Source organism: Vanessa cardui, chromosome W (genome assembly GCF_905220365.1).
Source record: "Vanessa cardui chromosome W, ilVanCard2.1, whole genome shotgun sequence".
Lineage (NCBI taxonomy): Eukaryota > Metazoa > Arthropoda > Insecta > Lepidoptera > Nymphalidae > Vanessa > Vanessa cardui.
In genome coordinates, this window is record NC_061153.1 from 4,776,824 (window position 1) to 4,848,912 (window position 72,089).

The window sequence follows — 72,089 nt, forward strand, 5'->3', positions numbered from 1 at the left end:
GATATAAGATTCCTCCATACTTGTACAGCAAATTGGGCTAGTTCTCTGACAATTACAAATATCACTAAGAGCACCGGATCGGTTAGTAACACAACCTCACAGATCAGCCGCTTTTGAGGGTAGCTTTCGTCACAATTCCACGAAAATTTGGAATAATGTACCACCTCCTATTCGACTTTCGCAAACAACTAACACATTTAGAATAAAGTGTTAAATGCATTTGCTTAAATTACAATTAAAGCTACCTACTAATAATAATTGATAATATTTTAATTACGTGCACACGTCCGTGGAATCTAAGAATGACGCCGCCAGCAACCAAATGCAGGAATAATCTGCCAACCTCCTCTCTTCATAATTATAACTATAAATGAACATAATAAGAAAATATGTATATATATGTATGTGTGTGTCTGTATGTATGTATGTATGGGTATGTATATATATATATATATATATATATACAGGGTTATTGGTAACTCGACGTATATCCGTTAGGAGGTGATAGGGGGTGACTATTTGCAATAATTTCAACCCCCATATGCATGATCATGATTTTTTTTTTTTTGAAACACCATCGGCATATTCACAATAACACATATATAATAAAAGTACACGGACCAGTGCAATGTGCTACACCACTACAGGCATTTACAGCACTGTTAAATTAAATACAAAGTATTACACTCTTAAGTAATATTAAAAACTTAAATAATATTAAAAATTTCAATTCAAAACGATTAAACACTGGATATTTGTCAATATTTAAATAATAATTATCGTCCAAATTTAAAAATACGAGTCGGAAAACGAATTTATTTCAATATTTTTTTGATTTTTTTTTCCTCACAAATGCCTCAAAAACTAAAAAAATCTTTATAGAATTTGGCCTGCAGATTATTTTAAAAACATAACCGTTTTCTTAGCTTTCCAAAAATGTATAAAAAGAAGGAAATTATTTCAAATCAATCGAAATATAAATAAAAATTTTAACAAAAAGAAAAACCGACTTCAAACAAAACACTATTTTAAAACGAATGAATACTAAAACTAAACACTAACACTAAAAATTAATAAAAATAATTGCGTATTCGACATATTTTTAGAGTCCTCCTAAGTAAAATGAAATGAATAATTTTAGACTACTTAAAAGTCGATTTACGATTATATAATGTAGTTATAATTATTGCTATATTTGGAGCCGGTGCCCTTGCCCCAACAATCGAAAGAAATAAGCGATACGAGCCGCTTGATTGATCCAGTATATTATTGTATAAAAGGTAATTTGTAAAAAAACATATTTGTTAAAGTATTCTCCTATTGTTTTTTGATAGATATACTGTAGGGTTTTCTTGGCTTGTTCCGTTCCCTTCCGTTCCGTTACTTTGTCATAGATCCTATGCTCAGAACCTTACCAAACTTGCACCAAACTACCCTTGAAGTATATATTTTATAATAAAAAAAGAATCATCAAAATTGGTTAACGTGATTTTCAGTTATTCACCTATTTGTCGCGCATATACATAACGCAAATTTAAGACTTATGTCGTTTTCATACGGATACCATCATCGGAAAAAAATAAAATTAAAATGGGACCCCACGGGAAGCATTACCTTTCAAACAAAAAAAAATGAGCAAAATCGGTCCACCCAGTGAAAAGTTATGAGGTAACAAACATAAAAAAAAAACAGACGAATTGATAACCTCCTCCTTTTTGAAGTCGGTTGAAAATCACCAGAAAGGACACTGGTGGACATGAGCGAATTCGTACTAAAGGTCGCTCTTTAAAATTCTCATAAATTAAACTAAAAATATAAAAAAAAGAAAAAAAAAACTTACTTACTAAACTGACATACTTAATACAAACTTAAAATAAAATTTAGAAACAGAAACAGTTCAATAGCTAAGTTATAAAAAATATATTTTGTAATATAGCCTAAATAAAGTAAGTAACTAAATAAGCGAATCCGAGAAACACTCTATAACAGAGCACAGCACACACAGCTGTTCTACAATGAATAATGCAGGATTCTATCCTTACTATTATCCTCAGGAAGAAGTTGTTTGTTCTATATTGATATTATTTACTAGACATATTATGCAACTAAGTGTATTAATAATAAAAACTAAAACACGAAACAAAAAAATTGAATTTAATAACATAATAGTAAGGTCTAACATTAACAACAAGGGATTTCGGTTCCGGTTGTCAAAGCAGTAACTGTGTTGTAAAAGTGCTCCACAATTTTAATTGGAAAAGAAGTATAAAACCTTACAAACCATACCTTAATACATCAGATCCCGTGCACAAAAGAAAAAGGAAGTTGGACTGAACATAAACATCGAAGAAACATCGAAGATCAATCATAATTTGGAAATTACGCATAAGAAATTGACGGTTAGAAAAACTTCATTTTTTCATACTATCAAATAAACGTAAACAAGAGCGAAGTTAGTCGCTGACTTCCGCAGTGCTACCAACTGAAGAATACTACGTTTCGTTCCACGCAGAAAAAACGTTTGGTTTTTGCTTCAAATAAAATTAGTAAAAAAATATATATATCACACTATCATATTATTATTATCAGTCTACCCGTGACCACGAACACTGCAAAGTGCTCGAAACGTCGGGATGTTTAAAAATAATCAATATACGCGATTCATCCGTTATAATTAGTTTTATTTAAATATATATATATATATATATATATATATATATATATATATATATATATATATATATATATATATATATATTTAACAAAGAAAAAAAGTTGGAAATCGAAGATTTTAGTGAAGTTCGCAAGTAAAGTGTCACCAACATCGACATCATAACAAATCAACCGTCAAGTGCAGTAGTCAAGTGACTTGGACGGCTGGATTGACATCTATCAACTTCAGTGCCATCTCTGCCACTCCCAGTGTTGCCATAAATACAAAATCCTACCAAAATGGAGAAAAAAGATATGGAATGGTTTATAAACATGATAGATGAGAAACTAAATAGACAAACTCTTCACATTACAAATTCAGTCACCCAAAACCTAACGGAAATGTTAGATGAAAAATTGAGATGCATCAAAGAAGAAAATAATAATCTTAAATTACAAATATCTCAGCTGCAACAGGAGTAAAATTCTTAAAAGAGGAAAAAAGAAAGAATAACCTTGTCTTTTTCGGAGTTGAAGAGGTTGGAAAAACTGAGAGCGAACTCATTGACTACATAAAAGATGCAGTAATTAAGACAGGAACACACTTGGAAAGTAGTGAAGTAAACAATATATACAGAATTGGGAAAAGAAATAACAACAAAAACCGTCCAGTCGTTGTTTCGTTTACGACTGTATGGAAAAAACATATCATTCTAAGAAACAAGTCAAAACTTCCCCAAGGAATATATATCAAAGAAGACTATTCCAAGGAAATGTTAGAAAAAAGAAAGCAGCTTCAAATACAAGTTGAAGAGGAAAAAAAGAAAGGAAATGTAGCTTTTATCAAACACAATAAATTAATAGTGAAGAAAAAAGACAACATCCCAGAAAAAAGAAAAAGAGAAGAGTCTGCTTCTCCGAACTCATCAAATCAAAACCAGAAAAAGAACACAACAATCATTTCGCACAGACAGAACACTTCCTCAAGCAAACCCCCAGGAAAAGATAGTACAAGACCCAACATACTCTCCTATATTGAAAAGGGAAGATCTGCGTCACTATCAGAAATCCCAAAAAACTCGTAAGCTACATCGACACCGGTAACCAATACATAACAACACAATCGAAACCAACTTTATACAAAGACACCCCAATCCGGTTGGTCACCGTGGGGGAAGAAGACCGCTACCCTCCAACTACCTCAATCCAAAGTCAAAAATGTACCCTTTCCACAAAAGCCAATCAAAAAGAAGATATAATGCACATTGCAACATATAATACTCTCTCGCTGAGAACAAATGAAAGCCTAGCAGAATTAATCCTGGCTCTCAAAGATATACGTTGGTCTATAATAGGACTATGCGAAGTAAGACGTCTAGGAGAAAGCATAGATGATCATGGAGACTTTTTATTATACTACAAAGGAGAAACACCAGGCCTGCATGGAACGGGATTTTTAATTAAGAAAAAATTGAAACCATACATTCATGAATTTATCGGTATATCAGAACGTATTGCAATTCTTAATATAAAACTTCCACCCCTAAACGAAATGTGGTCAATTGTCCAAGTTTACTCTCCAACAGAGACTTCCAATCTATCAGAAATCAAGCACTTCTATAATACATTATCAGAGGCTATCAAAACCCACACACACAATAATTTAATAGTAATGGGCGATTTTAATGCTAGAACGGGCGATAGAAGAGATGGTGAGGAAATTGTCCTAGGTCCATATACTTCCTCAGGGAAAAGAACAAGGAATGGTAACATGATGATAGAACTAGCTTATGAATACAACTTAACAATACTAAACAGTCTGTACAAGAACCGTAAAAATAATAGATGGACATGGATACATCCAGACAGCTTCCACAAAAACGAAATAGATTACATCCTAACAAATAAATATAAAAAATTTCATGACTGTAGAGTTATAAACAAAATTAATTTCAACAGCAACCACAGAATGGTGAGAGCAAAGTTGAATATCGATAGAACCAAGAAGAGTCGACCCTTTATGGTAAAGAAAATAAACGACGTAGCATTGGAAAGTAGTGAAACATTACAACAAAAATTACAACACTTCATACAAAATACCAAAGGCTTTGACATACAACATAAGTACAATACATTTCAAGAACTCTTGTACAGAAACAGTAAGATTGAACAGAAAGGTGAAAATAAAACAATAAAATGGGTTGGAAATAAAAGTAAAGAGCTTTTACGATCCAGAGCAGAACTTATATCATATCCGCAAAAGTCAAAAAGTATAAGAAAAGAAATAGCTGGATTGAGTAAGAAAATAAAATCACAAATGAGAAAGGATCGACAAAAATACAGGGTGGAACTGCTTGAAGAATGCATTAAAAAAACTGGTGGTACTAAAAAAGCTATAAAACAACTTTCAGAGAAACAAAACTGGATACCAAATTTAATAAATAAGAACCACAAACAAGAGAAACGGAGACCTGAAATCTTGTCTATAGCTAGTAGCTTTTTCAAGGAACTATATGAGAAGAAAAATCATTTCATACGAAAGACAGATTTAAATGAAGAAAGCATTATACCAGAAATAATCCCTGCAGAAATAAATAAAGCTATAACATCCCAAAAGAAAGATAAAGCTCCAGGGTCTGATGGTATAACCAACGAGTTCATCATACTTAATAAAGACCACCTAATACCAATTCTACAACACATTTTCAATGAAGTGCTTCAAACCGAAAATATACCTAACCAATGGACAACGTCGACTATAATACTTTTACATAAAAAAGGGGACAAAGATAACATAAATAACTATAGGCCTATTAGTTTGTCATCGAACATCTACAAAGTCTTTGCAAAAATAATACTGGATAGAATAAATAATAGGTTAGATGAAAGCCAGCCAAAAGAACAGGCAGGATTCAGAAGCGGATACTCGACTTTAGACCACATGTATGTAATAAAACAATTATTTGAAAAAAGTAAAGAGTTTAACTTTACTTTCTATTGCTGCTTCGTGGACTACAGCAAAGCTTTCGACACCATAGAGCATGAAGAGGTTTGGCAAGCACTGAAGAGCCAAGGAGTCGAATGCAAATATATAAGGATACTAAGAAACATCTATGAGAACAGCACAGCTAAAATTAAACTAGAAAAGGAAGGGAAGGAGATTAAAATAGACAGAGGTGTACGCCAAGGCGACCCTCTCTCTCCTAAACTTTTTACGGCTGTTTTGGAGAAAGTTTTCAGACACCTGAACTGGGAAAATTGTGGGTTGTCCATTAATGGTCAAAAGTTATCACATCTGAGATTCGCGGATGACCTAATAATAATTTCGGCGACGAGTGAAGGCCTGCAAATAATGCTGAACGATCTAGATAGAGAAAGTCAAAAAGTAGGATTAGTCATGAACACACAAAAAACGAAAGTCATGACAAATGGGAAACAAACACCAATTAGTATCAATAACAATACAATAGAATATGTTGAAGTGTATATATATCTAGGACAAATAATCTCCCCCTCAGATTTGACCAAAAAAGAAATCGACAGACGTATTGGAAATGCATGGAAGAGATATTGGAGTTTAAAAGAAATAATGAAAAACAGTGAAATTAAGCTAAACATTAAACGAAAACTCTTTGACATATGTATACTTCCTATACTTACTTATAGTTGCCAAACATGGGCACTCAGAAAAAAGGATGAAAAGAAGCTACAAACATGCCAGAATTCCATTGAAAGAAGCATAATGGGAAAGAGACTCTCTGACAAAATCCAAATTGCAACCATAAAGAAAGAAACGAGAACAACAGATGTGGTAAAAACAATAAGGAAATTAAAATGGAAGTGGTCAGGTCACACAATTAGAGGGAGGGAAAAATGGTCAAAATTAGTTATGGATTGGTATACCGGACACAAGAAAAGAAAACGGGGTAGACCGTTCAGACGATGGGTCGATGAAATCAAGACCATAGCTGGTGGAACATGGCCAAGATTGGCAAAGGACAGGGAGAAATGGCGACAGTTGAAGGAGGCCTTTGTCAATAAGTGACATACAGACATTATAGACTATATGTAGACAGTTGATGCAGTGTGAACTAATTGTAAACTAAAAAAAAAAAAAAAAAATTCCTTTTTTGTCTGAATAAAGGCTATTATTATTATTATTATTATTATTATTAAGGTCTAACAAGTATCCAAGACTGTTTAACTGGTACGCATAAATATTTTTTTAATTTTAAATTATATTAGTGCCAACCTGACTTGCACCAAAAATTTTATTAATGTCCGTATCAGGGGATTGCATTAGAAATTCGCATCCCGAATTTAAGATTGGGGAAGGGGTGGGGGGTAAGGGGGGGTAGTGTAGTACCTACACCACCACTCCCCCCGCGCGGAAATCATTAGTTTTTTTTTTCAATTTTTAAATTTCAATACTAAAATCATCGAAATTCGTACTGTTAGTTAAATTTTGGGATGGGAGAGATATAAAATTCCAATTATTGGTATACAATGTGATTTCTGGCGCTGCGCCGGCCGCTACCGCGGCACGCTCGCTTCGCTCGCTCGGCTTGCGCAGCGTTTGGTCATAAAATCTAACCTAACCTATCCCTAGCTACTATAACTATCTACTATTTTTGTTGCCGGAGTGGCTTCGCCACTCCTGTGCCCTCACAGCTGTTAATTTTGGGTGAAAAATAGAAACAACAATAGGTATATTTTAGAAATTTATAAGAACCATTTATCTGTATATATACTTGACTAAATTTAATAATGCGATAAATGGATCTTTTTTATATTTTATGTTTTATTATTTTTTTATATTATTCTATTATCATGTTCGTAAAATCTTCTGGGTGATTATTATTTTCCTTACAAAAGAATCGCTTCACTACAAAATTAAATTAAACGTTTACACGTTTTTTTTTACTATAAATGAATATAGTATTTGTTAAAATATAATACAGAAAAAAGCTAATAAACATAAAAATAATGATTTAAGTTAATTATAATGTAAAATATCGATCCGTTACACGTAACTTTAAACGCACATTAAAAAAAAACTATGGGTTTCCGTGGGTTGGCTTAAGTGGTAAATTTCGAGAGAGGGAAACAACCCCTTTAAGAAACAACCCCTACTATCATCAAATTCGGGATGCGAATTTCTAATGCCGACCCCGTATCAGTCCAAATTCGGTGGGCTGATGTACCTGGTTCGCGTCGCACAAATATTTTTCTATCTCTGGACCATATGTAACGCCAACCACATCTCTTTCCTTCTTCTTTAGCCCTGTGAAATAGCTGTCGATTGGTAGCCGTTAACCGCTCTTTAATGTAGATAGTAGACGCTTCGGCGCTCCCTCCATGATGCCCGACGTATCTATAATGCGCCGCACTCGTGCCGCTTTTATAATGTCGTTTCTCAGTGTACGCTGCGCCAGTCTGACCATTACGGGCCTCGAACGCGCCTGCTCGCCATTGAGTGCTACGCTTCGCCTTGGTCCGGCTCGCTCGGCGCTAACTACATCACGGACGTCAATTTCGGTGCCAATTTTTTTAGTGATAACCTGACACAGGTGCATGAGGTTTTCACCCTGTTGTTCGGGTAGCCCACTGATTTGTATGTCGTTTAACATACTCTTCTGTTCTCTTCGGCTTAGGTCTGCTTTCAATTGCTGTTGTTGTTGTTCGAAATTGTGATACGACACTTGTTGCTCCAGGGCGGTCATACGTTCCTCGACTTTATTAATTCTATTATTGAACTCACTCATAGTCGAGTTCAATTTCGCCATTTCTTGGCGAGATGTCGCCATTTCGAGCCGAAGAAGTCTTATTTCCTGCACCAGGGTTTTATCGGCGCTGGTTTCTCCCATGTCTGCATCTAAGTATTCCTCCGCTGGATTTACATTTAAGCTTAGAACTCGGTAGACTCTCAGTGGAAGTAGTTGACTTAGTTTTACTGCTGTCAGTGTTACGATTCACTGTATTACCTTTTTCTGCACAACTTCGACAGAACCATTTGGCTGATATGCGAGAGTTAGGGCTTATGTTAGTACATCCTCGATGTACGATACTGAAGTACACTTGCAAATTTTCACGCCATCTGTTGGTGACAGGAATTTTCCACATTGATAACACTTGTTAGCCATAGTATGTGATATACTAATATTGTAAGCTGTATCTAACAGATGTCGCTGTAAATTAGTTTTAACTATAATATTTATAATTTAATCCAAATAATATCCTTTCACGCACTATATTTACTTGCTACAAAGAGATTCCTTTTTTTTTGTGGTATAGGTTGGCGGTCGAGCATATGGGCCACCTGATGGTAAGTAGTCACCATCACCCATAGACAATGACGCTGTAAGAAATATTAACTATTCCTTACATCGTCAATGTGCCACCAACCTTGGGAACTAAGATGTTATGTCCCTTGTGCCTGTAGTTACACTGGCTCACTCACCCTTCAAACCGGAACACAACAATACTGAGTACTGTTATTTGGCAGTAGAATAACTGATGAGTGGGTGGTACCTACTCAGACTTTGAGACTCAGACTCAGGCTTGCATAAAGCCCTACCACTAAGTAAAATTGTTAGTTGTTCCTTCTTGTTAATTATTAAAATTAAGTTAATGACTACTGTATATAACTAATGTCTTTTGCATAACAAATGTTTATACTTTTGTGGGTACATACGATCAGCTGATTGTCCAGTTCTTTTTTTATCGCACTGTTCTTTGTAAATATATATTTGTCATTTAATGAAAAAATGCGAAGTGCAATAACTTAAAATAAAAGTGTAAATACTTATATGCGTATGCGTTAATGGTCGGCCCCATTCCGAGACTTTGTTAAGTGTAGTCTCGATGTCAGACACAAGTTTTTTCCGGTTCTCTTCGATGTTTTCCTGAGAAATATTAGCTCAGCCGGTGTATGAAGTGTCAACGGTACTGTCGTCTGCATATCAGTGAATGTTACTGATTTGCAACAAATCATTGATATGCAGAAGAAACAGAATGGGTGATAGAACGCAGCCTTGTGGAATACCAGCATTGACGAATTTTAAGTCAGAGCATGCACCGTCGACAACGACCTTGATGCTCCGATCTGCCAAAAAGCTGGTTATTCAATTGCATAATTTCCCGGGAACCCCATAGGAAGGGAGCTTCGAAAGAAGCGCTTTGTGCCATACGCGATCGAAAGCCTTCGCTATGTCCAATCTAGCTGCTAATGCCTTCCCCTTGCTCTCAACTGCTTCCGCCCACCTGTAACTAAGGTAAACAAGAAGATCACCAGCTGTGCGACCCCGACGGAAACCGTACTGGCGGTCACTAATTAGCGGGTTCTCCTCTAGATACCGCAGGAGCTGGCAGTTGATGAGGGACTCTATTATCTTGGAGAGCAAGGAGGTGATGGCTATAGGTCTATAATTGAACGGGTCTGAGCGGTTGCCTTTTTAGGGATCGGATGCACGAAAGCTGTCTTCCAGGAGTTCGGGACGATGCCTAATGTGTAGGATTGCTGGAAAAGACGCGTTAAGACAGGTGCCAACTCGGGAGCACATGTCCGTAGCACGATTGGAGGGATGCCATCGGGTCCACTCGACTTGTGAATGTCCAAGGAAAGAAGTGTTTTACGAACTACACTTTCCCGGAATTTAACTTCTGGTATCGTGGTATCACACCGCGGAATTGTTGGTAGAGACTTTGATTGGTCATCCAGAGTCGAGTTCGACGCGAAGAGAGAGCCTAAAAGATCAGCTTTCTCTTTCGCGGTATGGGCCAATGACTCACCGTCCCTGTGCAGAGATGGAAAGGAAGGCTGACAGAAATTCCCTAAGACAGCCTTAGCGAAAGACCAAAACACACGTGTTCCTGAAGGGAGGCGCACCAGTCTGTCGCCAATTTTGCCATTGTATTTGTATATACATATATCACGAGACGCAGATGCATTAGCCCAGGTTTGATAGCGTTCCCACTTTCGGCGTGATGCCGTTTTGCAGAAGCGACCAAACCAGGGCTGGGACATGCCACCAATGGGTACTGCAGAGTAAGGAATGAATAGTTCCATACCCTGAAGCACCACATCGGCAACAGAGTCAGCAGCAGCGTTCGGATCATCCGGTGAGAAACAAATCTGCCCCCATGGGTAAGATGCAAAAAAAGACCGCATCCCATCCCAATCAGTTGACTTGAAGTGCCACACTAGGCGGCACCCAACGAAGCGAGGCCGTAACTACCGCACAACCGGCACTTTTTTATGGTAAAGGTTGGCGGACGAGCATATGGGCCACCTGATGGTAAGTGGTCACTATCACCCATTTACAATGACGCTGTAAGAAATATTACCTATTCCTTACATCTTCAATGTGCCACCAACCTTGGGAACTAAGATGTTATGCCCCTTGTGCCTGTAGTTACACTGGCTCACTCACCCTTCAAACCGGAACACAACAATATTGAGTGGTAGAATAACTGGTGACTGGATAGTAACTACCCAGACGGGCTTGCACAAAGCCCTACCACGTCCACGTACCACGTCCAAAAGATGTATCTGAGCTAAGGTCATTTTTGGGCTTAGTTAATTTTTACCACCAAGAAGTACTGTACTCTGGACGAGGCAGTGGTCCGACGAGCCCAGAGGGGTATGATCCTCCACATCCGGTATTCGCATTGGCGAGTTGACCAGTTGTGTCAGATCATATACTAGAGCGAAGTCCTGAACAGATCTGGAAATAGATACAGGGTCTGCAGTGACATGCATTAGCAAGAAAACGTATGATAAATATTTTAAGCATATAGTAATAAAAAAAAAACTTAACCTTTAAGTTTTATGATGGTAGCTCGATACAGCCGTTAGGGGTAATTAGACCTAATGTTTGTTACAATAATGTATGTAAAAAAATTAGATTTATTTGTTATTGAAGGGGGAACTACGTCGTTATTGGGGAGACAATGGCTGTCCGAGGTAGGAATACAAATTCCCTCTTTTCATAAAAATATTAATTGTGTGCAAAATTTGTAGTAATTTGTCGAATTACGATTAAAAAAATTTAATTAACAGATACTACTAGAAGACTACTCACCGGTCAAGGTGGAAATCATTGGGAGAGGTATTAATAATTATGAAAAATAATTGAGTAACACTTTCTTTCCTTCTTATAAGTATGACTTTATATTATTATAATATTTGTATTTAGAAAGAATAATGTATCTATAGATAAGTGTAAGTACCTTGACTTTGCTGCTTCGTCGCGTGGCGTGGTAAAACCATACTGGTGGTGATGATGTCCAGTCAAACCATAATGTGCTGAAGGTACTGTAGTTGCGTTTGTTTTTGTTTTTTATTATTTTTGTTACGAGAGTAACCTTAGCCTTCAATACGGTTTTATGACATTTGATTCTATATCATAATTTATATCACATTATTATTGCATATTATTAATATAGCAGGAGCTATTGAATTTACTTTATTATATACAATTATTATTGTAATTAATTGATCAATAATTTGTAAAACTGTAATTAATATTATTTTATATGGCATAGCATTTAATACTGGCATGTAAAAATATTTATTATTTTAAATATTATTGAGCTGTCATTATAAAACAATTGGACTATAGCGTGGGGCATTCTAGAAAAAGATAGAGACATTGAAGCATCTATCAGTCATCGACGAACCGTTGAACGCATAGCACGATATATCTACGCAACATTTTACGTTACTATTTTTTTTTCCTAATTACCCGCGATGTCGAAGTGTGATGCTTGTAAAAAGAATATCACAAAGACCTCTCCCGGACTGGAGTGCAGTAAATGTGAGCGGATTGTGCACCTTAACAATAAATGTACAGGTCTAACAAACAAACAGATAACTGCTCTAAAGGCAGCTCCTAGCCTTGAGTGGACATGTCAGCAGTGTCAGCAAGAGTCGCCAAGACGATATGCGTCAATCATTATTCCAGAAGAGGAAGAAGAAGATGACGAATCTCCTGTGCAAATCAACGCAAATAAATTTCTTAAGAATATTACTAAAGAAGTTGAGAAAACTATAAAAAGCGAACTACGAGAATTAAATGATTCACTACAATTTCATAGCGCGAAACTAGATGAGGTAGTAGAATGCATCGATGCATTTAAGAAAACTATAAAAAATCTAGAACGCAAGAATATAGAACTTACAAATAAAAATAACAATTTAGAAATTCGTCTGGGAGCTCTCGAACAACGACTACAGGAATTAGAGCAAGAAAAGCTCGCGAAATTTATCGAAATTGCTAATGTGCCATACCAGAAGAATGAAGAAATTAAAGAAATCGTAGAGAAGGTAGCTATTAAACTCAAAGTGCCTAAAGAGGGAATCAAGAGTGTAAGAAGACTTCAAGGTAGAAATGACCAGATCATAAAGGTTGAACTGGAAGACGAATCAACTCAAGAAAAATGGATAATTGCAGCTAAAGGTACTAAAACTACGGTATCGGATATCAACCCCACTGATAAAGGTAACAATAATATCGTTTATATTAGAGAAGCTATGACGAAACTAAATAAAAAAATTTTTTGGAATGCTAAGCAAGAGTTAAAAATAAATCAGAATTTCAAATTCGTGTGGTTTAAAAAAGGATATGTTAGAGCTCGTAAAGATGAAAATGAAAAAACTTACACATTGAAAACAATGGATGATTTATACACAATAATAAAAAAAAAGGCTTAAGTAAAAATGTAAAAATATGTCTATCAATATTATCTGTCTATAAAAAAAATATGGATAATTTGTCAGAAGAAATTTATGAAATTAGAGATTGTAGCAGTGTTAATGATTTTTTAAGTTGTTTACCTAATAACCAAATTAATCTGTTATGTATTCATATTAATATCCGATCAATTAACAAAAACTTTGTAACTCTCGAACAATGTATAATGGCCTCTAACCAACCATTTGATGTAATTGTACTTACGGAAGCAAATATCTCAGAAACAATTAGCTGTTTATATAATATTAAGGGATATCAAATGTTTACTTCATTACGAAAGTCACGAAAAGGGGGTGGTATAATAGTATATATAAGCGATAAACACAAATGTAGCATAAAAAATACAAGATCGAAATATTTTGAAAGCATAATTTGCACAATTACCACAAATTCAAACTATACAGCTATACTTTTTGCTATATACCGCCCTCCCAGTCTAAGTAAGAATCTATTTGTTGATGAACTCCGAGAAAAAATTGCAATGTTTAATAAGTATACCGATTTATATTTAATGGGTGATATTAATATAAACCTTAAAGCTGACAATCCTGTAAAACATATTTATAATAACACTTTGTATAGCATGGGCCTTGTATGTGGTGTGTCCTTCCCTGAAATGTGCCGAATATCTGTCGTGAATTGCGAGATGAAGTCCAGGTGTCTATACTGACGTGGAGAACAGTTACTTTTCCTTTCATGGAATGCATAACTGAGCGGTTTGTGGTCAGTATAGACTGTGAAGTGGTTAGCCTCTAGCATGTGGCGAAAGTACCTGATGCTCTGGTAAATTGCAAGGAGTTCGCGGTCATATGGTGAATATTTTACCTGCGAAGGACTCAACTTGCGCGAGAAGAATGCTAGAGGCTGCCAGGCACCGTCCAGGTATTGTTGGAGGACTCCACCTATAGCCGTGTCTGAGGCGTCCGTAACAAGTGCCAACTTAGCGTCAGGACGGGGATGAGCTAGCATTGCTGCCTCACAAAGGCTAGATTTACAGGCTTCGAAAGCTTTTAAAGAATCTCCCTTTATGTCGACCGGATGGGAAGCCTTCACAGAACCTGTCAGTAAGGCGTTCAGAGGAGCCTGGATACGAGCAGCGTTAGGCAGAAATCTGCGATAGTAATTTATCATACCTAAAAATCTACGGAGTTCCCTAACGGTTTTAGGTATGGGAAAGTCCAAAATGGCCTTGACTTTGCCATCCAAGGGCTTAGTACCGCTTTCCGATATACGGTAGCCCAGGAATGTTACCTCAGGCGCTCCGAAGACACACTTAGCCGTGTTGACAAGAACGCCGTAATTTTGCATACGGGTAAAAAGTTGACGGAGGTGGTCTTCGTGTTCTTCCTGGGTCCTGGAGTAAACCAAAAAGTCGTCAAGGTACGGATAGCAAAAGTCAAGTCCACGTGTTAGCTCGTCCACGAACCTCTGAAATGTCTGACCAGCATTCCTTAATCCGAACGTCATAAAAGGAAACTCGTATAAGCCGAATGGCGTTGTAATCGCCGTTTTCGGTATGTCCTCCTCAGCGACTGGAATCTGATTGTAAGCCTTAACCAGATCAATAACAGAAAAGTACTTACAAGCAGCCAAACTGTGCGAAAAGTCATGAATGTGACGTATGGGATACTTATCTGGTATGGTTCTCGCATTAAGCAACCTATAGTCGCCGCAGGGACGCCAACCGTTATCCTTTTTCGACACAAGGTGTAAAGGCGACGACCAAGGGCTGTCAGAAGGACGTGCCGTACCGTTCGCTAGCATTGTGTCGAATTCCTGTCTGGCGATTTTGAGCTTGTCAGGAGCGAGTCTCCTAGGTGAACATGACACTGGTGGGCCTGGTGTAGTACGAATGTGGTGTACAGTGTGATGTTTGACGACACCCGGAGTACCGGCGGGGCGAGTTATTTCAGGGAACTCCGCCAAAATATTGTGGTACCTGCTATTTCCGCCAGTGGAAACCTTCACACTCGTTACTAGGCAATTAGATTTAACTATTGAGGCTACAGTGCTGATATTAGTTAGGCTATCTGTTAATCTACGGTTACTGATGTCTACGATAAGACGATAGTGTGATAGAAAATCTACGCCAATTATAGCTTTCGTTACGTCAGCTACGACGAAGCGCCATGGAAAGGGGCGACGTAATCCTATATTTAACGTAAGATTGATATAACCGTATGTGGCGATAGCCGAACCATTAGCAGCACTGAGCTGAAAGGATGTCTTATGTCTATTTTCACTTAAGTCGCTAATTGGAAAGACACAAATATCACTACCGGTGTCGACTAAAAATTGTCTTTGGGTACTGCAGTCGGTAATGAAGAGGCGACCCGGAGAGCTCCTGCAATCATTGGTCGCCATCACTGATTGCTGGGGGCATTTCCCGACGTGTAGTCACAGGGCTTGATGCAGCTCCTAGCCTTGGAGCCGAACTTGCTGTGGTACCAGCAAACTGGATACCGTCGATGACTTGAACTGGATCTTCGAGATTGGAATCGGTTGCGGTGTCTACTCGACTGTCTTCGTTCCCTTGGTCGAGATCGTTGGTTGACTTGGGCCGTGAGGGCACTGACTTGTTTGGTCAACTCCGCTACTTGCTGTGTCAACAACTCGATGGGCGATGATGAGGACGTTGCTGCGACTTGGTTCGTCGGAGCAGCAATGTCGTGTACCCTGTCGGCCAGTTCAGCGAGAGCATCGAGAGGTAAGGTGGGTTGAGATGCCACTATTGGTTGTATTCCTATTGGCAACCGACTTGTCCAAATGGTCTGGAGAAACTCTTCCGGAATATCTGGTCCAGCAAGGTGTTGAAGGTGTCGCAGGAATTGTGAAGGCTTGCGACTGCCAAGTTGTTCATGCATCAACAATTGTTTCACCTTATTCTCCCTCGAAACAGACAGACGTTTTATGAGTTCTGCCTTGAGTCGATTGTAGTCAGGTGGGCCAGTGATAACGTCTTCTACTTCTGCGGCGTATTGTCTGTCTAACGTTGATAGGATTTGGTAAAATTTTGTAGCTTCGTCCGTTATTCCAAATAATTTAAACTGACCTTCCACTTGTGCAAACCAAATGGCCGGCTTTTCTGGCCAAAATGGCGGCGTCTTAATCTGGGATTATGGCGGCGCGACCATAGTTACGTCAGCACTGTGAACTCGTTCCAGTTTCTTCATACGGCGCGGTCGCGTATTTACTTGCGACTCAGCTGTATCACTTCCACTACTCATCTTCTAAATGACGTGTACAATACGGGGTCACCAGTTATAGGTATCGTCGTCGTGGTGTGTACGTGGTAGAAATAACTAAGTCCACAATTTGAGATATCACTCGTATAATACGCACACAATAAACACAAAAACAAGAAAAGTCAAAAGGTAATAGAGTACGGAAGAAATTTACAGTTCTAATAGACGGAGTATTAACATTAATTACGAAAACTAAACACGAAAACAATTAGACAGTACGGCTAGCAAAAAGTAAACAAATCGCATCGAGTGTGAGGTATCGACTAACTTCGTACGTATTTTGTACGCGGCTTACAAAATTATATCGCAGTGGCGGGTAGACGCGGAATAAATGCGTCGCTTGGCCGATCCGCCGCATACTACGGGTTTCGCCCGAGTATGCCTGTGAATTAATATTTATTGTGATATAAAAGTAAATATATGAAATATAATGTTGGTGTGTATTGTGTATGTGTATTGTATTATTACATAAATAAATATAGAATAGAATATTATTATATATTTTATTTGTGTAATTGTGAAGTGTAATAAATAAATATTATAAATTAATAAACTAATTATAAATATAATAATGATTCGCCTACAAGCTATTGACATTAAGAAAATATGTGAAAAAATTAAAGAAGTCCTGGCGAAATTAATTAATGCAAGTATCATAACTGGTAAATATCCACCTATATTAAAAACCGGAATTGTAAGACCGATTCATAAAAAAGGTAGCATAGCAGACTACACTAACTACAGACCTATAACTATATTACCTACTATTGATAAAATAGCCGAAAAATACATTAGTCAACAAATACATAAATTTTACGAAAGTAACCATATTCTATCTAGCAAACAGTATGGCTTCCAACCTCGTAAGAGTACCACGCAGCTTTTATCAGCCTTCACTGACAGTATATATAAACATCTAGACAACAAAGAACATGTACTGGTAGTATACATTGATTACAGCAAGGCTTTTGATACGCTTAGACATGACATACTGTTAAAAGCTTTGAATGAAAGTGGAATCAGAGGCAAATTGCTTGTATGGTGTGAAAATTACCTGCACGATAGAAAGTATCTTGTAAGAGTAGGTAATGTAGATAGTGATACTGTACAAGTGACAGAAGGCACAGCTCAAGGCTCTGTACTAGGTCCACTTCATTATCTGACATATGTAAATAGTCTCGCAAATGCAATAAAAAGAAGTGAAATTTATCAATTTGCCGACGACACCTGCCTAGTAGCAGCCGGACGAAATATAACGGAAGCGCTACACCGTATCCAAACGGATTTTAATGTACTCGTCAGATGGTCACACGATTTCGGCTTAGTGCTTAACGCTAACAAAACCAAATTAATGTATATAAGCTCCAGTCAAAATAGAATTCCTTTTAAACCGAAGCTTATTATTCACACCCATGATTGCTTACATCAAAATATTAATAGCGTGAACACGACGCTCTGTGATTGTAGTCCAATAGATATTGTAGATACACATACCTATCTGGGACTAGTAATAGACAACAGACTAAACTGGAACTCGCACATCGATCACGTGTGTGCCAAATTAAGAGCAATACTTGCAAAATTTCACTTAATAAAATCTAAAATACCGTATAAAACTCGCTTGTTACTTTATACATCTTTGGCTGAATCGATAATATCTTACGGTCTGTCAAGCTATGGAAGAACATATAAGACATACCTTGATCGAATATATTTCCTGCAGTTACGAATTTTAAAAGAACTATCTCCAACTAGCGTAAAAAGTAAATTTCATAACAATTATCAAAAATTATTTGCATTTTGTAAGATATTACCAATTCATGAAAAAACTGAATTAACTCTATTAATAGAAAATTATTTTAATGATAATTTAAAACAGGTTAGAAAAGTGAATCCAGAAGATATGAAAACACGTAGTATTGCGAATTCAAAACTTGTATTACCTAATTATTCAAATTTATATGGGAAAAGATCATTGGGATATATTGTACCTAAGCTTATCAATCAATTACCGATAACTCTAAAAAATAAAATAACATTAAAAAATATAAAAACTATATTAAAACAACATTATCAAAAAGTCATAGCTACCAAATTGATCTAATTAATGCATTGTAAACTTATCTAATTATCTACATAAACTTCTGTAATAATTATAAATGTTATTATTTGTATATTTAGTAAATAAATATTTTTATATTTAGTTATAACAAATCTCTAAAAAAAAAAAACATTAAAAGATAAGACTCAAAAATATTAAACTAAAACAATTTTATATTAAAAATACAAATAATATAAAAATAATAACATTATTATACGAACACCCTATACGCACTCAACAAGAAAAAAATATATACACCTACCGACATGGAGTTATTTCAATAAAAATGTTTTGTAATATTACCTGCATGTCACTAATGTTATCATTATATTTTTTCTGTATAATTTAGTTTAGTTTTTGTACTTTTTTTTAATCAATTTTTACTTTTGTAATGATTAGAGTCGATGACGCAGGGTGCACGGGAAAACTTCTCGAGTTTATGTTTGCACCCTTTAAACGAAAATATTATTGTATATATGTTAACAAATAAATAAATAAAAAAAAATAAATAATTTTGTAAAACGATAATATTATTTTGGCCATCCCGAACTACTGAGATTACATTTTAGTTAACGTTTTAGTCTTTATTCGTTTTTTTTTTTCTTAATGGGGTTTGATAATTAAACTAAAACAATAATGTGATTTTAAATACACAAATTAACGGTCGTGCGTTACGTAATACGAGCAACACCGACGGAAACCGTACTGGCGGTCGCTAATCAGCTGATTGTCCTCTAATTACCGCAGAAGCTGGCAGTTAATAATGGACTCCATTACCTTGGAGAGCAAAGAGGTGATGGACATAGACCTATAATTGAGTCTGAGCCGTTGCCTTTTTTCGGGATCGGATTAACCAAAGCAGTCATCTAGGAGTGCCAACTCGGAAGCACATGTCCGTAGCACGATTGGTGGGATACCATGGGGTCCACTCGACTTATGAATATCGTAGGAAAGAAGTGCTTTACGAACTGTACTTTGCCGAAATTTAACATTCGTCATCGTTCCCATGTAATCCCATCCCATTTTCGGCGTGAAGCCGTTTTACAGAAACGACTTAACCAGGGTTGGGACAGCCACCAATGGGCACCGTAGAATATGGAATAAAAAGTTCCATACCCTGAAGCACCACATCGGAAATAGAGTCAGCAACGCTTGGATCATCGTTTGAAAAACAAACCCCCCATGCCCCAGTAGTGTGTTATAAGAGGTAGTGTATAAATAAATACGGACAAGCGTACGAGTAAGGCGAGCAATAGTGGGGGTACGGCCATTGGCCATATCATAATCAGTTAGTTCGCCGTACGAGCAAGACGTGTCCGTTATAAATCGAACTGTGTTGTTTCATTATTAACCACGTGCCTGCCAGGATCTATTTTATAAGGATGAAAAAGGTACGTACCAATTGGTTCCAAAAACTAAATGTAAACTAAGAGGTAAATCGGTATCTAATCAGTTTTGTTGTTATTCTTACCCTACATAATAATGTTGCATTTAAGCATCTTTGAAATCTTTAATTCTTATTTAATCTCAAGATTATTTAATTGTGTTAATATAATAATGATGATTAAGAGGGTTATCAGTTAAAAAATAAAACTGATTTAGTTATTTCCATTGGTACCTACATATATGTTCGGTAATGACGTCACTTCGTATACGAAGGTACGATTTTATTGTTGACAGAGATAAAATAGTGTGTAGTTTTTACTAAATATATAACAGCATTTTAGTTATAAATTATAAACGACTATTTTTGATAATCGTAGAAAATCTTTGCCAATTATTATTACGATACGTTAGGAAGTGTATTACAAAACATTTTGTTAAAATATTACAATTATTTTATTATCTGTCTATAATATAACGCTGCAACAGCGTTATCAAACTAAATGACAATTCTAAGGAAATTTATGATATACATATATATATACATATATATATTCTTCATACTTTACTTTTAACTATCTATGTTATCTTCGATTAAATTTTATGTTTTTTTTAGGAATTATATTATACTTGAAATTGTTGTAGGGTTAGTGTAAATATCGGTGTTAGACATATTCGGTGTTCAAACACTTTTTACTCTGTCAATAATAACCAAAGTTTACATTGTTTTCGAGGTAGTTCGATTTATTCGGAACGGTACTAGAAATTATTCCTTCCTTCCAGGTAGAACATAAATATGTCACAAATAACACCTTTAGAGTCTTTGGACTGTGACGGCGACCCAGCCTCAGTTGGACTATGCTGGGAAATGTGGAAACGCGCCTTAGGATTGTATTTAACGGCAACTAATGTTACCACACCTGAAGCCAAAAGAGCATTGCTTCTACATATGGGCGGGCTATCCCTACAGGAAATATATTATAATATACCTGATGCACATGTAGAAACCAATACTGATAATGACAATGTTTTTACTGTTGCTATAAACAAGCTTGATAAATAATTTGCCCCCAAACAAAGCCGGGTCTATGAGCGTCACTTATTTAGACTGATCAAAGACAAGATCAAATTCGACAAGTTTCTAGTAATACTCAGACATCAGGGTTCTAAATTTAAATTCACTGCCCCAGACGAACATATGATTGATCAAATCACTGAGAAGTGCGAGTCAGCCAAATTAAGAAAAACAATTCTAATACTTGGTGATGACGTGACCCTTGACAATTGTTTCTGAGGCCAACGCACTAGAGACCTTCAATCGACAACTTAACAATTTTGATTTACCGGGATTAAGTAAAGATCTGACGGTGAATAGAGTGGAGGTTTCTAAAATACCTTTAAATAGAGATTAATGTATACGTTGTGGTAATCATTCAAGCTATTCAAAATTTTGTCCAGCTCGTAATAAGAAATGTCTTAAGTGCGGATATGTTGGACATTTCCGCAAACTGTGTAGAACTAGGGCGAGCAAACGCAAAATTAATGATGGCATTCCTAAAACTACTAACACCAGTAAAAGGTCTAAAGGCAAGCCGGAAGAAGTAGATTACATTTTTCATATTGATAATGATGATACCACTAGATGTACACTAGGGGGGGTAGAAGTTGAAATGTTAATAGATGCCGGTAGTAAGTGCAATATCATTAATGATGTTACATGGCAAATTCTTAAGAATAAGGGAGTTCTTGTTGAAAATCAAGTTAAATCTCCAAACAAGAAATTTATGGCCTACGGCAGTTCTAATGCTTTAACTGTGCTAGGATCTTTTGACGCCACCATAACAATTAGTAACAGGTACCCTCGAACCAAGGCCACTTTTTATGTAGTAAAAGATGGTACTAGGAATTTACTTGGAAAAGATACCGCCTCGTTCCTGGGCGTTCTTAAGGTTGGACTAGGAATAAATTCAGTTAATGGTATGTTACCTAAATTTAAAGACGTTCAAATTCATATCCCTACAGATAAATCAGTTAAGCCTTGTCATAGAGTTCCTGTCCCTCTAGAATCTAAAATTAGTAAAAAAATCCAAGAACTTGTTGAGTTAGATATTATAAAACCAGTTAATGGCCCGTTTGATTGGGTCTCTCCCTTGGTACCAGTCTTAAAAGCGTATGGCGGTGTACGCATCTGTGTGGACATGAGAAAAGCACCCTTTGCCGACTATGGAACAACTAATTCCAAAATTCAGAAACGCAAAAATTTTCTCGAAACTTGATTTAAAAAATTCTTTTCACCAATTAGAAATAATCAAATCAAATCAAAAAATCTTTATTTGGACACACACACCTTATGCAAACAATATAAAAATATGTATAAAAGGAACGTATAAGAATAAAGATACAAACTAAAAATAAAAATTAAACAAAACAATGTGTGATGCCCAAATAGGTAAGCCACTCAGCACATATGTTGAAAATCATTGTTGTGATGAGTTTCAACGCTGGTATTCTGTGGCCGCCAATAACTACGTATGACACGTCTTAGGAAGTGAACTACGAGTATGTGATATATAAGTTCATAATAAATACATAAATATAAGAATATATAACAATATAATTTAAAAAAGAAGAGAAAAAAAACAACTGTAAATACCTTCGTCATAGATTGGACGCTCGCTTGATCGAACGTTACCATAATAAATTCGTCACAGGCCTTACCGCGATAAAGTGGGTACTTTTAAGTGACAAACTTTACTAAGTAGATTATTACGACTTATCGCATATAAGAGGGTTTAAATTTTATATACAACATTTTAAGCCAACGATAAATTGCATAATACATAAAATATATTACATATGAAGCAAGTAGGTACTGCAGAGGGTAAGTTCAATATGACATTGCTAAATTATAATTATGTAATTATTAATATAATAGATATAGTACGATATGATATAATATAATACAATATTTTTCAAACTGTGTGTTTTTTTTTTTATAGACTGGAGGTTTTAATTAAAAGTTAAACGAAAACTTCAATGTAATCAAAGACCACATCACGATGCACAACCAACGCGTTTAAGCAATTATACTATAGTTGCTGAGAGAGAGTAATATTTATTAATATTATAAATAATTATTAATTTTTAATAAGTGAAAAAAAGTCAATTGATATCTTGAGTAACGTTCCGGTTGCACGCAGAAGGCACTAACTGTATCTTTAGGTCTTGCAGTCTGTTGGATTTGGGATTTTAAATTTTTAATAAGTGGATCCCAGGTGTTAGAAAGTCTCCAACCATCTTCTCTATTGAGTTAGTTAATAGAGATATCAATTGATAAATCATTGGCGGTAGTTGTTAATAATATTTCCTTTGTTCTTCAAATAGACAAATGTCATCTTAGTCTACCCGTGACCACGAACACTGCAAAGTGCTCGAAACGTCGGGATGTTTTAAAAATAATTAATATACGCAATTCATCCGTTATAATTAGTTTTATTTAAAAGACAAGAAATTTCAAAAAAAGTGAAGTCCAGCAAGAATTCTGACGTAAAAAGATCAAAAACTAAGAAAAAAACGAGTGTCTGTACAGTTTTGGTCTGTACTCAGAATCTAGCGAAGGTTGGATGCAATGTCCAAGTTGTCGTTTATGGGCATGCTGCGCATTCGCAGGAGTCGAGGATGAGGATGCAAAGACAGTATTTCTGTGCGAAAATTGTGAGGACTGATTAAGTCCGTTTTGCCTTCATGCGTGGTCCGTTTTACCTACCATATGAAGATAAAACGGACTAATTGAAGGTATTAGAAATCATCTAATATCTTCGTATTCTGTGATTTTATCAAAGTCTGGTTCTAACGTAACGTAGAATAAATAATGTTGATTAATTTTAATAAGAAGAAGTTTAATAAAAGTAAGTAATTTCTTTTCTATACTTTTTTTTCCTTAAGTGTACCGTTTTGCCTTCCTTTCCCCTACTACTACTTGATACACGTTTAGTCCCATCCTCCAAAGTCACTTCTACAACCTGTGATCTATTGTTGAGGTAGCTGTCAAACCATCTAATACTGTCTGTAGTAAATCCATAAAAATGATCCAATTACAATGTCAAATTTACAGTATCAAAAGCACGTGAAAAATCAAGAAATACTAGTATGGTACCTTCACCGGCATCTTGTGCTCTCAATATATCATCAAGTACGTTAGCTAGAGCAGTGGAAGTACTTCTACCTTTTCTAAATCTTGACTGGACACAAGGAAGATTGTCATATGTTTCTAAATAGTGTGTGAGTTGACAACACACTACTTTTTCTAACACTTTTGATAGTGTAGGTAATACACTTTAGGAAAGGCAGTAAGTAGTCCGTATTAACTATATTTACGATTGAATCATAAATAAACGGCAAACCACTTAAAATAATTTCTATGGAAATACGGTCGGATCCTAAAGCCTTAGATTTAATATTCCGTATGGTTTTTATAATTGTTATCTCGTCCACCTGGTTAAGTGAGAAGACATTAGAATAATGTCTATTATTAGTATAGAAATGTATTTGGGTTAATGTCACTTCACCATTTCCAGCCAAGTCGAGAAAAAAATGTGTTAAGCTGATTTGGGTCCGACAAGTGATCTGGTAGACAGAAATCCCGTTTTTTTTTCTATATACTAAAATATTTTTTAAATGTTTTCACAGGTCTTTTAGCATTGTTGTTTATGTATTGGGTAAAGTAAGCACTTTTCTCTCTATCGATTGCCATCATAACCTCAGATTTCAAATCCTTATAGTATGCTATGTGAGTATCTTTGCGAGTTTATCGAGATCTTGTATGAGCTTCATTTCGAGTGCGAATCATTTTATTAATATTGTAAGTGATCCACGGATATTGGGATTCCTTAAAAAGCCCACAGATCAGGGGTGCTAATGTATTGAATACAGACAGGAAGATACTATTGAATTGGTGAACAAAATTATGAACATCATGTGGGTTGTGACATTGTTGATTAAAATTTGTTAAGTATTTTTTGAGATCATTATCATTAATGTTACTAATTTTTCGGTAAAATTTAAAAAGAGGCTTAGGTTTATCTTTTCGTATGTTTATTTCAAAAGATAAGAACGCATGACTGCTAAGCTCGTGTACGTGATCCACCCATACTTTGCTAGTGCTGCAATCCACACAGACTAAATCTATGAGTGTCTCACTGTGAGTAGTAAAGTGAGTGGGTTCATTAAAAATTTGCTTAAGATTTGTGTACGTTAAGAAGTCACATAGCATACGTGTACAATAGTTATTGGTATCATAAAGATTAATATTAAAATCGCCCAATAGTACTAAATGGTAATATCTACTGAATGTAGTAAAAGTTTCCGTAAGGCCATCAAGAAACGTACGTGTATTTAGTCACGGAGTGCCGATAATTAACTTCTTCCCACCGACGTTCACACTAAGCCACATTTGTTCTATGTCAGGGGAAGTTATTGGATGGACAAGGGTTTGCGCTGTTATTCCTCGTCTAATATAATATCCCACACCACCACCACGGCCACGAACTTCAGTAAGACGCGGCTTGTGGCGTAGCCGATATCCCGGCATATTTGGTGCACGTCCCTCCTCACCATCTCTGAGCCAGGTTTCGTTTAGGGCCATAATATCGACATCGTGGCGGTTCATAGCCAACATGAATTCGTCATGATGTGCCCCCAGAGAGCCTGGATTTAGGATACCAATTTTTAGCTTACGTAACCCAGGCATTTAGCGTAAATAGTAATAGATCAGTATGTGGTAGTAGATGTATGTATAATGAAAATAAATATTTAAAAATATATTTAGTAGTTACAAAGTAATTATATAATAATGTATAACCATTATAAAAATATTGGCGTATGTCGGGCATAGTTAGTAGTTTAAATTCGGGCATCCCACTAATAACATAAACATGGCAACTATAACTAATACAACAACTATTAATACAATATGGTAAATGTACATTTAAAATAATAAACGAGTAAAAATTGTTGTGTGTTATTGTCATGTGTTTTTAAAACAAAAAGGTTGTAATATATGTGTAGTAGTAACCAGGCTAATCGTTGTTTACACAAAAAAACTTCTGTAAATCTTCTTCCTCACGTACTCGGTGTATGGGAGTGTTAGAGCTGCGCTGAATAAATATTTTTCCTCCTCTTGTCCACACAAATCGCCATCCCCTTTTGTTACCTTCCTCTCTTGCCCTATATAGAAGGTAACGATTGAGAGGTATGAGCCGCTCATTGATGTAATAGCGTCGCGGCTCACCATCGACGAAGCCGGACGTGTCGGCACTGCGCCGCACGCGCGCCGCTCGAAGCAAGTCATCTCGCAGTGAACGCACCACGATGGGACGCGGTTGCATTCGCACGCCGTCAGCCGTCGCGGAGCGTCTCGGTTCCATGCGCACTTACAATATCTTTGTCGGTGAGATCGAAACCGACTTTTTTCGCACATAACATTGCAATGTTATGTATACTCTCACCCGGCTTTTCGGCAATACAAGCTATTTCCAGATCCGTCACTAAATGCTCCTGCTCCCTCTCATTTATTTGCATGCGCAGGCGCGAAATTTCTGCTTTGTTCTCATCTTCTGCCTGGCTTAGATTGGCCTTATCCAGCGTTTCTATAGCAGAAGATCTGTCTTCCACCGATGTTAAGCCGCTATTGAATTCTGACATATTCGAATTCAACCGCGACACTTCTTCTCGGAAGAAGGACATTTCGCGTGATACTGTTGCCACCTCCCTTCGTAATAGCCGGATTTCTTGCAATAGTGTTGCCGGCAAATCCTCACCGACGTTTGCGTCAGTATAGTTGTCCTCCACGGCGTCCTCAAGATGTGTCGAGGTGTGAGATTGAACAGGGGTGCATAATTTAGCAGACCCTTTGCATTCCCGGCACATCCATTTCCCGTTTATTTTCGTTTCTGGGCTTATGTTTAAACATACTCGGTGATAGCGGGACGCACATTTTGCGCATTTAGCGCCATCTGTTGTTGCAAGGAATTTGCCACAGTGCTTGCATTTATTTCCCATGATCTATTTGTGAGGTACTATGCAGTGTAAAACATGGACGTTAGATGGCGATGTAAATAGTTTTATAATTTGTTATAAATGTTAAATTAATTTTATAAACATAAACGCTTTCAATCACTGCATTAACACACGATAAAAATAAAACACTGATGAAAATTAGTTTTTCTTAGGCCTTTTTTTCTGTTACATATAATGTTAAGTAGGTGGGTATATTATAAACACACGGTTCGAAAGTTTTTAAGATATAATATTGGTTTATTAATATAATTAAGTTCACACCACTAGTTATCGTTTTCACACTATATATTGTCACTCTCCCGATTATGTACTATGTATAATAAACTGTTTTAATTTTTCTTTATGTTATATTTTAATTTAAAACTATTGCAGCCACAACGATCAGCTGTCACTCCAACGACGTCACGTCACGTATCATATAATATAATAAGTGAGGACAGTAGACACATCACTACCTTTATCTGAAGCTGGGGACTATTTAGATATAAGAGACTCATGTTCGGGATCTCGTGTGCCCCTGAATATTTTCAAAAAAATTTAAAAAGGGTTCTTTTGCCATGTGCGGGAGTTGTCAACTTTATCGATGATATAGTCGTATATGATAGGAATGAGGTTGAACATAGCGCAAGACTCAAAAAAGTCTTGCAAGTTTTAAAAGAGAATAATGTTTTGTTAAATGACAGTAAATGTGCATTGGGGGTGAAACAAATAAATTTTCTTGTTCATCAATTATCCGGTAATGGAGTTAAGCCTTTAGATAATTATGTATATGCAATAGAATCGTTTCGAGAACCAAAAGCGGTTGAGGAATTACAAAGTTTTTTAGGGCTTGTTAATTATGTTGGGAAATGGATCCCTAACATAGCTGACAGACCATTGCGTGAAATTCTAAGACTAAAACTAGGCAAGGGTGCAAATATCACCTCTTATTGGCGCCATAGTCAAAAACAAGCTTTTGAGGGGCTAAAACGCGCTATGATTCAAATCAAAACCTTATGCTATTATGATCCGCTTGATTGTACGCAAGTCTTCGCTGATGCTAGTCCAGTCGGTTTGGGAGCTGTGCTCGTCCAACATGGCACTAATGGGCCTGGAATAATTGCATATGGCAATAAAATTCTCTCAGACCGCGAGAAACGGTATTGTCAGACCGATAAGGAAGCTCTTGCGTTGGTCTGGGCGGTAGAACATTTCAACATGTACCTATTTGGAAAAGATAATTTTGAACTTGTCAGCGATCACAAGCCATTAGAGGTGATATTTGGACCTGATTCTAAACCATGTGCGAGAATCGAACGTTGGGTTTTGCGTTTGCAATCATATAATTTTAAATTGATCTATAGTCCAGGCAAGAAAAATATTGCAGATTCTCTGTCGCGACTGTGTTTAGTTCATGAGTCCCCAGAGCCATATGATGATGATAATTATTTGAACTTAGTTTTTGATCAATATCGTCCTGTAGCAATTGCCCGAAAGAGTTGAAGCAAGCTTGTGAGGGGGATTTAGAGCTAAATTTAGTTAGGAATGGAAAATATAACAATAACTGGGACCAGACTGTTAATGTTTATAACAGGAACTTTGTTTTCAAGACAATTTACTGTTACGCGGAAATAAAACTGACAATGGTCGACAGTTTGTAAGTACAGAGTTCGAAATTTTTTGCAAAGCATTTGGAATTCGGTTGCTTCATAGTATTCCTTATTGCCCTCAGCAAAATGGCGAAGTCGAGAGGAAGAACCGTGATATTTTAAAACGGCTACGGATTTGTCAAAATAAAAAATCAAATTGGCAAGAAGATTTACTCAAATATCTTGATATGTATAATAGCACACCCCACTCTGTTACAGGCAAAACTCCCGCAGAACTCTTTTTTAAGCGTCAGTTTAACTTTACTTTACTTGGTGGTAGGGCTTTGTGCAAGCCCGTCTGGGTAGGTACCACCCACTCATCAGTTATTCTACCGCCAAACAACAGTACTCAGTATTGTTGTGTTCCGGTCTGAAGGGTGAGTGAGCCAGTGTAACTACAGGCACAAGGGACATAACATCTTAGTTCCCAAGGTTGGTGGCACATTGACGATGTAAGGAATAGTTAATAATTCTTACAGCGTTAATGTCTATGGGCGATGGTGACCACTTTCCATCAGGTGGCCCATATGCTCGTCCGCCAATCTATACCATAAAAAAAAAAAAAAAAAAAAAAAAAAAAAAAAGAGATAAGTTGCCGTGATTGATATGGAATTTACTGATCTAGAAGCTAGAGACAGGGATATTTTAATGAAAAACAAAGGGAAAAAATATGCAGATAGAAAGAGGCGACGGCATCTAGTATAGATATTGGAGAGAAGGTATACGTTAAAAATACAGTGAAGGAAAATAAGTTGTCCACCACATTCGATGATGTGACACACACGGTTGTTAATAAAGAAGGAAAGGACGTCGAATTGGTAAATGATGACAATGGAAAACGGTTACGTAGAAATATAGTACATTTGAAGAGGGTTGAAGGAAACTGGAAAGTCTGTACAAATAGGGAAGAATCTGGAGAAGAATCTTCAGGAAATAACGATATTGTCGACAACACAGTGAGTGATGAAAATAAATAAGATATGAGTAAAAATATAAATTACATGCTATTGAAGATTGTTCTTTATATAAACTGATTTGTATTTGATTATACTTGTGTAACCTAATTAATTTTTTTCTAATTTTGTAAAAGGTAGATGTAGCGTATTATAAGAGGTAGTGTGTAAATAAATACGGACAAGCCTACGCATAAGGCGAGCAATAATGGGGTTACGGCCATTGGCGTTTGTTTTATTTTATCTAAATTTTTATGACGTATAAATAAAAGAAATAGTAAATTCCTTCATTCTAAATACAAGTACCCCTAGTACGGGTTTGACAGTTAACTATAAATTATTTTACTTTCGCGGTTTTCGACATTTTGCTAGTACGAGTATTTTGACGTTTTTGTAAGCAAGTATTTTGACGTTTTCGTAAACAAGTATTTTGACGTTTTCGTTAATTTTTTATCGAGTTGGAATTGTAATTCAATTTATTTAGCTGGGAGCCAGTGAGTGCTCATGTTAAAAATTAACTATCAAATACGTGTGCCTTTCGGTTAAATGAGTATATTCGAAAACATAATATAAATACTTTACTTATTTTTATTATATTCATGGGTGGAAGTTGAGAATGTGTTGTAGATATAATGGAGATAATGCATAGTATTATTAATCAACCATTAATCTTTAGTGTAAACATCTTTAAATGAAATGAATTTATTTTTCAGGCTATCGGTGTATCAATCCTTTATTTGAAGCAGCTAAGCTATTAATCATGATTTGGTGCAGACAGACAACATCCAAGAAACATGTGGCCATTCATTAAACTACTATCTACATATCCATTTAATTAATTTTCTAATTATTTAATTCTAACAATAAATATACTAAGAAAAATCGATTTATCTCTTTATTTAGTATCTTTTATTTTGTGTTACTGGCATGGTTTTATAAAATAATTTTGAATTAAGAATGATTAAAGATTTCTTCAAAATTTTGTGAGAAAAATCTATAAATAAATATGAATACTCTTGACTACAATGGTTTGTTTTGAACAATAATAAATAACCAATTTTAAAAACATTATCATTGCTAAATAATAATTTATGTTGTTGTTATTCATACTTTTTCAATTAATGGGTACATTAAAACAACAATTAAACAATCTTTATTGTTTAATGTAAATACATAACTTATGTATGCAATACATAATATTATTTTTAGGAAAAATAAAACCAAAGTTATTACAGTAATTATTATTTGTTTTATTATTTAAAACTACGTTTATTACTACATTTTCACTAAGAATCTTCAAGTTAGAGGTAATAGATGTAGCCTCACGCTGGAAAATACAGCATTAATGTATTTGCATATCTATTTTTATTATAGTATCCAGGTTTGTATTTCTTCTATGAAACTGTAATCGCAAACAGTAATTTTATTCAAACATTCACAACCATACACAATAATCATGATGTAGAAAAAAGAATCGAATAATATAAATATAATTTGGTCCATATACATAATGACAATGAGATATAATTGCCATTAAATATATACAACAAATTATATATGATTATTATTAAATAATGAAATAAACAAATCATTTAGGTATTATCAATATTACAAAATAATTGAAACATAAAAATAAAAACAGGAAATGAAAGTAAAAATTTATAAATAGATAATGTCTTTGCAAATTCATTTTACTTATAAATAGTAACTAGTTTTAGTTCATATTTGTATATATATATATATTTAGACATTTAATGTTGTTTATTCTAATATTTAAATCAATAAAATACTATATTACTTTTTAAATAGTTAGTGATCGTTGTTCTAAATATGTATAAGTATGTTAACGTAAAATTGTAAGGAAAATTCAACTAAAAATACTTGAAGGTTATGTTACTCACAGTTAAACTCAAATTTATTTAATTATAAACGATATTTATTATTTATACTTGTTTTAAACTTGCACAAACATTCTTAAGTCCTTGCAATTATATCGTATACTTAATGTAATAATAACTTTATGTTTTCGTACCTCTTGGAAATTAAATATTATAATTTTAAGCTTTGATAAATAAATCTTTAAGTTAACCATGTCTCAATGACATTTTTTTCCCTTTTAACACTTACAAATTAAGTAAATTACAGTTTAATAGTTTTAATAATATAAACATTGTAAAATAAGAAATTATAACCTTTAAACTTTTAAAAACATTAGACAATACATTGCGACTTGCGAGAAATGTCAAATATAATAAACAATTAAAAATGGCCGAATATATTTTTCTCACTTTTTTTAGCGTGTGTAAGTGAGATGGATATACAATCTATTACGATTCATATTACGTTTATCGGTTAAACGCAAACGTATAATATTAAAATCATTATGTAATAATATAAACGTTTTCTAGTATGGTATGATACGTGTAGTCTTTAAATTCCACATAAAGATATCATAAGTGCTGATTCTTAAAGTGTTCCTAAAGTGTTCCTAAAAGAATCAAATTGAAAAAAAATAAAAAAACTGAGATAAGGCCTCCTCTTCTATTAAGGAGAGGGTTTGGAACGTATTCCACCACGCTGTTCCAATGCGGGTTGGTGGAATGCACATGTGGCAGAATTTCGATGAAATTAGACACATGCAGGTTTCCTCACGATGTTTTCCTTCACCGCCGAGCATGAGATGAATTATAAACAGAATTAAGCACATATATATAGTGGTGCTTGCCTGGGTTTGAACCCGCAATCATCGGTTAAGATGCACGCGTTCTAACCACTGGGCCATCTCAGCTGATGGAAGGATATTCCAAGATATTTGCGAGGAAAGGGATGGGGATGCTATGGATAAATCAATAGCAGAATTAGGATTCTGATTAGGATAAACCCTACGAGTCGGCGAACCATCATCGAGAATGCAAAAGTTTACATCATCAACAATGTCCACCAACAAGGGGGCAAATCCATCACAGAAATAGGAACCCCATAATGTATGGTGGGCATTAAAATCCCCCATAACAAGAACAGGGCTTGGGAGGGAAGAAAAAATGGAGTGTAATTCAGGAACAAGTGAAGGGTTAGGATGAGGAATGTAGATAGATGAAAAGGAGATGTTGAAGGCTTTGATAGCTACAGCATTGATTTGCTGGCTAAAAGGAGGTAAGGAAATTTGGGAGAAGGGAATGGAGTGCTTGATCAAGATGGCACAACCTGCATACCCATCATTTCTGTCATCCCTCAAACAGGAGAAACCCGGTACCCGAAAACGAGAGCCGGGAATCAGCCATGTCTCAGAGATGGCAATAATGACAGGTTTAAATGAATTAATAAGTGAGAGGAGTTCAGGTTTCTTACGACGGACGCTTTGACAGTTCCATTGAAGGAATCTGATTGGGGCCATTATTAAGGATTGTAAATAGCTGGGATAAATCATTGGCAACGTTGGACGGTAATGGGACATCATTACATGTACTGAGGATATTTAGGAGGATTTTGGTGAGTAATTCCAATAAATTAGGATTATTATTAGGTGGGGAAGGCTGAGGAACGTTTAGAGCGCAACCATTAGGAGAGGAGGAAGGGCAATTGGCAACTATGGCCTGATGGGCATGTTTATCATACCCCTTTATTTGAGGAAGTCTAGGGGAGGGAGAGCGGACAACGGTTTGTCTGTAAGATTTAGTAGGACTAGGGGTGGACCTCGAAGGACCAGGGATGGGTGGGACGTATGCAGGAACAGAGAACAACTCTTTTGCTACCTCAGCATAGGATCTGCGGACATTAGGGAAGCGAGAGGCAGCTTCCATGTATGATACATTATCTTGTGCCATTACAATTTTAATCGATTGCTGACGAGAATACTCAGGGCAATCCTTATCTGTGGCAAAGTGTTTGCCAGAACAATGTAAACATGTAGAATTATCTTTAATAACCTCACACGAATCACCCGTATGAGATTGAGAACATTTAAAGCAACTGGGAGTAGATCTACACTGAGTCCGAACATGGCCGTAACGAAAAACAACAGTTCAAGCATATTATTGTGGGGAGATTGTATATTTCAACGGGAAGGGATGTATGAAATGAATATATTTTGCTAGGAAGGATTTGACCTTTAAAAGTTATGACTACCGATTGAGTTGGTATCCAAGACACAACTCCTTCGTTAATAGTCTTCCGGTTAAGACGCCTCAATTTTATTACTTCCCCACATCCATGAGGAAGCTCAATTGACTCAATTAGATCCTCCATAGACCAGTCTACCGGGATGCCTTTTATTAGACCCATTCTGGTAATATTATATGTGGGTAAGTTAGCAGCATATTTACAGAGTGCTAGAAGTGGGTTTTTTAGGAAACTATTTGCAGCTTGTGCTGAAGTAAACTGTATTTCTATTTTGTTCCTACCAACATTCTTAACACCATCATTCATAATAGAGCCAATCTTGTGTTTATGCAGAAATTGTCCGAATTTAATGGCTCTATTAGAATTACCTGCAGCTGGATCAGCTACTTCCCGAGAGACATGGACAATGAAGGGACCTTTGTCGTCATCCGTGTAACTTTTTGGGCCATCAATAAAGGAAGGATTAACATAAACATTCTGGATAGAGGCACTAGCGGTAGAAGGGTGGATAACTGTTTTCTTTGAAGAGGAATCAGGAGAGCAAGAAGACTTATCGCCGGAGCGTTTGCCAGAAGAGGATGTTGGAGGATCAGTTTGACATTCTGAACCCCCGGGATCAGGAGGTTCGGGAGGTGGATCGACATCCATTATAAACTAACTACTGTAACTTAACTAATATACTATAACTATAATCAAAAGAAAAATAACACTTACCGAAACCGAATTATGTTAGTAAAACCCAGAAACCATAAAATTAAACTATTTGCACTGAAAATTCATAAAAAAGTTACACAGAATTAATATAAAAACACAGATATCTCACTAACACGTGTGTCAACCAAAGCTAACGCAAGCGAAAAAGACATACTAAATTTCTAACATAGGTTATCGGATGTCATCTGTCATTTGACTTTGACAAACATTTCTAAGGTTATGTTTATGCGTAATTTCAAAATACCGCTAAATTTGACATTTAAAATAAAAATGCACTTTTTATGCATTATGCGTTCCTGACCTAATTGTGATTTATTATAATTATATTATCTTTGAGATGATCTTTAACATTTGTCTAAGACCTCACTTTCGTTCCGCCTTTTAAGTCGAAATGTGACGCTAAATTATTTTCAAAGTTTTTGTAACTTTTATTTGGTTTAAAATTATTGAATATTGTTGAAAATTGAAGTTTTAAGGCACGATATGTCTTAATTTAAAGAATTTGAAGTAAATCCATGTCGGATTACAAAAATTAATTTGGATATTTGTCGCCTCGTGGGAATCTTTAGAATATTTCCCATGATGCATTTTGTAATTTTTTGGAAAATAACCGGGATTGACCGGGTAAGTTGGTTGGATTATTAAAATGAAACTATAGATTTTCTAAATTCGTGTTAGTTTCTAATTAGAATTGTTTCTCTTTTTGCAGTTATTTTCTACAATTATTTTCAACAGTTTAATTTTCAATAAGTATTTTTTACAATTATTTTCGAAATTTATTTTCTACAACTGTATTTTCATGGATTATTCCTCGAATTATTTTCTTTGGCTGTATCTTCGAGTGGATTATTTTCAAGGCTTTTTGAAGAACTTTTGAACTTTATTTCTTTGGATATTTTGAAGTTTTGGATAGAAGCTATCCTGGAGATTAAATTTTAGAAACCGTAAAGGAAGTGAAAACTTTATAACATTTATTTAACTTCTGGATTTCGGTATGTAATTTTTACATATTTATTTTTACCGCAATTTTGGAACTTCGTGGGATTTAGTATACATTTTATAACCCTATGAAAATTTGGCATTCAAACCCTTTTTTTTTTTTATAATATTTATACATTGTTGTAACTTTATTTACACTTAATCCTAATAATTTATATTTGAATATTTTTTGTTAACTTTGAAAAATTTACAATTTATAATATTTAATTAAATTTAACGTATTTTAAATGGATGTAAACATCCAGGCGCCCGATTTTGTTACTCTTTAAATTTAAGATTTTACAATTGTTAAAATTATTTTTTATATACTATTCTTGTGAATAAATTAATTTATAACATAGATTTGCCTTTTTTGTAAATCTACTTGTAATGTTGAAGGGTTATTTAACTGACTTCCGGAGCACTTTCTGTCGAGGATTTGTTTAATTTAAAAAACCTTGTCCAGCTCTACCGAATTTTTAGTTTGCCTCGAAGAAAATAAATATTTTTTAAATTTAAATTTATTTTTAGCCAATTATATATTACAATTGGCCCCCCTTCAATTTTTTATTACACTGTGTTTCATTAAAAACTGTATCTTGTTTGTTGTCTCTCATACGGGTCCTTCAGGTAATCAATGTTTTTCAGTACATTAATAACTGTTTGTGTTTTTATTTTTTCTTTGTAGGTAACTCTATAATTAGTTACACTGTTATTCACTTGTAATATTATAGTTTACCTACTATTTGCTAATATTATTTAAATAATATGTAAACGTCAAATGCAGTGTGTGTACAAGATACTGTCAACGTGAGTGATAGCTGTCAATTAAATTGATGTTACATTCCGCTGCTGACGTTTCGTTTCACGTGTTAATCTAGTTTTTTTATAGACATATTTATAATATTTTTTTTTCTTTTTTTTTTGTTTCGTTAATTTTTTTTTGTTTTCCTAATTTCATGTTGTGTTTTTAAAATAGTATTCTGGATACTGTTTATATCTAAGCGATAACTTACAGCAGTAACAGCTGATAGATTGATTGAATGCTATAAATTTAATAATTATTTTATTGTTACTAGATACTATTATATATTATTTATATTACTATTATTTATTTTTATAAATATTACATATATTTATTTGTATATTTTGTATTTATTAGGTATTATTTTTATTTCATTATTATTGGTATTTTTTATTTACTTACAATATGAGTGACTCTGATAATTATATTTGTTCTGACGATGACTTTATATCTGCCTCTTCAAGTGATAGCTTTCATAGTATACCTTTGTCATTACATACTCATTTGGATTCTACTTTTCATACGGTTCCTAAAAATTTTAACGTTGTCCATCTCAACGCACAAAGCATTCCCGCGCATTATAAGTATTTGTTAACATCACTTGATCTTAAAAATTTGCATGCTATCTTGCCTTGCCTCCTTCTACCTCTTTATCCTTACCAGGATTTCATCTTATACGGAATGACAGGACGGGAAAAGGTGGTGGCGGTGTAGCAATTTACCTACGTAGTCATATTCCTGTTTCCATTTTAGATAAATCCCCATCGCAATATTCCGAATCTTCTGAGCACATTTTTCTTGAACTCTTATTTGGTCCTTTAAAAGTCCTCTTAGGGGTATTTTATAGCCCTTCTCTTCATATTAATTATTTTCAATGTTTTGAGCACCTACTTGAGAAATATGTTTTTGCTGTTGATCACACCATTATTATGGGTGATTTTAACACGTGTTTAAATAAAAATGACTCACGTGCTTCCCAAACTGCTTTCCTTCTTTATTAGATTTAATAATTGTTTCCTCATCTGATCATGCTATGCTGTATGGCCAATACCCCGCTGAAGCGTTTTCATACCTTGACCTTTTGTATCTCTCATATAAAGTCCGTCCGCCTAAATCAAAACCAACCATTGTCATGAGACGAAGCTTCAAGAACTTTGACAATAATAAATTTTTGCGTGACCTTGATCGGGATGCTGTATTCAATGCTCCATCTATGGATGTTAAACTTGAATTATTTAACTCTCTCCTCTCAGATCTTTTTGATATTCATGCTCCATTAAGACCGATTAAGTTAAAGCACCTTCCAGCACCATGGTTAACACAAGATATCAAAGTTATCATGGCAAGACGTAATGCTGCTAAGTCGAGATATAAACGGAGACCGACAGACAACAATCTCCTGAAATATAAACGGCTGCGTAATCATTGCAGCAAAGTCTGTAGGGATGCTCAACGAAATTATATACACAATTCTGTTAGCATCAAGAACACCGGCAAGGTATGGCGTTTTTTGTATGCGATGGGTATTGGCCGTCAGTCACTAGATGTAAGAAATGTTGACGCTGAAGCGCTGAATAAGCACTTCACGGCGGCTACCATGGACAATGCGAATAAATGTTACACCTTGAATTCCATAACCACACGTCCTAAGCCTAATTTTTCTCCTTTCTCTTTTACTCTAGTGACTTCTGAGGATATCAGGAAGAGTATTCTTGGTATTCAATCGGACGCCGCTGGATGTGACGGTATCAGTCGCAAAATGATACTCCTGTCCTTAGATAACATTCTTCCTGTTCTATGCCACCTATATAATTTCTCTTTAAATTCAGGTATTTTTCCCAATAGTTGGCAAAATAGCTCATATCCTACCCATTCCCAAAATCTCTAATCCTACTTTGTTAGCTCACTACCGTCCTATATCTATCCTTCCTTTCCTTTCTAAGGTTCTCGAACGCATTGTCCATAGACAGCTTTCCAACTTTCTCTCATTAAACAATATTTTAAGCCCATTTCAATCGGGATTTCGCCCGGGACATAGCACCACAACAGCTTTGATCAAAGTCTGTGATGACATTCGCTTTGGGATTGATAACAAAGAAATTACTATTATAGCTCTTCTTGATTTTTCCAATGCCTTTAATACTGTTGACCATGACATTCTCTTAGCTATTCTTGATTCTTTAAATTTCTCTTCCAATGCTGTTTCTTGGTTTCAGTCTTATCTTACAAATCGTCAACAGCGTGTTATTGTTGACGGTAAGTTTTCCTCCTGTTGCTATCTCAGGGCGGGTGTCCCACAAGGTGGTGTTCTGTCCCCTCTCCTTTTCTCAATCTTTATAAATTCTGTCACTAAACATCTTTCTGTTTCTTTTCACCTCTATGCTGGTCACCGATGAAATAAAAAGACTGCCAATTGATACACCACTCACCGCTGTTGACTTAAGCTGCTTCTCAAATTCTGACATCTTCTTAAATAAAGTTGCTTCTAGTGCTTTTTGAGACTCAATTATGTTGTAATAGTTTGCCATGTTTCCAGAATATGGTTAGAATTTAGTGAAATGTGTTTGACATTTAGTTCGCCAGCAGGACTATGCAGTTAATGTGATTAAACTAGTTCTATATCCATTCAATCGGTTGAAATAACACTTGTAAGTAAAAATCACCTTCAGAAATATATAAAACTGTTAAACAGAGTGTTGAAAACTTGAAAATGTAATAATAAAACGAAATATATATTCTTAGAACAGTGTTAACTTTTTCTTTGCCTACCGCCAAAAAAAAAGCTGTTATAATGATTCTTTTACTGTCAGATCGATTAAATTATGGAATGCGCTCCCACATGACATTAGGATGTCACAGTCCTTAAATATATTTAAAAGTCGAGTCAAACATCATTATATGTCTTCGTAACTACTCCTTTTTTATATTTATATGTATTTATGTAGGTAGGTATATATGTATATATGTATTTATGTAGATATATATGTATGTATGTATATATATATGTATGTATGTACAGGTATTTGCATGTATGTTTATTTTACGTTTTCCTCATATCGTCGGGGATAGTGCAAATCCGCGAATCTACCATACGTAAAAGGTGCGTATCTGCAATAGATCCAGTTTTACAGGGGAAGGTTAAAACTTAATAACTTTATTAATTCAATTAACTTTAAGCTCATTTTTACACAAAAAGTAATTAGTAATGTGCTCTATCTCTTGGTAGAATATATATCAATTTAAGTAAATAATTAAGGCTCTACGACAATTACGCGGATTTGCTTTGACCATAAACTTATAACATTGGAACTTAAGGGGAAAGTACGCGGTTTTTAAATGAAACAAATATCATTATTTTAACAAAAATATTATTCAATGTTGAAAATAAAATTATAAAAAATTATTGAAAAATCTTTGCCTCTTACAAAAGATAGATAAAATGAATAAATGTTAGATAAATGTAACAAAATCAACATAAACTTTTTCTCTAAAAACTCTTTGAATTACTCTTATAAACTAAATTACTCTTATAAACATCAAACATATAATTAAATCTTATATTTATTCAGAGGATAATCAGCCTTTTAAGTAATTTCAATTGGAAAACTTCGGAATATCACAAATCTTAAATGTATTTATTTATTTATTTATTTTATTTATTTAACAGTTTATTAAAATTTGCCAGATACAGTACAGATACAAATATATAAGTCACAGGAAAGCAAAATTTAAAAGGTATGCTTATCCCTATAAGAGATTTCTTCCAGCATACCCAGAAGAGTGAAAATAGACAGAACAGTGAAAGGTAGACAGGCAAGAGTTTACAATTACAAAATAAAACTAAAACAAATACTAAACTAAAAATGAGAAATATATATATAATACATTAAAGTTTACATATATAAATGCTTATAATATACTTACATATAAATACATATACACTACTTAATATGCCAAAATTAGGAGACTGATAAGAAATGCTCTTTTAACTTCTTTTTAAAAATGTGAATTGAATTAGAAGTGCGAATCGTGCACGGCAGAGCGTTCCACAAACGCGCTGCATGCACTGTGAAAGCGGAGGTGTAAAAATTAGAATTATGAGAAGGGATTTGTAGTAGGAGCTGGACATTAGGACGGCAAGGAGAACCAGGAGGATGCAAGAACTTGAAACGTTCTCGAAGGTAATTGGGATATAAGGGATTAAAAAGTATATTATAAAGGAGACATAGAACGTGAGTATCCCTGCGAAGACGTATAGGAAGCCACTTGAGTTCAGCTCGAAATCTAGAGACATGATCAAATTTGCGTAGACCAAAAATGAAGCGGATGCATAAATTTTGTAGCCTCTCAAGTTTATCAAGCAGTTCTTCAGTAGCGTCGAGAAAACAGGAATCAGCATAATCTATCAGAGGAAGCAAAAGAGATTGAACAAGAAGAGTTTTTGTTTTTGTAGGAAGGAAATATTGAAGAGGTTTAAGGGAGTGAAAGGAGCAATTAATCTTTTTACTTACCTCATTGATATGCTTGGACCAGGACAGGTCACTACTGAAAAGAAGACCCAAATTTTTGGCATGCTCGGTATAATTAATTGGTATGCCGTTATATGCCAAAGGAGGAATGCTATTTAAAGAGAGACATTTATGCATATACCGACTTCCAACAATTAATGCCTGCGATTTTGCGGGATTCACGACAAGGCCAAAACTGTTAGCCCAATTGTGAATCCGTTTGAGGTCTTCGTTTATACCAGTAATAGCCGTAGTAACATCCACAACACTAAAGTGGCGATACAATTGTAGATCATCTGCATAAAGGTGAAACTTAGAAGAAATTACCGCTGATATAGTATTAATGAAGACAGAAAATAAAAGAGGGGATAGCACACTGCCTTGAGGAACGCCCGAATTAAGCGCGCTCCAATTTGAGCTTAATTCACCCAACTGAATGCACTGCGAGCGTCCTCGAAGATATGATTCAAACCAGATACACGCAGAGGATGACACGTATAAAGATCGTAAAACGCATAAAAGAACATCATGATCTACCGAGTTAAATGCATTGCTAAAATCAAGCAATACAACTACAGTAAGTTGACGATTCTCCATAGCGTATCGAATGTCCTCCGTAACCTTTAGAAGCGCTGTAACCGTGCTGTGACCAGCTCGAAAACCAGACTGCCAAGGGCTCAGGAGACGATTAGACACGAGGTAAAACGCCAACTGTTCGTGAATGATATGTTCCAAAACTTTAGAAAGGAAAGGGAGGATTGAAATTGGTCTATAGTGTGAAGGAGAACTAGGGTTAGGTATTTTAGGTAGAGGGATAATGTGAGCATTTTTCCATACTGATGGAAAAGTGCAGGTATATATGGAGTAATTATACAGATGCGTCAGGACAGGAAGGAGCTCAGAGAGAATAGGGAGAATCATTCTGGAACAAATCGAATCACTACCAACTGCAGCTGATTTAATCGATGATACATGTTTCTTTACATCATCTTCGGTAACTGGCTGAAGAGAGAAAGAAGAACATTGCGGTAATACATGTTTGGACAAGTCCGAAATAGTATTTGATTTAATTACATCGTCCAAAACAATAGGAGATGTAGAAAAATGTGAATTTAAAGCATTGAGATCCACTAAATTGTCACCAGAAACGGGAACTTTACCAACACCGAAAGTTTTTAGGAAATTCCAGACCTGTTTACTGTCAGAATTATGAATAGTGTCGTGGATGTATCTACGCTTCGCTTCACGACATAATTTGTTGCATCGGTTTCGCAGTAATCTGTACCGGTCCAAGTTATCATCAGACGACCATTTTCTAAGGCGAGCTTTAGCTTTATCACGCTTTGACATCATTTCCTTTATTTCGGAAGTGATCCAGGGAGCTGGTCGGTGCTTCAACTTAACTCGCTTAATAGGAGCATGGCAATCATACAGGTCCTTCAATTTGGTGTTAAAAAGGCTGACCTTCTTCTCAATGCAATCTTCGTCTAAGATAGGTGTCCAGTCGATGTTACCAGCATCACGCTTTAGCACGTCATTGTCGATTTGATTGAAGCTACGACGAAAGGTATATAAAGGTTTTCGTTTGGAATGGCGGACATTATAGGAGACAAATATGAGGTCGTGATAGGAGAAGCAGGAGGGTAATTGACCGTGGGTGGCAACATGATCAGGAAGAGAAACAATAATCAGGTCGAGAAGAGAAGGTGTAGTATTAGGAAAGTGATGTGTAGTAGACAGAGGGAGGGAATGTAAGTTTAAGGACGACAGAATAGATAGAAGCTTATTCGAACGAGAATCATTTTTTATTAAACATGTATTAAAATCTCCTAACAATAGAAGATGTTGGTACAAAGGACAAAGGTTGTTTAGGATATTGTCTAGGGAGGAGAAATAATCAATGTGAATTGAGGGACTATACAGGACACCTAGGAGTACTTTGGAGTGGCCAAGGATAATTTCAAGGAAGAGGAATTCAGCGGATTCGGAGTATTGTATTGGTTAGGAGAGGACAGTACAATCGTGTATGGGATTCCCGTTCTTAGATAGATAGCAACCCCACCCCCACCCTTTCCCGTTCTATCGTTTCTTATTAACTTGTAGCCGGGTAAGGAGAATTGAACGGAGGGAAGTGAAGGTTTTAAGAATGATTCCGAAATCAAGATAGCGTCTACTTGACTGTTACTGAAGGACATTGAAATATCAGAGAGATGTGCAGGGATACTCTGAGCGTTAATGTGGACGATATTAAGGTTAAGAGGAAAAGGAGAAAAAATAGCGTTTAATTGGTCGTGTAACAAAATGTCAGGGGAACCATCGCTTTCGGCACTAAAAAATTCATCACAAGAAGAAGAGTAAGAATTTGAACTAATGTTGAGTAGATCGGCATAATCCATATTAAAAATTTAAAAAAAATATATATATAATATAATATAAAAAGTAATAAAATAATATATAAAATATTAAAAAAATAAGAAATAAATAAATTTAAAATGACTAAGTTACTATATCTACTTTACTTAATTTATTTTACGAACTACGTTATTTAATTATATTTAAAAAAAAAAAATGCAACAAAATTTACATATCAATAACACCACTCAAAATTAAAAAAAATAAATAAATAAGAAATGCATTTTGCACTTATAAGTAGATAACTTAATAAGCATAGAAAACATTTTTTGTAATAAGCTTTATAAATGCGCTGTCACTGTCATGTGTAACAGTGACATCCCCATATCGTATGTCACGTACAATGACAATGACTAGTGCAAATTACGAAGGAGCAATTTAAAAAGTAAATTAATAATAACAAATAACTTATTACACAAAGGAATTACAAAAAAAAGTTTAGTTACCCTACAACGAAAGACATAAAAAAACCAAACGATGTAACCCGACCAAAGTGAAGAGGTACGTTTACGTTAAAGTATTTAAAATATTTTATATAGTGGCTGTACGAAAACAATACCTAAGTTACAGTTTGCGCCTAACTTTTCTAGGAGATTTCACGAGCGGCTTTTCCTTTTCCTTGTCGGCACTCTTGATAACCGGACGATCGGGCAAGTCTTGCTTCGAAGAGGAAGAGAACTTTGAAATAATAGCTTGGAGATCGGACATAACTTCAATTTTTCTTCGCGTCTTGTCAGGGAGCAGTATGATAATTTTGCTATCAGAAGTCCAGCAGCTATTAACGCCGAAATGTTTTCGCGCTTCCATGAAAACGTGATGTTTGGATTTCGTAAGGAATTCTGATATAGTAATGCCGGACCCTTTAAGTGAAGTCTTAGAATTCCATACAAGTTGGCGCATGTTATAATTGTTAAACCTGACTAAAATAGGCCTCGGTTTACCTTGATGAACCCCCAGGCGATGGCACACTTGCAAATCACTAGGTCTGACCTCGGACAACTCTAATCGGTCGGTTAATATATTGTGAACGGTGTTGTCAAGCTTTTCATTATTTTCTTCAGGGACACCATGGATAAGGATGACTTTTCTTCGTAAGTGAGCTTCGTGTCGTTCAAGACCAAGGGTCAACATCTCAACTTATGATTTCATAAGTGTGAGAGTCTTCCAAACAAAGACTTTGAAGTCGAGAAACTCACTGGCCAATGACTTCAAATCCATAGAGGGAGCAGCAGATGGCGGGGAAAGTTTTTTCAGCCTCTCTTCGTAGTTCTTCATTCGAGAATCAAACATTTTCACTATTTCATCAAAGTTAGAGGACATTTTAAGTGATTGGTCCATGTTTGTTGTAAATAAGGTTTTTCTTGTGCAAAATAAAAGTGAAAATTAAAGGAGTGGTGATTGCCTTTTATTATAATTTTAATTCATGTGATAAAAGTTTTTAAAATAAATAAAATTATTAATTATGTTTAGGAGCTTTGTAGAGAAGATGTACACACTTGTAAGTCTACCCACAAAAAAAAAAAAAAGAAAAAAAAAAAAAAAAAATTATAATATTAATGAAATAAAATTATACCCCAATCAAACAGTCTTAGTGCTTAAAATTACGTACTTAAAAAAATAATAATACGCACTAGTAGGTAATAATTAAAATCAAATTATAAAAATCAACAAAGGAACTGAACAAAAAGATATAATTTCTAACAAAAAAATAATAACGAAATTGTTCATTTATAAGGTGTAAACAGTTAAAGATTACAATTAGTTAATAAGAGGCAGCTACGTATTAGGTATTTCTGTATGGCAAGTTGTCATAGAATTCATGGCAATCTGAAGGTATAACACTTTTTAATTGTTGTAAATGTTCATACTTTGATTTGGATATTGGCAACCTATCGGCAAAGAGCTGTGGTGGTATAAATGGACTATAAATATATTATTAGTATTGTACATCAGAATATACAGAGCTTATCCAGCAAAGATAACGAAATTGAATTATTTTTAAAGTACTATAATATTGACATATTTTGTATTAGCGAACACTGGATCTTGTCACATCAGCTACCACCTAGTATTAATAACTATAAATTGTCAAGTGCGTTCTTTAGAAAATTAACTAAACATGGAGGATCATTAATATACACAAAACAGAATATACATTGTAAAGAGCGAAAAGACATTGTGGATCTTTCAATAGAGCGCACTGTTGAACTGTCATGCGTGGAACTCGAGCATACTATAGCTATGTGCGTATACCGACCTCCACAATCGGATTTTAACCTTTTTGAATGTGTGATGGAGGACGCCCTTAAGCGAGTCTGTACTGGGCGAAAGAATATAGTTATTTGTGGAGATTTTAACATTGACATTTTAGTGCAATCTTCCATAAGTACTAGGTTCATAAATTTATTTCAATCTTATAATCTAAATAACATATTTTGTGAACCTACAAGAATATCAGCGACTTCCGCAACCTGCATAGATAACGTGTTTTGTAGTTGTGAGGCCGTTAATAAGAAAATCTTATCAAACCTTACATCAGATCACTTTGGCCAAATGGTGTCAATAGGTATAAAAAAAAATCAAAAGAAACGAAAAATCACTTGTAGGCCAATTACTGTAAAAGGTTTAATCAACTTTAATAATGCTTTACACTGTAGCCTTCCAAAATTGAATCTTAGCTCAAATGATCCCAACTCTTTATATAATTCTCTTTTACAAGTAATTAATAACGAATTCAATAAAATATTTCACTTAAAAACCTTTTATCAAAACAATGAAATGCAGTTCTCAGACTGGGCCACTACCGGTATCTATATAAGTCGAAATAAATTGTATGAGCTATATGAACTTAAGAAATATAATCGTGATTGTAAATTTATCAATTTTGTTAAAAAATATTCCAAGTTATTTAAACAAGTTTGTCAAACAGCTCGTTCGTTGCATATTAAAAATAAAATCTTAAAATCTAATAATAAAATGAAAACTACTTGGGATATTATAAGTTCGGAAACAGGTAGGTTGAAGTTTGATGCAGGGCAGTTATCCCTTAGTATAAAAGGCAAAATTGTAGGCAAAGATCTAGATGTGGCCAATGAATTCGAAGAATATTTCTCTAATATTCCTCGGAATATTACTAAAGGACTTAATGCGTCTCCTAATGACGCTTTAGACCTACTCAAATGTTATGTTCCCCAGAATGAGTTAGAATTTTCTTTTGAGAATATAACTCCGTACGAAATATTAAAAATATTTAAAACATTAAATCTAAAAAAAACCTGTGATCTTTGGGATTTATCAGTCACAATTATTAACAATGTAATTGTTGACTTGGCTCCTTATTTAGCTATAATCTTTAATAAATGCGTACAATCTGGTATTTTTCCTGATATGTTGAAATTAAGTAAAGTAATCCCATTATTTAAGTCCGGTGATAAAAATGATCCAAACAATTACAGACCGATCTCTATTTTGCCAGTATTAAGTAAAATTTTTGAGAAGGTCATGCTTAATCAATTGCTATTATACTTTAACTCGAATAAGCTATTGCATTCTCAACAGTTTGGTTTTACTAAGGGTCGCTCGACTGCTGATGCGGGTGTAGCATTTGTTAAGCACATTTATGATGCGTGGGAAAAGTCACAAAACGCTATTGGAGTTTTTTGTGATTTATCAAAAGCTTTCGATTGCGTTAGGCATGATATTCTCCTAGAAAAGCTTAAATATTATGGTATCAGGGGCCCTGCATTGAAATTAATTTCCTCCTACCTTAGTGAAAGAGTTTTGAAGGTTGTGGTTAATGGTGCAAAATCAAATGGCGCTGTGGCGCAAATGGGTGTACCACAGGGTTCAATTTTGGGACCTCTCTTGTTCTTAATATATATAAATGATTTACCTTATTTCGTAAAAAATACTTGCGATATTGTACTGTTTGCAGATGATACATCCCTCATTTTTAAACTTGATAGAAAAATAAACAACTATGACGTTGTAAGCAGTGCTCTGTCGCGGGTTCTTGGTTGGTTTGACATAAATAATTTAGTACTAAATGCTAAAAAGACTAAATGTGTTTTGTTTTCCTTGCCAAATGTCAAATCAAATCCTTCTGCAATAACTTTGAAAAATGAAAGGCTTGAGTTTGTTGAGTCGACGGTCTTTTTAGGGATAACCCTTGACTCCAAACTGCAGTGGGGCACCCATTTGTATGCCCTGGCAAGAAAACTAAGTAGTGCCATTTATGCAATAAAAATAATTAGAAAACTCACGGACATAAGTACTGCTAGACTAGTTTATTTTAGTAATTTTCACAGTATTATGTCATATGGAATGTTGTTATGGGGTAATGCAGCAGAGATTGAAGTTGTTTTTATTCTACAGAAAAGAGCTATCCGATCTATTTACAATATTTGCTCCAGGACATCATTACGCGAAAAATTTAAAGAAATAGGTGTATTAATGGCTGTTTCACAATATATTTATGATAATATAATCTTTATACAAAAGAATATTAAAAATTATTCTATCAATGCTGATGTACATACTATTAATACAAGAAATAAGAATAAACTTGTAACCCCCAGTTTCCGTTTGCATACGGTAAATAGAACGTTTTTGGGCAATGGTATACGCATATATAATAAGATACCGGAAAATATAATCAATTTACCATTTTCAAAATTTAAAAATATTATTAAGACTAAATTAATAAATAAATCATACTACTCATTAAAAGAGTACTTTTTAGAAAGAAACGCCTGGAGTTAGGCTCGGGTTCCATGATAGGACGCTAATTACTGTCAATAACAGCATTGTAAATGTGTTTATTTGAAAAGAGCAACTATGCGAGTTTCTTGCCGTTTCTTCTCGCTAGAAGCTGCTTTCCGAAACGGTGGTAGAATTTGATTATTGACGATTCAAAAACGCTTCATTGTGAAGTTTACTTGAATAAAATTGATTTGATTTGATTTGATTTGATTTGGCTCAATTCTTTTTGGCCTTTGTGGTAACAGTTGAAACTCTTCATTGTAGTTAAGCTTGTATTCAATTGTACCATTGGGATTGTATTTTAGTACTCTGATATCAACCACACATTTCGCACCAACCCCTCTCCCAGGGCGAATTATATCATAAATAAAGTTATTTTTAATACTATAATCTTTAAAGAATGTGTGGTCCACTGTTGCTACCTCATATGGAGATGGATTCAGTCTAGCTTCTTTGGTAATCGAAGAGTACTGACTAGGCAAAAATATTTCACGATTTTTTAATTTTCTTTCAATTATTGAGTGAACTGAATCCACCTCCATCTGAGTGTGACCTTTTTCTAAAAATTTTTGTGTAATCACAATATTTTTTTCCATCGCCAGTAGCAGGAGAGCATTAGAAACCACAACATTTCTATTTTGTGATGTGCATCCATCACTAAAAATAACTACATCTTTTGGGCAGTCTTCTACAATTTTCTTTAAATAATCAATATAAAAAGAAGCATAAGTTGATGCTTTTAAATCAGTAGTGGTCTCATCAAACCAATAACACTTTACATTATTAGTGCCCAGATTGTAAATTGTGAAATTATGAACCATAAGCTTTGTTTTAAAATACAGTGCACTAGCTTTCAAAAATGGACACAATTTTACAGCTTGTAAGTCAGCAGTGATAAGATGGAGTGTTCCATTTTTCGCTCTTTCTTTGTCTAAAGTCTTTTCTTGTCTAGCTAAATCTTTTCGTGACAAGTGTTGCTGATATTCTTCTTCACTAATGTTACCTACTTTATACGAACAACATAGATCACATGCATCTTTTTTAGGTTGAAACAATGCTATGTTTTCATCTTTTAGAACATCTTCAAATAGTTTTCTTGACGCCACTCTCTGTGCCTTTTTTTTTGCCTCTTCAACATAGATACGATATAGTTCACGTTTAGACTGTATTATTGGCTCGACATATAATTTCGTACTTTCTTTTCTGCAGTAGTGAGAAGGCATTTTGGGCAAATCCCTTAAAAATGCTTGCACAAATTCTTTTAACGTACTCGTAGGCAACGCATTATCCTCCCTTCTGTTCATTGTTGTTTCGTTACTTGGTGTCTCTCCTAACCAGTATCTTACAGTCCACTCCTTAATGCCTAATTTCCCTAAGAATGTCTTTAAACATACTCTATATTTTTGGTCATTTAATTTGAAATAGTACTTTTTTGTACTCCTTCGTCTTGAATCAGACCTTCCAGTGGTTTTTCTGTTAGTCGGTTTTTTATCTACTAAGGATGAAACAAAAATTTTTTTCTCAATCCAGCTCATCTCCCAAAATTCTTTAAAAATATTTAATCGCACAGTGTCAGTAAATTTTTCACAGTTAATCACCTTGCTCCTAATACAATTGTTTGACTTACAAGCTTCCCCAAGATTTCGCGCCGGTTTAATAGAGTCTTGTACGAATTTCTCATGATGTGTCTTCCTGAAACCTATGTATTCCTGACCTATCATTCTTAACCTCTTATTTCTAAACCTTTTTGAAGACATTTTATCAGCTTTTCGTTTCCTTATTCTAGACTCAGCTGCAGCTTTATGTTCTAAGTGGCTTTCTGGAATCAGATCATTATTACTATCCGTCGATGATGAAACTATCGGTGCAACATTTGTTATTTCAGACAATGGAGTATAATTTGGATCAGCCACAGAGTCATCTGATGAAAAATCAAGGATTGAAGATCTATTTAGTGCGTCAATACAGTCATTCATCTCATAAGAAACGGATACAACGTTGTTAGTAGCAGATATGGCAGGCTCAGAAACATCTGGATCATCAAATTTCAGCAGCTCTGCTGAATTGAAAGTAATTGTGTCAGAATTAGATAAATCGCTGCCATCAGGATTCTCATTGTGATTTTTAGCTTCAGCAAAACAAGTAGTAGGAACATTTTCAACAAGCTGTGTGGTATTTTCACGAGATGTAGTCTGCTTAAGCAGAATTTGTTTTTTATTTCCAATAAACGTTCGCGCCTTTTCTTTAAACTTATTAAGGTAGTAACATGACACGTTTCATTTTCGCTGCAGGAGTCAATTTCACTTTCCATTTTGATCCTAAAAGTAAATAAGAATCATTTTTTATGTGAGTTTAAACAACACGTAACCCACACTTATTCAAACAGCAAAACCGCGTAAATGCATTACCAAGGTTACAAAGACGAAACAATAAAGTTTAAAATAGCAGTCTTATAAATTATTTAAGGGATTTAAGGGATTTATAATAAACTAAATATTACATTTACACTTACCTGATGTTGGCAATGATAATTTTTAAGTAAATACACAGTTTTACTTCAAAATTAAACAACAATCTCTGTGCCGGTGTTACCAAATCACATACGCGGTGTTGAAACTTGCTCGCGACAGATACGCAGTGTTGTTATTTGGCGATTTCTGGCTTCCGATTGGTCGAAATGAAGTCGTTTCAAGTCGGTGGCAGCCTATCAAGATTTTGCGTGAATTGCCCGCGAAAACTTAAAATGGTAGTGCCAATTCAAGTGGTAGTGCCACGCTGTATACCTTTGGGTTACAGCCGAATGGGCCGGCACGCCCGGGGAAGTACCACTCTCTCACTTAAAATCGGCGTAAAGTGGTGGCTATGCTACCGCGTTTCGTCCGGTAAGTGAGAGTTCCGGAGGCCCAATCCCCCTCCCCCCCAAAACTTGATGGTTGTGCAGAATTTGGTTAAATTACCCCAGGAGGGTACCATCAGCGACAGCGGTGGAGAATCCCTCTCTGGGCATCCATGCTCAGGACGTACACCGCCTGAGCAGGGATGCCCAGGCTGCCCTCCGAATTCTGGGGGGGGCAATTTTGCGCTCGCCACTGTTCGGGGCAAGCGGAGCAGGCATCATAAGGCAACCCCTACCACCCTCGCTGTGGACTTCTGCAACATAAGGGGACTCAACTCCAACCTCAACGCCGTTCATTACCATCTGGAAACGGCGAAGCCGGCCTTGCTCTTTCTAACCGAGACCCAGATATCTTCTCCTGCCGATACGACTTTTCTCTCGTACCCTGGGTACAAATTGGAACATTCTTTTATACCACGAGCTGGGGTATGCGTTTACGTCAGAGATGATATCTGTTCTCGACGCCTCGGCAGCCTTGAAGGACAGGACCTATCGATTATCTGGCTACGTGTAGACTGCGATGATCATCCGCGAATCTATGCGTGCCTTTATAGGTCCCATAGCGGTAATGCCGAAACCGACCGACTGGTTGAGCACGTCCAAATGGCTACAGATTCCGTGCTTCAGCAGATTCCATCCGCAGAGATCATTATTCTGGGTGACTTTAATGCTCACCACGCAGAATGGCTTGGCTCACGCACCACCGATCATGCGGGTAGATCTGTTCTGGACTTCGCTCTAGCATATGATCTGACACAACTGGTCAACTCGCCAACGCGAATACCGGATGTGGAGGATCATACACCTTCCCTGTTGGACCTTCTGCTGACTTCGCATCCGGATGGCTATCAGGTTATCGTCGATCCCCCTCTGGGCTCGTCTGACCACTGTCTCGTTCGGAGTACAGTGCCGGTTGTGCGGTACTCACGGCCTCGCTTTGTTGGGTGCCGCCGAGTATGGCACTACAAGTCAGCAGATTGGGATGGGATGCGGTCTTTTTTTGCATCGTACCCATGGGGGCAGATTTGTTTCTCGCCGGATGATCCGAACGCTGCTGCTGACTCTGTTGCCGATGTGGTGCTTCAGGGTATGGAACTATTCATTCCTTACTCTGCAGTACCCATCGGTGGCAAGTCCCAGGCTTGGTTTGGTCGTTTCTGCAAAACGGCATCACGCCGAAAGTGGGAACGCTATCAAACCTGGGCTAATGCATCTGCGTCTCGTGATGTAAATACCAGCGCATTCAAAAAGGAATATAACTCTGCCTCTAGGTCCCTCAAAAACGTGATTGCTAGGGCGAAGACGGAGTACATTGGCAGAATTGGCGAGAGACTGGTGCGTCTCCCTTCAGGAACACGAGCGTTCTGGTCTCTCGCTAAGGCTGTCTTAGGGAATTTCTGTCAGCCCTCTTTTCCATCTCTGCACAGGGACGGTGAGTCATTGGCCCATACCGCGAAAGAGAAAGCTGATCTTTTAGGCTCTCTCTTCGCGTCGAACTCGACTCTGGATGACCAAGGAAAATCTCCACCAACAATTCCGCGGTGTGATACCACGATGCCGGAAGTTAAATTCCGGCAAAGTGCAGTTCGTAAAGCACTTCTTTCCTTGGACATTCATAAGTCGAGCGGACCCGATGGTATCCCTCCAATCGTGCTACGGACATGTGCTCCCGAGTTGGCACCGGTCTTAACGCGTCTTTTCCGGCAATCCTACACATTAGGCGTCGTCCCGAATTCCTGGAAGACAGCTTTGGTGCATCCGATCCCTAAAAAAGGCAACCGCTCAGACCCGTCCAATTATAGGCCTATAGCCATCACCTCCTTGCTCTCCAAGATAATGGAGTCCCTTATTAACTGCCAGCTCCTGCGGTACCTAGAGGAGAATCAGCTGATTAGTGACCGCCAGTACGGTTTCCGTCGGGGTCGCTCAGCCGGTGATCTTCTAGTTTACCTTACTCATAGGTGGGCTGAAGCAGTTGAGAGCAAGGGGGAGGCATTAGCAGCCAGCTTGGACATAGCGAAGGCCTTCGATCGCGTATGGCACAAAGCGCTTCTTTCGAAGCTTCCTTCCTATGGGCTTCCCGGGAAATTATGCAATTGGATTACCAGCTTTTTGGCAGATCGGAGCATCAAGGTCGTTGTCGACGGTGCATGCTCTGACTTAAAATTCGTCAATGCTGGTGTTCCACAAGGCTGCGTTCTATCACCCACTCTGTTTCTTCTGCATATCAATGATTTGTTGCAAATCGGGAACATTCATTGCTATGCAGACGACAGTACCGTTGACACCTTATACACCGGCCGCGCTAATATTTCTCGGGAAAACGTCGAAGAGAACCGGAACAAACTTGTGTCTGAAATCGAGTCTTCATTAAACGAAGTCTCGAATTGGGGCCGGCTAAATCTAGTCCATTTCAACCCCAAAAAGACGCAAGTTTGCGCGTTAACCGCTAAAAAAACACCATTTGTCGTATCTCCACGATTTGAGAACATTCCGATAGCCGCTACAGGTAGTATCGGAATACTTGGCGTTGATATTTCGAGCCTCGTTCAGTTCCGCGGTCAATTGGAAGGCAAAGCCAAATTGGCTTCAAAAAAGCTGGGCGTGCTCAGCAAGGCGAGACAGTATTTCACGTCGGCCCATCGCCTAAAACTTTACAAGGCGCAAATTCGGCCTCACATGGAGTACTGCTCTCACCTCTGGGCGGGTGCTCCCCAGTACCAGCTCCTTCCATTTGACCGCATCCAACGTAGAGCGGCTCGAGTTATCGACGATCAAGCCCTTTCCGATCTCCTTGATCCTTTGGCTTTGCGTAGAGATGTCGGATCACTCTGCATCTTCTACCGAATTTTTCACGGGGAATGTTCCGAGGAATTGTTCGGATTAATCCCGGCTGCTGAATTTCACCTTCGGACATCTCGTCAAAATTCTAAGTTTCACCCGCATCATCTTGATGTCCGAAAATCCACAACAGCGCGATTTCTTAGACATTTTCTGCCTCGCACAACCACTTTGTGGAACCAGCTTTCGCCGGCGGTTTTTCCGAACCGATACGACATGGGAACCTTCAAGAAAAGAGCCTACTCCTTTCTCAAAGGCCGGCAACGCACCTGCAAGCCCCCGGGTGTTGCAGATGTCCATGGGCGGTGGTAGTCACTTTCCATCAGGTGAGCCTCCTGCTCGTTTGCCACCTATGCCATAAAAAAAAAAAAAAAAAAAAAAAAAAAAAAAAAAAAAAAAAAAAAAAAAAAAAAAAATGGCTACATTTGTCATATACGCGGAATTATCCAATGCTAGTTACGCGGATTTGAACTATCCCCGACGATATGTAATTTTATATTAAATCAAATATCCATTGTATATGTATGCATCATATATAATTATGCACTACCCTCTTTACAGAATATGTTGTCCTCATCTGTTGGGTTGCCTGTAAGAGATCGCTTTTAGTGATAAGGCCGCCCTTGCCGTCAATTTTCTGTAACTAACCATGTTATATTTACTGTTATTTTATATGATATTGATTGCAATAAAGTTTTTATCTATCTATCTATCTATCTATCTAATATAGCAAATAAATGAAAATCTATCTCTTATAATACAGTTTTTTTTATTACGTAGAACATAGATGTAACATTTCTGAACGCTAAATCAATTCATTTTAACAATTTTGTTTATTTATTTAGATTTTAGACATTGACGTTTTTCTGTGCTTACTGGTCAGACGTTGATACCTTGTGATTGGATTTGTTTTTTCCTTTTTATTACGACTAGGCTATTTCCGCATTGATTTGATACCTGCTATAACGATTGACCCACGCATACTTAAGGACTCCGATTATCTACTCTCTGCATTTAGTATAGAGATCGTTTAATTCTGCAATGGCGGCAGATAAGGTTTGCTGTGTTCCAAGATGCGCTAAACGCCGTAAGTATCCAATTATTCGCTTTTATATAGGTATCCTTAACCCTTAATTTAATTTTGTTCACTATGAGAAACATATGAGAAAAAAAATGATTTCGTTATATTTTTACACCAAATTCGTATTTTTTGTAATATTATCATAACGTATATAATTTTTTTTAATAGTAAAAAAATAGTCTACGCACCTGGCAACACTTTTACTTGTCATTGTCAATGCAAAATGTCGGCACCTCGCAGGTCGTCTATGTTCCGCAAAGTAAATATAAAGATTTTACTTGATTTTCTATTGTTTCAAGTATTTTAATGCTTTCACTAAATTATCTAGACTATTTGTTATATTTTGGTGTGTGAATTATGTGCCTTTATGTGAATCCTCAAGTTTTATGACCCGCCAAAAGCTTATGTTTATTGTGATGAACATTGCCAAATAACCTATAAAGTAACTATAATTTGTTATGTTCATCACGGTAAACGATGCCAAATACCTAATGATAAATTAATCCAAAATAGTTATGTCTTTTTTTAACATTTTGAAGTTATGGGTTTTATTTTGCTTATTTCGGTATTTTCTGTTGCCAACAGCATACTTTGCATGGACGCACGGCAAAAATATTGGCGCTTGTGCCTATACAACATGCTCCCTCAGATACCAGATCTGCATACTCCAAGTTTAGCTTCATCATCATCACCGTCTCTAGATTCATCTTTAGAGCGAATGCATATTTTAAGCAGTCCTGAACCTGATGCTGAAGGTCATGACACTGGGGACGATCCACATGAATTTGATTTTTCAGAATCCTCATTGCAATTGATTCCAGTTCTACGTCAAATTTGCCCAGCTACGCCGACTAGAGAACCGAACTACGAGAACATACCTTCCTTATCTTCTATACCATCTCTTCCGTCTGAAGCCCCTTTATCAACTCCTAAAAGTGCTACCAGGAAAACTCGAGCCCAAAGGCACATTACTCCAGTGCTGGCTAAAAGACGAAAGAAAGTTCCGAAATTCGTACTAACCTGTAAATGGAAAAAAAGCGCCACCTTCCGTCACCAAGCTACAATTGAAGAAAACCACGACCATAATATAATGAATGCCTCTTTCCTGCCCAATGTAGATTCCCTAGAATATTTTAATATTTTTTTTTCTTCAGACATTGTGACCGATATTACCGTACAGTCAAATCTACTCACGTGAGTTTCTCGACTTCAAAACCTTTGTATGGAAAACTCTTACACTAATGAAGTCACATGTTGGGATGCTGACCCTTGGTTTGGAACGTCATGAAGCTTACTTAAGAAGAAAGGCTGTCCTTATTCATGGAGTAACTGAGGAGAAAAATGAGACGCTCAGCAGTGTTATAATGAACATATTATCCAGCCATTTAGAGTTGTCCGAAGTTTCTCCGAGTGAAATACAAGTTTGCCATCGGTTCGGGGTTCATAAAGGTAAACCTAGGCCTATTTTGGTTAGGTTCAATAACCTCATAATATCACTCTTTCTGAATTCCTTACGAGATCCAAACACCATGTTTTCATGGAAGCAAGAAAAGAATTTGGTGTTAACCGTTGCTGGACAACCGATGGCAAGATTATCATACTGCTTCCTGACAAAACACGTCCCAAAGTGGAAGTTTTGTCTGATCTTCATGCAGTTGTTTCCAAGTATCCTTCAACTTCGAAATCGCAACCTTTGCCTGACCGGTCCGTAAACAAGAGTGCCGATAAGGAGAAAGAAAAGATCATTGTAAAATCCCCCAGAAAAGTTAGACGTAAGTTGTAACCTCAGTAATATTGTTCACTTTTTTATATCTCATGCTTCCAAGTAACTTTTTCATTTGGCCGGGTTACAGCAACTAACTTTTTAAGTTTACAAAACTTTGCGGGGTAGGTACTACAACTTTTATGTAATTGTGCTTTAGTCGGTAAAGTAAATTTGTAATTATTTTTAATAATACTTCAATTCAATTCTTGGTTTAATGGCTTTTAGTTGTGCCGATAGGGCACAGATTATTTCGCCAATGTCACGTAGGATGGAGAAAACACGAAAGAGATTGATCGGAACAGTTGAGGAAACAAACTCAATTAAATTTTGAAGACTAGCATAGTAGTAGTAATTTCCTTGTTAATCCTCAACCTAGAACAACACAAACATTAAGGGTTAATAATATGTTACAATAAAAATAATTGTTAGTACTCTAAACTAAATATACTAAAATATAACACTCAATGGGACTATTCACAACTTAATTTTATTACATTTAATATATTTACATAGAAAAGAACAAAATGGACTAAACACAAACGTCAACAAACATTCAACATTTATAGGGCGAGGGACTTTAAGAGGGAGAACGTCGTAAATGGGATGAATAAGTTTAGGACAAAGGAACAGGACATGGGTTGCGGAACCTTCGTCTAGGCCACATTCACACAGCGAGTGATCACGAACTCTTATCTTTGCTAGGTGGACAGGTGTGCAGGAATGGCCGAGGCGTAAACGACAGATAGTGGAAATGATCCAACGATCAGCGTGCCTGTGAAATGAGAACCATGGACGCCTCGGAATTTTAGGTTGTAACGCCGAATAATACTTACCCTTAACCGATTTTGATGAAATCCAAAAAGAGTTCCAGGATTTATCCATTTCAGCTTTCGCAAGAGTGAGTAAATCTCTAGCAGAATTGACAACATGCTCCGATGAACCAAATTGTGTAGCAGTCTTTGCATAAGAGTCAGCCATCTCGTTTCCAATAATACCTGAATGACTTGGAATCCAGACGAGCAAAACTTGTAGACCCTGATGATGACAGGATAACAGGGCCTCTCTGATCTTGAAAACGATGGAAAGTCTTAATTTGCTACGAAAAGGATTTTCCTAAATGGCCAACAGGCAACTTAAGGAGTCACATAAAATAATTGACTGTTGAATATTATGTGACTGAGCGTACTTAATAGCTTCCAGTAAAGCAATAGCCTCACTGGTAAATACCGAAGTTTCAGGGGGACATTTAAAAAGTAGTGCTATTTTATATTTGGGAATCCAACACGATGCACCAACGCATCCGATTGGAGAGAGTTTAGAGGCATCAGTGTATATAGCGAGGTGATTTGGCCAATTTTGATGAAAGATTCTTTGAAATTGGATAGCAGTATCAGAAGAACCTTTTATAAGACCGAGGTTTGTAATTACAAGAGGATTAAATAAAAGAGCCTTAAAGGAGGTGGAAAAAAGAGGATTAGAAGGAAACGTGTTAAGAGGATGAGGAAGGTTTGTATACTTAAGGAAACTGTTTAATAGGAATGAGGATTTCGGACTGTCCGGGTTGCAAAGGTGGGATAATTTGTTTAACCTGGTCAAAAGAGGATGGGAAGATCTGTATAAGCTGTAACAATTTGATGACAAAGCGGTCACATAAATATTGCCTCCTTATATGTAGAGGAGGGTCAACACACTCAACCTGTAGAGCATTAGTAGTGGTGGATTTCATCGCACCCAAGATTATACGCAAACATTTATATTGAATTTTGTTTAATTTTTCTGAAGCAGATTTATTGAAGGGATCTAGAACAAACAGTCCATAGTCCAAATGACTACGAACTATTGCGTTATAGATCAGCTTCAATGTATAAGGGTGAGCTCCCCACAAAACTCCAGACACTGCTCTAAGGGCATTAATAGATTTTTCACATTTCTTGGCTAAATAATCAGAGTGTGAAATTCCGTTCAGTCGTTGATCGAGAATAATACCAAGAAATTTAGTTTTGTCTACAAAATTGATGCGTTGACCCTCATAAGACAAATTGAAGGAAGGTATATATCTCTTTTTAGCAAATATCACTGCTTGACTTTTGGCTGTCGACGGCGATAAGCCATGGTCAGAGAGCCATTGGGATAGGTAATGCAAAGCAGTGTTTAATCGGAACGTTAAATTTTCAATGGAGCTAGATCTAAAGTACAAATGATGGCAGAAATATTAGGAATTAAAGCTGGATTAGGATGAGGAATGAGGAAACAGGGAAAGAAAAGAGATGTTAAGGGCTCTGACAGCAACAGCATTAATATGCTGGCTGGGAAGGGATAAGGGAATTTGGGAAAAGGGGAGGGAGTGCCGTATAAAAATGGCACTCCCTGCATAACCATCATTTCTGTCATCTCTCAAACAGGAGAAGCCTGGGACCCGGAATCGGGATCCAGGGATCAACCATGTTTCAGAGACGGCAATAATGATAGGTTTATGGAGGTTAATCAGTGAGAGGAGTTAATGTTTTTTAGGACGGACGCTCTTGCAGTTCCATTGAAGGAAGCTGATTAGGGCCATTGTGAAGGATTGAGAATAATTGACATAAGTCTTGAGCAACGTTGGACGGTAAGGGGATGTCGTTACATGTTGAAATAATACTAAGAAGTATTTTTGTTAGCATTTCTAAGAAGTTAGGATTGCTACTAAGAGGATTAGGGGTGTTTTGGTTGAGAGCACAACCGTTAGGAGCAGAAGAGGGACAATTACTAATGATCGACTGGTGGGCCTGCTTATCATACCCCTTACCAAGAGGTGATCTTGGGCAAGGAGTACTGATAACAGTCTTCCGATAGGACCTATTAGTTGAAGGGATAGGTTGATTTTGGATATTTGGAGAATATGAGGGAGGGGTAAACATCTCCTTTGCAATCTCTGCATAGGATCTACGAACAGGAGGGAACCGAGAGGATGCTTCAATATAAGATATGTTATCCTGAGATATAACAATTTTAATTGACTGTTGACGGGAAAACTCAGGACAGTCCTTGTCTGTTGTATAATGGTTACCAGAGCAGTGTAAGCAAGTGGCGTTATCCTTACTTACACTACAAGACTCACCTGTGTGGGATTTGGCACACTTATAACACCTAGGTTGAGATCTGCACTGTGTTTTAATATGACCATAACGACAGCAATTAAGGCATTGGATGGTCGGAAGTTTGTAAGACTCTACTGGAAGGGATATATGGTAGGAAAAAACTTTTGAAGGAAGTATTTGCCCTCTAAAAGTAATAACAACAGATTGGGTAGGAACCCATGTTGTTACACTGTCATTAATTGTCTTTCTGTTTAGTCTTCTTATTTTCATTACTTCACCACATCCAGTGGGAAGTTCAAGTGACATAGCAAGTTCTTCCATCGTCCAGTCCACGGGGATACCCTTAATCAAACCCATTCTGGTTACATTGAAAGTCGGTACAGTTGCTTTATACTTGCACATTTCAACGATAGGATTTGCCAGAAATGAGTTTGCTGCTTTAGCTGATGAAAATTCAACAGAAATTTTGTTTCGACCTATATTTTTAACACCATCATTAATAATTCCTTGAATTTTATGTGTGTGCAGAAATTGTCCAAATTTAATTGCTCGGATAGTAGTTCCTGAGGCTGGGTCAGACACTTCCCGGGACACTTGAACGATGAAAGGACCCTTGTCATCGTCAGAATATATTTTAGGGCCTTCAGAGAAGGATGGGTGAGTATAAATTGTTTGAATAGAGGGATTTGCCGAATTTGGATGAATTAATGTTTTTTTAGGATTAGTATCGGAATTAATTGATTCGTCAACTTGGCGTTTTCGAGAAACAGGAGTAGAGGTAGGACAAGGCGTATCAGTATTTGTTTGTAATGAGCCACCCGGATCCGGGGGTTCAGGCGGAGGATCAACCTCCATTATAAAACTTACAAGCTAAAAATTATTAATATACTATAAATACTTACAAGATTTAAAAATATTAGTAACACCACTTAACCCAACTACCAACTAAAGCACTATTAACAATAAAATATACTACAAAACTAAACGTAAACACTCAGAATCTCTAAACACGTGTGTTAACCAACGCTAACGCAAGCGAAAAAAAAAAACTTAATAATACTTGTTTGATAAATAGCACTAGTCATTGTCATTGCATATGACATTGACATAGAACACTGTGATGTGACTTTTGACACTTGACAGTGGCAGTGCATTTATAAAGTTTGTCACATAGTTCGCTATATGTTTGGTTGTGATTTTTAGTTTTAATTTGTTTTTTCTTGTTCTTATTTAGATATTTTTTTGTGCAACTTATTTGTTATTGTAATTTTGAGTGGTGTGCTAAATGCTAAGTAGATTTTTTTTTTCATTTTAATTATTAGTTTAGTTTTTCTTTTTTAATATCTAATATATATATATATATAACTATATATATATATATATATATATTAGATATTAAAATCTAAATACTATATATATATATATATATATATATATATATATATATATATATATATATATATATATATATATATATATATATATATATATATATATATATATATCTTTAATATTTTTATGTTATATATATTTTAGCTATGGATTTTGCCGATCAACTGGATATTACTTACTTTTCTTCTAGTGACGAATTTTAGTGCTGAAAGCGATGGTACGCCCGACCTTCTGTTAAATGATCAATTACAAACTATATTTTCTCCTTTTCATAATAATCTCAATATTGTTCATATAAACGCTCAGAGTATCCCTGCACATTTTTCAGATCTTTCAGAGTGCTTCAGTAATAGTCAAGTAGATGCCATCCTAATTTCTGAAACTTTATTTATTTATTTCTTTATTTATAAACACTTTATTGCACACAAAAGCAAAAGATACAGTGTACATAACATTACAAGAACATATAACAAAAAGAGAAGCGTGCAAAGGCGGTCTTATTGCTTAAAGCAATCTCTTACAGACAACCCTTTAGAGTAAGAATTTGTCTGTAGGAAACGGGATGGTGCAAACAAGCATGTTTTATTCTTAAAGAGCTAAAAATTAATTTTTAAATAATACAAATAATATATAACAAAATATATATATATAAGTTTAATAAATACATATGTATTATATATACCAAATAATTATATAAATAAAATTATATATATAGCAGAAAGTTATACTAAACATATAATAAAAAATAATAATAATAATAAAACTTACGTACATAAAATATAATACTTAATAAATAAATACTAATAGTATGATAATATAGGAAATAGTATTTACGCAGATTGAATAGATAAATAATACTTATGTAACCTATTTTTAAATATATAAATTGACTCAGATTGACGAATTTCGGCAGGGAGCGTATTCCATAGCTTTGCAGCTGTCATCGTAAAGGATTCGCTATAGAAGTGGGTATGAGCGACCGGCAGTGACAGTTTGTTGTCAGAGCGTGATCGCAGTTCATGTGGATAGCTGACGTCAGTACCCACAAAACAGAACCGTTCCTTCAAATACGCGGGAAGAAGAGGATTGTAGAGGATAGAGTAAAGAAGGGATAACATGTGCAAGTTGCGACGATGTCGAATAGTAAGCCACTTAAGTTGCGCCCGATATTCGGAGACGTGATCAAATTTCCGTAGACCAAAGATGAATTTGATGCAAACGTTCTGTAACCTTTCTAGCTTATTGAGTTGGTCCTCAGTAATGTTTGTGTAACAACAATCTGCGTAGTCCAAAATAGGAAGTAGAAGAGTTTGACATATCGTGATTTTAGTCTTAATGGGCAGAAAGTGTTTCCAACGTTTTAACAAATGAAATGTGGCGAAAACTTTTCTACTGACTTCAGCAACTTGCACAGTCCAGGATAATGTATTATCGATAAGAAGACCAAGGTTTTTAACGGAACTGCTAAGTGACAGAGGCGTATTGTTAAAGATGATCGCAGGTAGGTTGGCGTAATCAACTTTAGTAAGTAGTTTGGAGCTGCCAATAATAATGACCTGCGATTTATCTGGATTTACAAGAAGCCCGCACGTCTTGCTCCAAGTACAAATTTTATGCAATTCCTGATTCAGCCTCTCAATAGCCCCTCCGATACCTGATAAGGGAGCAGAAACGTAGACCTGCAAGTCGTCAGCATAAAGATGAAAGGAAGACGAGAGGAGGTGGGATACAGTATTAATAAAAATTGAAAATAAAAGTGGAGAGAGGACACTGCCTTGAGGAACACCAGATGAGAGAGATTGGAGGCTGGATAATTTAATATTAATCCGTACACGTTGCTGACGACCAAACAGGTAGCTACGAAACCACTCACATGCATCGGAAGATATATTAATCGACCGAAGCACTGCCAGCAGGAGATCTAAATCAACCGTATTGAACGCATTACTGAAGTCCAATAATGCCAGGATACTAACATATCCGTTGTCCATGTTAAAACGTATATCGTCGCATACTTTAAGTAGGGCAGTAGTAGTACTATGACCTCTCCGAAATCCTGATTGGAAATCAGAGAGTACATTGTACTCTGCTAGATACTTTGTTAATTGAAGATGGACAATACGTTCTAACACTTTAGACAGAAATGGAAGAATAGATATTGGACGAAAGTGAGAGAAAGATATGGGATTTTTGTTTTTGGGAATTGGAAGGATATAAGCTAAACGCCAAGTGGAAGGGAATTCGATATGGTCAAGGGAGAAATTGAAAATGTGAAATAATATAGGGAGAACATAATCTAACACAGCAAGTATCATTCTACGGTTGATTCCATCACATCCCGTGGCATCGGATCTTATTGCAAGGATGTTGGCCTTAACGTCACTAGCAGTAATTGGGGAAAAGTGAAAAGAGGGTCTGTTAGGAATAGGCAAGGATCTAAAATGATTCAAAGTACTAATTAAATCACTGTTGTTCATTAGGACAGTACTAGCAAAAAATCCGTTCAGAGCATTGAGATCAACAGTATGAGGGATCCTGGTTGCTTGTCGTCCAATACCTAGAGATTGTAGGAATTTCCAGGTCTGAGAAGAATTGCTGTTCTCAATCTTATCTTGTATATATTTACGTTGAGCATCTCTACATACTTTACGGCACCGATTACGTAAACTCTTATATTTCACGAGGTTGTCAATAGTTGGGTTTAATTTAAATTTTGATTTAGCTCTGTCACGCTTCTTCATTAACTTCCGAATGTCCTGAGATAACCACGGTGCAGGTAGGTGTTTGAGCTTGATGGGACGGAAAGGAGCATGTTTATCGAAGAGATCATTTAGAGAGGAGTTAAAAAGTTCAAGTTTCTCATCGATAGTAGAAGCGTTTAAAATTGAGTCCCAATTGATACCACTAAGATCCTGCATAAATTTTTCGTTGTCAAAATGTTTGAAGCTTCGACGCATGACCACAGTGGGTTTAACTTTCGGCGGACGTACTTTGTATGACAGGTATATTAGGTCATGGTACGAAAAGGCTTCAGCAGGTAGTTGTCCGTGAATTTCAACATGCTCCAAGGATGAAACAAAGGATAGGTCAAGTTGGCTTGGGATGCAGTTGGGAAAGTAATGAGTGGCATTGGATGGGAGAAAATTTAGATTGGAGCTATTAATTATGTTCAATAAGCGCTTGGCACGAGCGTCATTTTTGATGAGGCAGGTATTGAAGTCGCCCATAATAATAGCATGGTTAACATTAGGCAAGGAATTTTCCAATAGACTTTCGAACGTGTCGAAGTAGTTTATGTGGAGCGAAGGACTGTAAAAAACACCGAGTAGTATCTTAATGTGTCCAAATATAACCTCAATGAGTATGTGCTCGGCGGATTCAGAGTATTGGGAATCGGATTTATTCAGGACAGTGAAAGGAATGTGGTTACGTAAATAAATAGCAACTCCTCCGCCTCATTTCCAGTTCGATCATTGCGGATAAGGTGAAAGTTAGGTAATGAGAAGGAGGAAGAAGGAAGAGATGGCTTGAGGAATGTTTCGGAGATAAGGATAGCGTGAATATTAGAGTTGGCAAAGGAAGATAAGAGATCAGGATAGTGAGCTGGAATACTCTGCGCATTCAAATGAACAATATTAAAATTTTTTGGGAAAAGAGAGAAGGTTGAATCAAGAGAAGAGGAAAGCGGGATGTAAGTACTATGAAAACTGTCAGCCGAAGAGGAAAGTGATACAAAAGTGTTATCATCGTCTGAGTCAATATTCAAATCAATATTATTAATACTCATACTAAATAAATATAAATATATATATATAATAAATATATTTAAAATAATATATATGTATATTTAAACAAATGTATATAACCCGTAAAAGCTAATTTTATCAGACAAAAACTTACACTTACCAGCACTAACACAAGTGGTCATAGTTAAATGCATGAAATAAAACAAAAACAGTGCAAACAGCAACACCAAAGCATAGCAAAAACAACAACAAAAAAAAAGAAAAAGCAAAAGTAATAAAAGCAAAACATAAAATATTGAGGCACAAAAATCAATCAATGGATAGATAATAATTTAATCTCCTCGCTTAGTAGTTAGGTATAATCAGGGAATATTTAAACGATATGGAAACAAATGACTTAAAATGAACAAGTGCTTAAAATGAAAACAAATAGGTATTAATAAAAAAAAAAAAACAAATAAATTAAATTACATTAATTTACAAAATATATATCTATATTTTACCATGAAATAACAGTAGATATATGGTATCCATATTTCTTCTTAAAACGGAACGCTTTTGTTTATGGCTCAATATTTGTTTACTCTGTAATCTCATTTGTCAGTTTGACCTTTGAGTTTGACAGTCATTAAAAAGAATGACGAATGTCGGTATCAGTAAACAAATAAAAGAATTGTGTTCGATGAATTATATCGCGAGTTGAAGTACTGAGATTTAATTATTATTACTCTGTAATTCGAATGAGATCTCACAACAAGCACACACCGAACAATATTATTGTGACAAGTAACTAAGATAAATAAATAAAGAGATAAGCGGATAGAATTATTGCAACCGTAATGAAACAGATAAACAAACACCGCAGAAGCAAAATTAATATAAAACTAAAATAAACTAGGACACAAAGATAAGGGATAATTAATAACATAAAACAAAAGAAAATAAAGTATTACTTTTTGGCGGTTCTTTTTGGCCTGATGTTGGGGATTTTCAAGTATTTTGATGCCAGGGTGCCGCAGCTAGTAGAAGCAGTAGTATTTACCTCTGTGATGTCGGTGGATGAAGTTAAGGACTTTAATTCAGCCATCGTAGAAATCCTCTTCTTAGTGCCATGTGACTCTAAAACTACCACAGTGCCATTCTTAGTCCAGCACTTTGTGATCCCGAATCGCTGACGAGCCGCAACAAAAACCTCATGACGTTCTTTAGTGAGGAATTCAGATATAGTAATACCAGTATTCCTCAAATTGGTTTTACTGAACCAGATCTTATTTCTAAGGTCAATATCTCGGAATTTGATAAGAACGGCACGTGGCTTGTCAGAGCTGGAGCGGCCGAGACGGTGACAACGGCTTATATCTTCCACTTTCAATTCGGGGATTTTTAGATGTTCAGAAAGAATCTTAACAGTACCTGACACCAATTTTTCTGATTTGCTTTCCTGAATGCCGTGGACAAGAAGAATTTTTCTACGGGATTTCATTTCTAACTCATCATACTTGCCAGCCAAAAGCCCAAGTTGTAACTGAAGCCCCTTTAGAGCACCCATAACAAAACTTCTGAAGACACTGAATTGAGCCGCAATATTGGAAGTAGGACTTGTGGCCGGGATGGAAGCACTTTGAAGATTTTTTTGAAACTCGGCCATTTTATTATCAAAGTGATCTCTGAGTTCAAATATTGTGTGTTTTAAGGACTCCATTGTTCTGCTGCTGTTTTATTGTTTGAACAATTGGAAAAATTTTATGAAAATTTTTATTGTGAATGCGATAGGTGTTTAGTGTAGACTATAATTGTTGTCATTAAAGGAATGTAATACTGGTAAGTGACAAGACTTTCACAGCATATTTTTCATTAATTTAATTAAATAAAACGAGAGCATTAAAAAACATGAGTTCACTTATTTCACACCTACCCGCGAAAAAGCTTTCTTAAAGCCTTCGCTTCCTTCTATTCAATTTACCCTACCTGGATACAAGTTGATTAGAAATGACAGAACTGGAAAAGGTGGTGGTGGTGTAGCAATTTATTTGCGTTGCGACATTCCCTACAAAATTATATTATCCTCACCCACCCAATACTCCGAATCAGCAGAATTCCTTTTTCTTGAAATTGTCCTAGCCCACTCCAAAACACTTCTAGGTGTTCTTTATAGTCCATCTATCCATATTAATTACTTCTCCACTTTAGATAATATCCTTAATAACCTTTGTCCTTTATATGATCACCTTCTGCTGATGGGAGATTTTAACACCTGTTTGCTGAAAAACGACAGCCGTTCTCGTAAGCTCCTTTCAGTTCTGTCTTCCTTAAACTTGTACTCTCTTCCCTTGTCTGCAACACATCATTTCCCTTACACAATACCTTCTTTACTTGATCTTATCATTGTTTCCCTTCCTGACCATGTGGCTACGCATGGTCAAATCCCATCCTGCTTTTCCTATCATGACCGTATATTTATTTCCTATAAAGTCCATCCTTCCAAAACTAAGGCTCCTTACGCCATTCGTCATTCGTTGCTTTAACCAGATTGACATAAGTAAGCTTAAAAGTGATGCAGTCAGTATTGAATGGGCGCAAGTCTTTAATGAAAATGCGATGGATTTAAAAGTTGAAGTTTTTAATTCGAAATTAAACGATCTGTATAACGTTCATGCTCCCATTAAACGTATTCGAATAAAACATCGTCCTGCGCCCTGGATTACTCACAGTATTAGGGAAATGATGGCTAAGCGCGACAAAGCTAAAGCTCGCCTTAAGAAATTTCCAACGGTTGATAACTTAGACCGGTACAGATTGTTGCGCAACCGATGCAATAAATTATGTCGCGAAGCTAAGCGAAGGTACATCCACAACACTATCGACAATTCCGACAGCAAGCAGGTCTGGAGTTTCCTAAAATCTTTCGGCATTGGTAAAGTTCCTTTTTCTGGTGACAATTCAGCGGATCTGAATGCATTAAACTCACACTTCTCCACATCCCCTGTAACTTTGGATGATTTCACAAAAACAAAAACCATTTCGGATTTATCCAAATCTATATTACCGCTATGTTCTTCATTCTCTCTACAGCCAGTTACCGAAGATGATGTGAGGAGGCACATAATGTCCATTAAATCAGCAGCAATTGGTTGTGACCTGATTTGTTCCAGAGTGATCCTTCTCATTCTTCCTGAGCTCCTGCCAGTACTGATACATATATTTAATTTTTCCATTAACTCATCTACCTTTCCGTCAGTATGGAAAAATGCTCGTATCATTCCTTTACCTAAAATATCCCACCCTACTTCCCCATCACATTATTGCCCTATTTCAATCCTTCCTTTCCTATCTAAAGTTCTGGAACATATCGTTCATGAGCAGTTAGCACAACATCTAGTCTCTAATCGTCTTCTGAATCCTTGGCAGTCTGGGTATCGGCCTGGACACAGCACTGTAACAGCGTTCTAAAAGTAACAGAAGACATAAGACACGCTATGGACAATCGCCAGCTTACTGTGGTCGTATTACTTGACTTCAGTAATGCATTTAATTCGGTAGACTTCGGCGTTCTGTTAAGCGTGCTCAGGTCATTAAATGTTTCTTCCTCTTCGTGTAGCTGGTTCGAGTCTTATCTTCGAGGACGCTCGCAGTGCATTCAATTGGGTGAGCTTCACTCAAATTGGTGCAATCTGAAATCGGATGTTCCTCAAGGCGGTGTTCTATCTCCTCTATTATTTTCTATCTTCATTAACACTATATCTGCGGTAATTTCTTCTAAGTTTCATCTTTACGCTGATGATCTACAACTGTATCACCACTTTAGTGTTGTGGATGCTACAACAGCTATTGCCGGGGTTAGTGAAGATCTTAGACGTATACACAGCTGGGCTGAGCGGTTCGGACTTGTGCTAAATCCCACGAAATCACAGGCTTTGGTTATTGGTAGTCGTAATATGCTCAAAACTTTAAACCATATTTCTCCTTTGGTGTATAACGGCATACCAATTAATTATACCGATTCCGCTAAAAATCTAGGTCTTCATTTTAGTAATGACCTGTCCTGGTCTAAGTATGTCAACGAGGTAAGTAAAAAGCTTCACTTTTCTATTCACTCCCTAAAAAACCTGCAGTACTTCCTTCCCATCAAAACTAAAATTCTTCTTGTCCAGTCTCTTCTGCTACCTATCCTAGACTATGCTGATTCTTGCTTCCTTGACACTTCTGAAGAACTACTTAATAAGCTTGAAAAGCTACAAAACCTTTGTATTCGCTACATCTTTGGACTCCGCAAATTTGACCATGTCTCAAAATATCGAGCTGAACTCAAGTGGCTTCCTATAAGACTTCGCAGGGATACTCACGTTTTATGTCTTCTTTACAACATACTTTTTAATCCACTGTACCCCAGTTACCTTCGTGAGCGTTTTGTTTTCTTGCATCCCCCTGGTTCCCCATGTCGTCCCAATGTCCAGCTTCTACTCCGTATCCCATCCCATACTTCAAATTTTTACTCTAACGCTTTCACTGTTAATGCAGCGAGATTGTGAAATTCGCTGCCGTTTACAATTCGCACTAGTAAGTCCTTTTACATTTTCAAAAAGAAATTGAAAGAGTATTTCTTATCCCAATGTTGATTCATGGTAAAATGGCATAAACATATTTATTTATTTATATATTTGTATATGTATTTATATTTTAATATATTCATTATTTATTATTTTATAATTATTTTAATATTTATTTTAATATATTTTTTTTTTGTAATTTTAGTTTTAATTTAATATATATTTTTTTTGTGGTTTTTTTAGGGAACTATACCATTATATTTAGTCCCTAATTTATTTCTTTGTGAAGTGGAGGTTAGGCGGGAGACAAAATAATAGTCATTGTCTATTTCGGTATTTTACTTGGCGTGTTCACATTATGACTCCTTAATACTAACTGAATACAGACTGAATATTCAATGAATACTCCATACACATTTCGTATTGCATGCACTTTTATAGGCACATTTTGTCAAGTAGTGTTTGTTACATACATTATACACTACACACACTACTACAATTATTGTGTCCCTACACCATCCCCCTTCCTTAAAAAAATTATTACATTCACATAATAAAACAAAAAAAAATATTAGAAAAAATAAGTTTTACAAAGGGAGAAACAAATAACATAACATGATAACTTATAAGCGTAGGCAGCCGTCGCAACGTTGTGTTGCTGCTGGGATACGCTCACTCCGTTAGCGCTCCGGGGACTCACATCGGACGCTTGCTGCTGTATCCAATTTTTTATTCGGTGAACGCAGCGTAGTTTAATTACATACACAAGAGCTAGTCCTAAAATCACGACTAACCCGACCAAAATCCACGAAATGTTATTTAATTTATCTTCCACATGCTCGTTGTTAACTGTCTGCGCAATAACATTGTTGTTGGTTGCCTGCTTGCTTTGTCCCCAACCCATGTTACAAATTAGAAGAAATTACAAAAAAATGTGTAATAAATCTTACTGATAAACACGTACTAGTAATATTACCTAAAAATAACAGGTTTATATCCTAATACTTCTTCAGTAAGTTTAAAATTCAGCAAAAATGCATTACAAATCATATAAGTAACATATAACTTATTGAAATAACAAAATTAAATCTTATTGACACATGCTTAAAAAATAGTACGCGAAAACAACTTAATTATTGTGCGTCTGCAAAACGCACAGTTGGCCTGATAATTCTACCACTCCGCGATATCTTCGGAAGTAAAACATTACTGGAAGTGGCATCGCTTGTCGAGTTATCAGTCTCTATCGGGGTCTTATTAACATTCTCTTTAGATTTGTCAACTTGTCCATAGTAATATTTGTCTATTATGTATGGGGGCTTTAAACGATCTATAGATACACAATATTCACGATCATCTATTAAAATAGTAAATACTTTACCTCTCCTCCTTGTGACTCGGAATGGGCCATCATAGGGTGGTTGAAGGGTTTTGCGAAGAACATCCTTTCGCAAAAATACATACTCACATGTTTTTAAATCGGGATGAACGAAAATTGAGCTTGAATTAGTATGACTCGATGGTCGAGGCTTTAAGTTATTAATTATTTTCTTAAGGTCATTTACAAAATTTGAACTATAACTATTATTAGTATTACCTTCTAGGAACTCACCTGGCAAACGTAGTGTTCTGCCGTATGTTAATTCGGCTGCACTCACGCCGGTGTCACTTTTAGTCGCAGTTCGTAATCCTAGTAATACTGTAGGCAGTTCAATGACCTACGAACTGTTGTCATTCAAACGTGCCATCAGAGCAACTTTTAATGCTCTATGCCATCGTTCAATCATGCCATTGCTTTGTGGATGATACGGGGTGGTTCTTATCTTACGAATACCGAGATATTTCATTAACTCCCCAAACAGATTGCTCTCGAATTGTCTGCCCTGGTCGCTAGAAAGCATAGAAGGACAACCAAAACGAGATATCCAGCCTTCATAAACTAATTTAACTACTGCTTCAGCTGAAATTTCCCTAACTGGAAAGGCTTCTGGCCATCCGCTAGCCCTATCTATCATAGTAACACAATATCGATATCCGTCGGCCGTCGTAGGTAAAGGACCTACTATATCGATATGTAGATGCTGAAAACGATCTACCTTTGAAAATTTTTCAGATCCTGAGATTGTATGCCTATTGACTTTAACTTTCTGGCATTGTACACAAGATCTGGCTAATCTGGCTATATCCCTATCCATATTCGGCCAAAATAATCTTTGTTTAATTAAACGTTTTGTTGTTCGAATACCTGGATGACTTAAACTATGTACAGAATCAAAAACTATTTTACGAAAACTTTCAGGTATATACGGTCTAATTTTACTAGTCGAAATTTCACAATAAATAGGTGTATCATATTGCGGATTGTGAAATTGTTTATAGCGCAAGTTGTTATCGGACACCTGCATGGCGTCACGTAGGTACTCGTCATTCCGTTGCTCTTTTGCTAACAACGCGTAATCTATCACCGTGGGGCAGCTAATCGTTTCTAAGCGCGAAAGTGTATCCGCTACTATGTTTTCGTTTCCACTAATATGCCTAATGTCAGTGGTATATTCACTGATGTATGATAAATGTCGAATTCTGCGCGGACTTTCTTTGTCATTTTTAATTTTAGAAAAAGCAAAAACTAAAGGTTTGTGATCCGTAAATATTGT

At 36.0% G+C, this 72,089-nt stretch overlaps 2 protein-coding genes and 1 long non-coding RNA gene across 3 annotated transcripts; 2 read left to right on the forward strand and 1 right to left on the reverse strand.

Moving 5' to 3' along the window:
• The first annotated feature begins 12,323 nt into the window (after positions 1-12,323).
• On the forward strand, positions 12,324-14,000 carry LOC124542827. Its single transcript, XM_047120710.1, has one exon. It carries the CDS (start codon positions 12,404-12,406, stop codon positions 13,364-13,366), a length of 963 nt encoding a protein of 320 aa, XP_046976666.1. The 5' UTR covers positions 12,324-12,403; the 3' UTR covers positions 13,367-14,000.
• A 1,769-nt stretch (positions 14,001-15,769) lies between these two features.
• Positions 15,770-16,633, reverse strand: LOC124542469. The gene is made up of 2 exons (XM_047120413.1): positions 16,601-16,633; positions 15,770-16,516 (listed from the first exon to the last, which is right to left on the reverse strand). The coding sequence occupies exons 1-2, from the start codon at positions 16,631-16,633 to the stop codon at positions 15,770-15,772; spliced, it is 780 nt and encodes a 259-aa protein (XP_046976369.1).
• Positions 16,634-43,613: 26,980 nt separating this feature from the next.
• Positions 43,614-44,720, forward strand: LOC124542687. The gene is made up of 3 exons (XR_006967345.1): positions 43,614-43,830; positions 43,920-44,312; positions 44,391-44,720. It is a non-coding gene; the product is annotated as an uncharacterized LOC124542687 (long non-coding RNA).
• The last annotated feature ends 27,369 nt before the right edge of the window (positions 44,721-72,089 follow it).

Coding starts and splice junctions, on each gene's coding strand:
- LOC124542827 (XM_047120710.1), top strand. CDS start 12,404: ATGTCGAAGTGTGATGCTTGTAAAAAGAATATCACAAAGACCTCTCCC.
- LOC124542469 (XM_047120413.1), bottom strand. CDS start 16,633: ATGAGTAGTGGAAGTGATACAGCTGAGTCGCAA. Junction 16,517..16,600: donor GTGATACAGCTGAGTCGCAA/GTAAATACGCGA, acceptor CCATAATCCCAG/ATTAAGACGCCGCCATTTTG.